The sequence below is a fragment of the Chenopodium quinoa genome, unplaced genomic scaffold (genome assembly GCF_001683475.1).
Source record: "Chenopodium quinoa cultivar QQ74 unplaced genomic scaffold, ASM168347v1, whole genome shotgun sequence".
NCBI classification, from domain to species: Eukaryota; Viridiplantae; Streptophyta; class Magnoliopsida; order Caryophyllales; family Amaranthaceae; genus Chenopodium; species Chenopodium quinoa.
The window spans coordinates 45,543-117,631 of record NW_018744709.1 but is presented as its reverse complement, the minus strand read 5'-3'; the positions used below and the strand labels follow the sequence as shown (position 1 = coordinate 117,631).

Below are 72,089 nucleotides of genomic sequence, written 5' to 3'. Positions count from 1 at the left end.
TTAACCAAGACCCAAAAATATCATACGCTGAACAAGTTCCACCAGTGTTCCTTCGTAGCTGCAGGAACTTCTCCAAAGTTCCTCCAAGGGGCTCGGTAGTATCCACTAATCGTACCGGATACCGCACTCCAAACCTTAGGATCATCAAACCTATAACAAACGGGAAACAACAATGTTAAACAAGTCCGAGAATAGTAATATAAGCCTTGTATCTCATCATCCATATCATGATATGTACGTACCACAGCGTAGTAGGGTCCAAAAACAGGAGTTGTGACTCATCCTGTGACTCGTCCTGTGACTCATCCCGTGGCCCATCTTCTGGAGGAGTGGATGGGCCCGTTTGATCCTCACCCAAATCGATGGTCTCCGCATCAAACATCTCCTCATCCCGGTCGTCGTTGAAAAGGGCGCGGGCGGTCATTTTCTCTTTCTTCTTTACTTTCTTCAATGATTGCCCACTTTTTCCACCCGCCATGACTACCTGAATCAGATGTTAGTAAAATGACAAGATATTATAAATAACAAGTGCAGTGCAACGTAATATGGCTTTTATACAAACACTGAAAAGTTTTACATAAGCCTAATTAATATTTTGATTTTACAATAAGAAGCATACTTTTATAGGAGATTAACATATTCTCCTACTCAGTACTCTCATCACTACTTTCACTACTAGAGTCATCACTACTATCATCTAATACTACATCGATTTCATCATCATCGTCACTATCACTAGAGCCGATACTAGATTCATCGTCTTCATCGCTTGAGATCACAAAGCCAATGTCATCGTCTTCATCATCATCATCCCTGGCGTAGTCTGGAATGTCATTCGGTGGGCAAAGCGTTGCATGTACTGTTGGGGATGGTGATTGCAGAAACTCTAAGTCCACCGGAGCATCAACCACTAACCTTGCTTGTATTTTAAACACAGACCACCATTGAACACGGTCCCGTTTCAGGCTAGGGTATGATGCGTAGTACACTTGAGCCACTTGGTAAGATAAGACAAATGGATCATATTTGGGGTATTTCTTAGTATGATTTACTTCGATTAGCCTGTATTGTTCGTGTATGTTCATTCCCCTACCACAATCCATCCAATTGCACTCAAACAAAATTGTCTTGTACTGTCTCTTGGGTCCCGTGTAGACAAGTTCGATTATGTCGTCTAAAATGCCGAAGTACTCTCCGCCATCCTCACTTGATACACACACACCATAATTCATGGTGGATTTGTGCTTGCCATGGACATGTGTATGGAAATTAAATCCACCTACAAAAATCTGGCCCCAAGTACGAACTAGCCTGAAGGGACGCATGCACAACGCTCGCAGGACATTCGAATTTGACTTCTCTTCGACCACCTATAAAATGGTTGAATATCAACATCACGGTTCCTGAATTCAATGAATTAAAATGCAAGATGTAAATTACATAATTATTTCACGGTTACACCGCATATATCACCTTGTGATGAAACCAATTAGAGAATTCAGCTTCGAAGTTCTCCATGACTTCTTCTCTACGCAGGAAAGGTCGAGTACTAAGAATGTAGTCCTCAAACTTCCTACGAGGCCAAACACACAATGTAAATCTACAAAGTCATCATTGTAAATGATCGTAAATACGAATACACTGAATACCTGGGCCTAATATACCTTTCGTATTCACCAAGAATGCCGGTGTTTCGTAACACGAACAAATGTGCACACTCGAGTTCTTTGTCATCTAAAAACTGAGTTCTAACCACATAAAAATTTATTTCTTTAGTTAAGAAAGGGAAAGAGAACGCCAGTAAGCCGGGACTAGTCCCTGTTACCACCTACTTTACAGAGGGTCGCGCGTAACCCCAAATGACCATAAATTTAACAGAATGTCCCTAGTGTGCACACCCCTCACTAATACCCATTGATTAAGACGCAGACTAAACAACAATATACGTTAATTTAAACCAACTAGTAGCAATTGTAACTAGTAGTGGGCAACCTTTTCTTCACCCTTTCGGGTTTCATTTCCCTTCTTAATTTAATGTACATTTAATAAATTAAATTGTCCGATCACATCGCACACAAGTATTATTGCACAAATCAATTTAATCCCAAGTAACAATGTTTTAATTTCAGTATTATTATAACATAGTCATTCAACATGACATACTAGTTACAACTCGTTTCCCAATAGGCCTTAGAGACCCACAAATAATCAATCATCCAATTCCCAAGATTTTAATTAAAAAAAAACAAACTTATACGATACCATTTAATCAAATTTTTGAAAATATTTATACTAGTACACAAATATAGAAAACTAGTATATAATTTGATTCCGTAATACCATACAGTAACACACTCATCACATATAATTACACAAGCACATAGTTGGCACACAATGTTTCAAAACAATTTCCTAACGGGATTCTAAAGATGATGGACATAGAAAATTACCTTGAGTTGCGCGTAAATCTCAAGGTAAGTAACCTCCGAAACGTTCACCTAGTAGCCTCCGTCTACAAATAAGCAGATAATAATACTAAGTTAGTATGACTCATATAGCTGATACTAGTACATGGGTAATTAAGCAACTACTTCTAACGCATTGTATTGATAAGAAAATTTGGAGGAAAGGAATAAAAATTTAATTTATTAGTCAACTATGACTATAAATTTAGAAGTATAGATGCACTACTCCACTACCACAACTTTTCCCTTCTTAGCCTGCAACCTACGCACCAAAATCCAAAACAAAGCTCTAAAAATGTACTTCAATGGTGTCTTCTTTGGCAGGAAAGATAACAACCATTTATTTTCTAAAAGAAAAAAAAAACTTCCAATTGGGTGGGTAAGACAAGATGTTCAACGAGAGACAAGAAGATTAAAGAAATTGGGTGGGTAAGACAAGAAATCAAGAGAAGGTTCAATCAGCATTTCGAATTTGCCAAGCTCAATTCAATACAAGAAAACCGCAGTAAGAAAACTCATAACTTACTGATGAAAGATCAGTTGGGGATGACGATTTGGGCAAAATTGAAAGGGATGGGTATTATTTTATAGTGTTATACGACATATCAGTTTTGGGATTTTGGTTATATAGATTAGAAAACTTAGGTTGAGTTGCTCTAGAGTATTCAGAAGATAAGATCCAATTCAAATTGAGCTGAATTTGTTGTAACTTCCTATCAAAAGGATCAGCTTCAAAAAATTTTTTTTTTTTTTTCAGTTTTCAAGATAAGTTTCTGTAAATTATCCAAATTCAGTTTTTTTTTTAATAATAAATCTGAAAATAAAATTAATAATTATTAAAAATTTTACTATAACATATAAATTTGAAAATAATTATAAATTAAAAAGTTTATTCTAGAAAAATCATTGATTAAATATACTCAAAAATTTGGGGTATTACACATACAGCCAATTTCGAGTTGTTATCAAAGCTTCGACATGTTTGTGCAAGAATGAACTCCTCCACCTGTTTAAAACTCTGCCACCCATGCTAAAAGAAGATTCGGAACCAACAGTAGTAATAGGTATCGCAAGAATATCTTTAGCTATACGACCAAGACTTAGGAAAGTTGTTGATTGCTCCTTCCAACAGCCAAAATATCGAATTCCTCATCAACAGTACAAGATTTTAAAGGCAATTCTAAGTATAATTCTAATTCAGATTTACCCATGTCACCACTAGCAACATCAGCAACAAAATTCTGAAATCACAAATAAAAAAGATCAAAACAGAATAACCCAGAAAAGTGATTAACATATTGAATAATGATAATATTTGTCGTTATCTTACCGCATAAACTCTACTAGTCTTGCGTGGACGATATGCATCTGAATTTGAACTACCTTGGGAAGAATAAGTAGGAAGAGGATCCTTGTAATGGCTAAACAGTTGAACGAATTCATAATACACCTCCTGGACTTTTGTTTCAACCATGTGAGCTTCATACAAATCCTTGATAAGATGTCTCAAAAATTTCAACTTAAACCGAGGATCAAGAATTGCAACAAAAGATAATAACACAGAGTAATCAGACCAATATTTATCAAACTTGCAACGCATAAGATCTGCCATTTTCTTTGAGTTTTGGATCATCCCCTTTAGAAGCAGCCACTAATAGTGACTCAATTCTACAAATGTTGGCAACATAAAGATTGGAGGTGGGATATTCAGAACCGGAAAACAAATTAGTAATGTCATAAAAGGGTTCAAGAAAATCACACATTTTTTCTTCTATTTCCCATTCATGAGCAGTAAGCGCCAAGTGATAATTGCTCTCTATCCTACCGAACATTTTCAACGCCGGTAAAAGATCAAGAGCTCGACGAAGCATTAAGAAAGTAGAATTCCATCTAGTAGGAACATCCATCCATAGCTTTACACCTGTAGCTAAATTACAACTAGAAACACACCGCTCAAACCTTATAAGTCTAGCTTCAGAAGAATCAACATACTTCACATTCTCCCAAACTTTCGCAACAGATTCATCAATGACTTTCAAACCTTCTTTGACAATTAATTTTAAGATATGGGCAGAGCATCTAACATGAAAATATTTGCCGTCAAGAGGTAATTTAGCCATTGCATCCAATTTAATTTGGAGTTTCCCAACCATAGAATCCGTATTACTTGCATTGTCAATAGTCATACTACAAATTTTTCTTTCAATACCCCAATCTTTGATCAAACGAAAAACCAGATTATAAATTTCATGACCATTATGGGGAGGTGGAATATGTCTAAAGTTCAGCACCTTAGACCGTAATTTCCAGATTATCCACAAAATGGGCCGTAAGAGACAAATAACCACGAGTAGTACAAGTTGTCCATACATCACAAGTCAAGGACACTTTACTTGATAAGGCCTTAAATGTATTACGAACATATTGCTTTAACACATCATGCTCTGTCATGCACCATTTCAATATTGTGTTTCCAGAAATAGTTCTAACCTTGGAATTCAAATATGTATGCAATCCCCTAAACCCCTCATGTTCAACAATACTTAAAGAATAACCATGCTTCAATATAGCTCTAGCAAATAACTTACAGTATTATTTTTGGTCAAATTCAGATGCATTAGACTCATTAGACTTATCTGAATCTTTATATTGTTGGCACCTATCAAGGTGTCTCTTTAGATTAGAAGTACCGGTCGTACCACTACAAGAAATAGGTCGGATTCCGACGGACTTAAATTCCATCGGAAATTTCGAAATTTCCGACGAAATTTGGGTCTGTCAGAAAATTCCGTCGGAAAAGGTAAGTTACGACGGATTTTTTCCCCTCGAAATTTACAGCTTCTGACGGAATATTACCTCGGAAATTTTTTTTCGCAGAATATTCCGTCGGAAGCTGTAAATTCCGAGGGAAAAAAATTCGTCAGAATAAATAAAACAACAAAAAAAACCAAACCCTGACTCTAGTTCCGACGGAATTTATTTCCGTCGGAAAATTTTCGACGGATTTTGAACCATTTCCGATGGAATTTTGATATTTTTGAAAAAAAAAATTCAAATCCTAAAACGGAACTACCCCTCCTCCCCCCTTTCATTTCTCATTTCTCTCTCCTCCCCTCTTCTCTCTCTCGGCCTCTCTTTCCCCTCTCTTTCTCTCGTTTCTCTTTCTCTCTCCTCTCCTCTTTCCTCTTCTCTGATCCTCTCTTCTTTCTCCTGTTCTCTTTCCTCTTCTCCTTCCTCTCTGTTATGTCGTCCTCTTCTCCTTCCTCTCTTTCCTCTCTATTCTCTTTCCTCTTCTCTCTTTCTTCTTCTTCTTCTCCGTTTCTCTCTCCTCAACTCCTCTTCTCTCTCCTCTTCTCCAATTCCACCGTCGCGAGCCAACAACCATCGTCACGAGCCAACAACAACGCAACAACTACAAAGCCAACAACAACAACGGCCCAACAACAACAAAGGCAACAACCACCATCGCGAGCCAACAACCACCGTCAAGAGTGTAGATCTAAATATTTTTAACTTTTATGTAATGGTAATGTTAAGTTTATAAATTTTATTGTATATTTATATATTTCTTTTAATTTTCGTTGATTGATTATCGTTTTTTTTTTGAATTTTTTTAATGAAATTCTGATTAAGATGTATATCTACTGGTTTTGATTGTTTTGAGTGGTATTTTTTGACTATGTTGTGTGAATTTTCGTATTTTTGGGGTTAATTATCGGTTTTTTTGGGTTTTTCGTATTTTTGGGATTAATTTCGGTTTTAGGGTTTATTTTTGGAATGGTGATGGTGTGTAGTGGTGTCGGTGGTGGTGGGGTGGGGGCTGGTGTGAGTTTGGTGCTGGGTAAGTTAATGGTTGGGATGGTTTCGGTTTGGTGTGGGTGGGGTTTTGGCTAGGGTGGTTTCTGTGGGGGTTTAGGTGGGTGGTGAGGTGGGCTGGGGTTTGGTGGGTTAGGGGGTGGCGGTGGGGTGGGTTGTGGTGGTGAGCAGGGGTGTGGGTAGTGGTGGATCTGGGTGGGGTAAGGGTTAGGGGTGGGGCTGTTTTTTTTTTTTTTTTTTTATTAACTTTTCCGACGGAAATTTCCGTCGAAATATACCTCTTCCGACGGAAATTTCCATCGGAAACCTCTCCAACTCCGACGGAAATTCCCGTCGGAAAATTGCGACGGAATTTCGTTTAAAGTCAAAACCAGCTCCGACAGAATGAATTTCGTCGGAAATTCTGTCGAAAAAGTGGCTTCCGACGGAATTTCCCTCGGAAAACGTCGAATTTCCTACAAAGGGTATTGCGACAGATTGATTCCGTCGGAAGGCCGTTTTCCGACGGAAAAATTCCGTCGAAATCCAGTTGTTTTCTTGTAGTGTACCACTATGTTTCTGGATTAATCTTTTGCAAAACTTGCATGCAGCATGTTCACCATTAATCTCAAAATTCTGCCAAATAGGAGATCGCTTTCCTTGAATTGGAGATATTGATTGATGGGGTTCAAGTGTTGGTGTAGCATTTCCAACATTCATGCATGTAATTGATGCTTACTCAACCTCAAAGTCACCCATTACACCAAACAATTAGGCAAAGATTAGGAGTAAGATCAATAAAAATGCATAATTTATAATTAATTAGAATGACTATACCTCTTTCAGCCGCGTGGTCAAATTCATCCTCAGCCATGATAGTTTGACCCCTTTAACACCAAAACATATTAACAGATTAAACCCCTAAAAATTATCAAGAACATCTAAATCTAAAAATTTGCCTAAAAAGTTTTAATCCCTAAAATTATTTAAAATCAAAATGCTAAGCATAATTTTTAAATGTAAAAATTAACAGATTAAACATATAATTTGTCGAAGAACAATGTTGAACAACTATTAATCAGGAAGATTAAATGTTTAGATCCATAATTTATGAGTAAAATTCGAACCTGAAAATTGGACCGATTACTCACTCCATGACTCCTTGTTGAAGGTAGAATATGGGAGTGAGGATTTGAGATTGAGAGTGGGATTGTGTGAGTCTAGGAGAGGCCGAGCAGTGATGAATTATGGCCATGGGTGGATCTCTGAATGTTAGTATATTAGGAAAGCTAGACTCTAATGGCGGCAATGGCGAGATTTGTGATTGAGAATTTTAGTATATTAGGAAAGCTAGACTGTAATGAAGGTAGAATATGGGAGTGAGAATTTGAAATTGAGAGTGAATCACTGATTATATGATTTTGAGATTTTCCAATAATGTTTCCCTTATCACTTTTCTTTTTTTATTTTTATTTTTTTATTTTGTTAGCTAATTAAGTCATAAAGTATTAAAGTATTACATTTTTCTCCAAATAACTAGAAATTTAGGACTACGACATATCTTTTTTTTTCCCCTAATTCTATGAGTTATTTTCCTATTTCAGCTTATTCAAATATTTTCAATAAAATTCTCTATTATCAAATGTATTACAATTTATATGTCTCAAAAAAAACCTATAAAAATTTATGAATACCACTACTTTTTGGATGCATGTGCATTCTTTATTTAAATTTAGTAATTACGATTTACGAATACTACTACTTTTTAGGTGCAAGTTCATTCTATATTTCAATTAAACAATTATGGTTTACGAATACTACTACTTTGTAGGTGCATGTGCATTAATGTAGTCAATTACGATTTACAAATACTATTTGACCTTAGGCTTGTTTGTTTTATCTTATATTTTATTTAAAAAAAAAATTTCAAATAAAAAAAGTTAAAAAAAATAAAATAATTTCGGATAATGATTGAATTGAACGTGTTAATGATTGAATGCGAGCATGAGTATGTGACAATGACCCGATGATAATCTGACCCAAATAATTTACCTGTACCCGATCATGACTTGACTTGTTTGGACTCGAGAAAGTGGTGACCCGAACTAGAGCTTTTAAAAGGCTTTTATTGGTCTTTTATTTTTCTAATTTTATTATTCATTTGCCTATTTAATCTTATTTAAATGTTTTGAATAATTCCATTTAAATGTTTTAAAAAAATGCCATTAAAAAAAACGTGAACTCGGATATGAACTTATAAAAAATAAACAAGTTTAGTTAATTTCAAATAAAATAAGTTTAGAAAAAAAAATTGTTGTATTTTAACTTATCTAAACTGAACCTATTTTATCCGAATTTATATGAACTTATTGTATTTTATCTAAACATGTCATCTCGAATATGAACTTATCTGAAATTGTTATCCCTAAAATGAGTGAAATAAATGTGAATAGATTAGAATAGGGTTTGAACTTATCTTCTAAAAATCTAAACTAAACCTATCTTATCTAAACTTATTAGAACTTATTATCTTGAATTTAAACTTACCTGAAATTATTTCTCTTACAATAAATGAAGTAATTGATAATGAGTAAACATGAATGTCATTACATGAACTATTAACAAACCGACCCAAAAAATGTACCCGATACCCAGATTAACCCAATATTTGAGGCTCGAACCCGAACATGATCTGACTTGGAAATAATCTGACTTGAACCAAACCCGACTTGAACACGAACATGACCCGACTTGTAAATGACCCGACTTGATTGTAACCCGCAAATAATTGACTTGAACCGAACCCGACTTGAACCCGAGAATGACCAACCTGATTATAACCCACAAATATTGACTTGAACCGAACCCGACTCAAACCCGAGAATGACCCGACCTGATTATAACCCGCAAATTATTGACTTGAACCGAACCCCCAACTCGAACCCGAGAATGACCCTAACCCGTTTTAACCCGAATTAAACCCGACATATTATTCACCCGACCCGAATGTAACCCGACCTGTTATTAACCCGACCTAAATCCGACCCAAACCCGAAAAGATGTATGACCCGACGTTACTCGACTTAAGCATGACCCAACCCGAACCCGACCAATATAGGTTACAACATTAACCCGAAATGACCTCACCCGAGTTGACCCGACCTACACTTACCCGACCCAAACCCGACCCGTTTACCCGAATTGACAGGTCTAATAATATATTAGATTAGATTAGATTAGATTATTATTATTATTGATATTTAAAACATGTTTACTTAAAACCTTTATAAATTCCACTTGTCTCATAATTAGACGATCATATAAAGACCCGCCCATTTATTTATGAGACGGATCTAACCCATATTATAACTATGGCGGGTCATGGCTTTTAAAGGCCTCATCCCTATTTCTAAACCTGGGCACGGGCCGGGTTGGCCCGCGTGCCGCCCGGCACGGCCCGCCGTTCGGCGCAGCCCGGCACGGCCCGAATTCAAGCACGGCACGGCACGAAGTTCAACTCCCGTGCCACGGACAGGGTTGAGAATTCCCAGGCACGGCCCGGCACGAGCACGGGCATGGCCCGCCGTGCTGGCCCGTCGTGCCGGCCCGCAGGCACGGCCCGCGGGCCAACGGTAATGTTACCGTTTATTCTAGCTCCTTAATAAGCCAAAAAAAACGGCTAAAAAACGGCTAGTTTTTTGCCAATTTGCTCCCCAAAAATTCTATAAATACTCACCTCCATTTCATTCCCAAATCACAAAATCACAATCTCTTCTTCTTATCTCTTATATTCTCTAAATCTCTAATAATCCTTATTTTCTTAAATTCTCTAATTATTCTCTTAAATTCTCTAATTATTTTCCTAATATCGGAAAAAATTAAAAAGTTCGTAACCGTAATTAGTGGAGCGTTGAAGCACGGTTGTAAGATCTAAACTAATCTTAAATTTATTATTGTTTTATTGTTATTATTAGAATAATCTTGTTTAATTATTATTGTTGTTGTTGTTGTTATAATTGTTGTTATTAATTATTATTATTGTTACAATTGTTGTTATTATTTATTTTTGTTGTTATTGTTATTGTTATAGTTGTTGTTATTAATTAATATTATTGATATTTTTATTGTTAAAATTGTTGTTATTAATTATTATTATTATAGTTAACCACTTTTTATTAAAAAATTAATTGTTAATTATGGCATCGAACAACCCATCATCTAGGTCTAGGGGGAAAGGCCGACTTATCCGTAGTAGTAGTTCTAGGGAACCACCAAATACAACGAGCCCCCAAATTACGAGTCAAACCAATGACCCCATTTACTTCCCCCCGGGCTATGAGCCATATAATACGTCGGGATTTCCAGCACCACCACTAAACCAATTTCCACTACCACCATACCAATTTCCACCTAATTATATCGGTGATCAACAAAACTATTGTTCTAGCCAAGGTAGCCAAGAAAGTACCCGAATTCCCTCCGGTTCTACCCCTTCTACTGCCACTCCCACTAGTCCCACTACTAACCATCACACACATCATGAATGGTTAACCGAAACTGAGATGCTACTTTTGAAAAACCGAAGGAGTGAGGTATGGCGTTATTTTGTCCTAAGTAAAGATGGTGAACAATGGGCAAAATGTAAAACATGTAATAGTGTATTCACGGCAGTTACCAAAAACGGGACGGGACACTTATCTAGACACATGAAAGCTTGTGCAAAACCAGCTAGTGATCCAACCCAGCCCAAAATTTCCCAATTCCATCCATACGGCTTTACATACAACTATGAGAGGGATAGGGATGAACTAGGAAAAATGATAGTACACGCCGAACAACCTTTTCTTTTCTCGGAAAGTGACGCATTCAACACCTACATTAACAAAGCACTACAACCCCAACATAAAAGAATCTCTAGGAAAACCGTTCGTTCCGCCGCAATGAAAAATTTCCTAGAGTACAAAGTCCGGTTACAAGCCGAATTGAGTAACCTTAACTGTAGAGTATCTTTAACAGCCGATTCTTGGGATAGTGGTTATAAATATCACTATTTATGTGTGACTTGCCATTGGGTAGATGATCAATGGATGTTACAAAAAAGAATAATACATTTCAAAATGCTGGAATACCCACACACCGGCATTAACATTGCTCACCATTTAATGCAAGCAATAGACGAATACAACCTTCGAGATAAAATGATGTCTATGACTTTTGATAATGCAACCTCTATGACATACACAACTAATCTTATCAAACAAAACTTAACCGATGTACTATTAGACGGTGAAGCTCTTCATACTAGATGTGTTTGCCATGTACTTAACTTATGTGTACAGGATGGAGTTCGGGCAATTGTCCCATACTACAGCAAAATCAGAGATGCTATTATGTCTATTAATAGCTCTAACATGAGATACCAAGAATGGAAGAGATATCTAAAACAACAAAAGATAAGGGTAATAAAAATTAGAACCGATTGCCCAACTAGGTGGAATTCCACCTATGACATGTTAACAAAGGCAATTGAGCACAAGGGCCCGTTAACATTATTTTACAACCAAAAATTTCCACAAAATGCTTTGTATGATGATGATTGGAATAACTGTGAAAGATATATGCAATTTTTACAGTTATTATATAACATGACGTATTGTTTTTCTACTGTTTACAATCCTTGTGCTCAAAACTTTCTTTCTAATGCATGCTTACTCGCCCAACTTTTCGCTGATCATCGCCATCAAAGTGATTATGATCAGTATCTTCCAGCAATGGAAAAAAAGTGGCGTAAATATTATAGTGAGATTCCTTTGATTTATATTTTTGCTTCCATATTAGATCCTAGGCAAAAGTATGAAAACACATTTATGTTAGTTGACATTTACTTTCAATGCATGTTTCTTGACGATGATGTAGAAAACTATAAGACTAATGTGAAGGATCAGTTTTTTGCTTTATATAGAGTCTATGAAGCCAAATATGGCACCGTTCCTCGCTCAGGGCCTTCCCAACCATCCAAAAACGTAAGTAAGAAGGCCAAACATTTATTTTCACAAGCTACTAACTTGATTTCAAGGTTTTCAGGTGATTCATCAATCAGAAGAACGCAAAGCGACGTCTCGGAGTTGCAGATGTACCTGAGTTACGACTTCACCAAAGGCATGGACGACGATGAGATAAACAGCCTCGACCTCCTTGCATGGTGGAAACAACAAAGCTCGAAGCATCCAACTTTGGCGGCAATGGCACGAGACATTCTTGCTATCCAAGTTTCCTCCGTCGCCTCCGAACGAGCTTTCAGCGCATCCGGAAGGGTTTTAGACGATAGAAGAACAAGTCTAAAACCCGAAACACTAGAAATGTGCGTGTGTTTCAAAGATTGGTTGGATGCGGAAAATCGCTCACAAGACCGTTCTTACGACCACAACGACAACGAAGAAGGAACCTCCGCTTCCGGTTCGGGTTCGGCTAGTTCCCAATCTATGCAACTAGCCGATGACCTTGAAGGCGAAGGCGAAGACGAAGACGAGCAAGAAGAAGGAGAAGAAGAATAGACAATTATTGTATATTGTACGATTTTAAAAATATCAATTTTATCATTTTCCAATTTTTGTTTAATACCATCATTGTATGATTTTTATCATTGTTATCATTGTACAATTTTCTCAACTCAAGTAATAATAATATAAAGTACGCATTATTCACATCCAAAGTCCAATTTGCCTTTTTTCTCCGTTTTGTTACAATTTGTAAATTCATATTAAAAAAAAATAAAATTATACCAATTACTAATAAATCATAAACATTAAATTTTAAAGTAATAGTATAAAGTAAATATATAAATATAAATATTGAATATACAAATTATAAAACATAAATATTCAACTTATAATTATAAAATTCATAACTTAATAACTTATAACTTATAAGTTATAAACTTATAAGTTATAACCTTATAAAACTTATAATTATAATTTTATAACTTATATACATTATAATGTTGTATTAAAAAAAGAAAAAAAAAAAAAAAAAAAAAACATTATTTGAAAACTGCACCAGCCCACTGCCAGCCCGCAGGCCGGCACGTGGCCGGCACGGCACGAGCCCGCCAGGCACGGCCCGCGGAGGCCCGGCCCGGCATGGTGCCCAGGTCCTACCTCTCTGAGTTATTTCATTGAAGCGCACTCTACGTTCTCCATTGAAGCGTTCTCCGTTGAATCTAATTCTTGTATCCCCCATTGAAGCAGCTTCTAAGGTAAGTTGTTTGTTGTTGTTATCATCACATCAATTTCACAATCTAGGGTTTATATTGGATCAAATCTAATTTAATTATCAGTGCTTTAAGTTTAGGGTTCGTAAATTCTTAGATTATGAAACATCATATCCAAAAGAAAAGAAAATTATGAGCGTAATTTGATTATTGAATCAAATATCCCTAAAATTATGTATTTTTCGAGATAATTCAATATGAAATTAAATCTCTTTTCTCTGGGCCTAGGGCGGCCGCCCCTCCTGCCCTGCCTCAGGGACTGGCCTGTTCTCCAGTTCTCCTATATGCTATTTGAATTGTAGTTGTGTTGAATACTTGAGTTGTTGATTACTTGATTTATAATTGCAATTTGATATGTTGTTTGTTAATTTATATGCTTGCTGACTGATGTGTTGCTCATAATTTGCGTTTGTTTCAATTGTAAATTCTTTAACTAACTGATAAAACCAATGATGTGACTCATTCTTTTCTATGTGAAATCCATTGTATTAAATTATGAGTTATCCATGGGTTACAACTTATTCAATTAATTTTTACAATTCAGGTCTATGGATTCTGCAGACACTCTTCTTTGTTTCACAGAGTCTCTTAAAGCCTTCTTAGATAAAGATAATTTTAATGGTGCTCTACAGTTTGTCGTAGACCACATCTTTCGATGCATGGAAGAAAATGGTGAGGCGACTAAGGGAACAAGTCTTGTTGTTGTCCTGAATACTGTTGCCTCTGATTTTCCAAAGTTGAACCTACCCTCAAATCCGTTGCATAGACTAGAGTGTTTGGTCAACAACCTGCTTTCAAATGGCATGGTAGTAGATGCCCTAAAGCTCACTAGTGCACCGTATCCGTCTGCGTTAACTGTTCCTGTTTTGGAGCTCAAGCTGAGAATAATTTTCCATGAACAAAATATGGAGGGTAATTACTATTACTAACTTTTGTTTTTTTATTATTTTTCTAAATTATTATTGATTTTTTGATTTGTTTATTTTATTTTATAGAGTTTTGGAAGATTTTTCGGGCTTGGGAAGTCCACAACATGTATGCATATGCAGAAACTACACTTATTTTGGGGTAAGATTTCCCCCTCCCTCTACGATATTCTTTATGGGGTCAAGGACTTTGTTTTTGTTTTTTGAATTAAGCTTTCTTGAAACCTTTAGTCAGCATATGCATTCACGACATCAATGAAAGAAATTAAGAAAAAAAAAGTTTATGATCTTTGTTTTAAATTGGAAAATTACACTAATATGAACGATGATTCCACTTTTGGTTCATGTTAGCCGACCCCACTTATGGGACTAAGGCTTTGATTGATTGATTCCCAAACTTGCCCTTCTCCCCACTATTCAGCTCCTAGATTGTGTTTTCTGTTTTCTGTTTTATTTATTTATTTATTTCTTTAGGACGAGCTTTATGAATTTAGAAGATGAAGGATATCTGGAGAAGTCTATTGACTATTTTAGCAAAGGGATTTCTATGGCTAAAATTCATGAACAACAATCTTTGTTAGAAAAATTGGAACAGCAGCTATGTGAGGCAGAAAAAAAGAAGGTTAAATTTCAGCAAGCTTTCGAGGAAGCAAATAGACATGGTACTATCTCAATCTATGAAAATAAACAACAATAGAGCTGTCAGTTTTATCTCGTTCAAAATTGCTTGATTTGACTGAAACTGTAACTCACCGAACTGAAAATCAACTCGTAGTTCTAAAAGTGTGCGCCTAGGCACAAGGTGAAGATACCTAGACAAAGCGTAGGAATTTCGTGTGTCGTTTTCTGCACTTTTTGGGAATGTTGCTAGATTTGAGCGATAAAGTGAAAAATTATCAAGATTTCTATCGTGGCTTTACATATTTATTTCATACAAAACCCCCAACTTAATTGCATTGAAGCCTCAATTAAAAATCCCCAATTTGGGTGAAACCCTGAATAAAGTTGGGTGGCAAACTTCCAAATCAACAGTCGTGCACCATCGAATTTCTGATGCTCGTGTCTTGAATTTGGAAGTTGTATGTTTAAAGATGTTGCTCCTTGTTTTGCTTCAACTTCTATGATTAATAGTACTAGTTGCTTTCTAATTTCTTCACGGTTTCTAAACATAACCTTACTTTACTTTAAATGTAATCCAAAATTTCAATTACCCCTGTAATAAGGATTTTGTTAGACTTTTTCTCTCTATTCCTCCCCCAAACCCTTCTCTTTGGGGTTAACTTTCATCAAATTTAAACGTCAGTTCTCATCATTCAACTATCAATCTTATTCCCTTACTATCAATTTTCACTTGTTTTAATCAGAAAAGGGTGAGTTGGGGATCCTAATTTGCGTTGAATCTTGCCCATTGAAGTTTTTGAATTTGTGAAATACTGCTACCTTTTATTATGGTAATTGAATTGGATAACCTTGTTCGCATTTAGGAATCAAAGATTCAAATTTAGGGGATTCAAATCTTGGCATTGCAGATTTCTTTGTGTTCGTAGTTGTGATAAAGTCACTTGTTCTACTTCATATAATTGAGTTAAATTATGTTGTGTCAATTCATGTAGATGGGCTAAAATAGTTATGTGAAATCACTTAACTGCTATGAAATGGAGCTGCTTTTTCATATAATTTGATCGGAGTTTCTTGCTATTTCTTTTGGCCCATGTGAAGTACTAATTTTATTTCATATGTGCTGTATGAAGTTGTGAATGTTGGTTGAACGTGAATCCCTTTTCTAAAGAGGTTTTACAAGTTTCTTTTTTTTTTAAATAACAATTGTATTTTAGACATTTTAAATGAACAATATCTAAAATTTTCGGGAATACTAATCTTGTTTGTTTTGTGATCGTGAAAATAGAAAGAGAACTCTTGGATGAAGAGGCCAGGATCGCGGCGGAGGCGGGAAAAAGGGAGAAGAAACGAGAAAAGAAACGAGAAAAGAGGAAAGGAAAACAAGTTGCTGAAGGGTCCAAGAAAGCTGTGGAGACCAAAGATGAGGGGACCAAAGATGAGGGGACCAAAGATGAAGGGACCAAAGATGAGGAGACCAAAGATGAGGGGACCAAAGATGAGGGGGGTACAGGGGAAATCATACCTTTGGTTGAGGAAAGAAGACCTCGGAATGTAAGTTGGTTTATTTGGCAATATTTTAGTATAGGAAAATTAAACTAGTTAGAACTAACATGTTTTTGAACAACACTATTTGCAGTTCGAGATTCCTTTTTCTGTTACTATGGAGTCAGCTGAAGATTCTTTTGTAGGGTGTATAAGGACTAACACCACTGGAGTCCAAAAATCATTTATTGTAGTTGACCAATCACAGATAAACTACTTTCAGGATCTTGTTTATCTATGTCTCAGGCATGAGACTCTGTTGAAGGTTGACCAAAGTTTTATGGATGAAGGTAGATATTTTCTTGTGACAAGTGAGAATGTATGCACCATTTACTGCTTTTTTAAGCGTAAACTTTGCATAATTTCTCCTGAATCAAATAAAGTATGGTGGAATGCTATAAAAGATTCATTTTGGAAAGTATTCAGGTATGAAGTAATAATGTGTTAAATTGTTTTTGAGATATTCTGTTTGTTATGGGTGTTTTACAGCTTAACCTTATTTTCTTTTGTTTATTAAAAACTAGAGGCGTGATTCGAGGGTTGATGTATTTGTTCGACAAAGACAAAGCCTGCGGGAATTTAGTGTTTAATTCTGTTGTCAATTCTGAAGGGGAAGGCAGAATTCTGCCATATATGGCTTCGGGGAAACAAAAACAGGACTTGGTACAGCTAGTAGATTTAATGCAGAGTGTTATCAAACTTGCTGTTCCCGACCAAAGCGATATTTCTTTTCTTCCCGATCATTTGAAACAGTTTTTTGACAATGTCACACAATTTCATGGGTAAGTTTTTATGCATCTAGAAGCTTAAAATCCTGGTAGTTTGTCCGTCTTTTTTCTGCATTTTGGTTTAAGATTTGTATTTTTTTTTTATAATGTACTCTTTTTTTCCATAGGTCCTGTCCATTGGAGATTGTTATTGATCACCCGTATTTTTGGAATACGGCGGAAAAAATCAGCTTTACCTTCAAATTGAGAGAGTTGGTTAAGCAGAATCCTAATCCTTTTTTATTGTATCTTAATAAAAATGAATTATACCAAGACTGGTGGGATAGTCTTCAACATGTATATAAAAAACTTTTTGAAAATGCGAAAAAGCGCAAGAGGATTATCAAAGCATACCGGAATGCTATTGATATTGTCCGATTTTATGGAGCAGTTTATACTCATATAAATGAGTTGGAGTACAAACAAGATCGAAATAACAAGGTTTGAGCATCTTTTGTTTTAATTTGCTATACATCCCAATGCCTTAACCTTTTATCTGACATTTTTTCATTTTTTTTTTGGTAGAGATTTAGTGATGAAAAGATCGAGTCAGATTTGGCAGGTTTTTTTCCAGATTTTTATGTAGACATGTTTTCGGTCTTGTGCTCGTGCTACCAGAATAATGTGTAAGCGACAACTTGATTTTGTTTAAAAAGTTCCACAGTTGACAGATTCTAATTTGTACTTTTTACATCTTGTGTTAGGGTCATAACCAATGACAGTCTGAGGGGTTTATCCACGGTTCATTCTTTCAGTGAGTTTTTTAAATTATAGTCACTATCAGCAAAAGCCTATTTTGCCTCTCTCACCTTTCTTTTTCTGTCTGTCGCTCGCAGGAGGGAAGTAAAAGGAGCAGGATTCTGCCACGAGTGGTGAGTTATTCTTGTACTCCCAAGGTTATTTGAATTGATAGTTGATGATAAGAGGATGGATAGTTAGCAAGTGCAGGTCTAGCTATAGTTTAATGCACAATTATTTATGTGCTTCTCACTGGTTTTGTTCTTTGATTAATATTAGTTCTAAATTTTCTTTGATTGAAAGTGGAACAGTGTTGGACTGTCTTTAATTAAAAATTTCGAGCTAAATATGTTTGTCATTTGCAATAATTTAGCATGAAGATTGTTGTTAATAGGGCTGAGCAAAACTATCTGATAATCCGAAAATCCGATCCGCATCCGATCCGAAACTTTAGGATATCCGACGAAATTTTCGGATATCGGATATCGAAAATTCCGATTTCGGATATCCGAATATTCGAAAAAAAGTCGGATATCGGATATCGGATTGGATTACACTTTTTTTTTTAACTTTTTCAAATATTTTCAATTTTTCAGAGTTTTGGTCTTTTGGAATATTAGATGCCCTAAATGGGCTAAATCCCTAATACCCTAAAACAAAATCCGCCTCTTTCAGTTTTTCACACTCTTTCATCTCCCTCCTCTCTGCTCAGTCCTCTCTCATAGCCTCATCCAGATCTGAGATCTTCTTCGCCTCGCTTCTCAGATTCCTCTTCTCTTTGTCGCCCGTCACTCCTCCACCAATCTCACTCCTCCACCAGGCACCACTGCACCAGCCGCAACTCCACTCACTGCTCCACTTGCGTGAATTCTTTTTAAGCTTAAAGTTATGTGAATTTTCGAATTAATTATCCCTTTTAATTACTCATAAAACCTATATTAGTATATTTGAATTGAATGTTATTGTTTGATTAATTTCAATTCAAAATGGATGATTAAAAACCAAGAAAATTGGGTTCATGAATTACTTGGAAATAATTTCAAACTAATTAATTTATGATTGTTACATAACTTGCGATTTTTACATGATGTTCAAACTAATAATTTCAAATTAATTAAGAAACAAAAGTGGTGATTGCTAATTGTTACATATTTTCAGCTATTGTGTTTGTTTAAGTCGGATTTTGCGGATGATTTATTTTCTTTTATGTTTGTTTTATCTATTTTTGTGCATGCAAAATTTGTAACCGATGTGACTGAACTGCAAATTTATAATAATTCTTGGCACATGAGCATAGACTGGAAAACATTTGTGAGATTTCTGGGCTTAATTAGATGAGGTGTCAACAAAAAATGAACAAAAGTGTATTGAGTTTACTCTGTGTGTAGAAATCAGTCAACAAAAGTGTATGGAAACCAGTGTATCTCACCAATTTTGGAAAATGATTTTTTTTTTTTTCTCCGAAGTGTAACATTGAGTGTATGTTCCTGTTGTAGAACTATTGAGTATCCAAAAATGGGTACTTTTCATGAAATGTGGAGTTTAAAACATTACTTAAAAATAGCTATTCAGAAGCACCAGCCACCAGGCATACTCTGCTGTGTCCAGAGTCAATTAGAACCACCTGTACATATAACGTCCAATGTATAACTCAACAGTCATCTGAATTAGTAAATTAATGGGTTTTATCTTTTGGTTGGATGTAAATCTGGTCATCTTAATTCAAGTTTCAGTTCTGAGAATGAAAAAATCTGAGAAACTACAAGTTTAAATTTGATTTGATTTGAATTCAATTTGATTTTTATCTTGGGCATTGCCTAAGCATTGCTGGACTTTAAATTGATGCCCATGCTGTGCTAATTGGTAAGTTTTATTGACAATGATAAGTTGGTTGTATAAAAACTTCCTTTTTTCTGTTAAAAACTCCTTTTCTAGATAGAGATCCTGTTGTTTACATGGCCCTTGATAGAGTGTAACTATAATCTAATTTGAAATACTGCAGGAAGCTGTTGCTGTGACAACTGCAATCCAAGAGGAGATATTCTTAGAAATAGGTGTTGGTTAGTTTCTTTATAATCATTTACTCTGTTGGTTTCACCAGCTTTTTGCATTCTTCCCACATATTTGTGATATTAACCTATGAGGGGTGAACTAACTATGTCAATAAATCTGCACTCTTGTGCAGTTGTGCTAGTTCTATACATTGACCTTAGCTGTGATTTGTTAGGAGAAAGGATTTAAATAAGCCATAAATGTTAATATTAGATAATCAGAATGGTCTATTGCTATGATTTCTGTATGCTGTTTCACTTAGCTATTTTTTAAGCTATTTGCTTTGAGCTTTCACAATTTATTGCTAGTGTTAGGCGCTTTTTTGCATAGGATTATCATTGAAGCTTTTTTTTTTTTGGAAATAAACCTAATTGAGCCTCATTTCTTGCAGTTTGTGGTTTAAAAATAGACTTATCTATGTCCTTCGGCATTTGAAGGTAATACTTTTTTTAGTTTGAATATTTAGAAATTATAGTTTAATTTTTGCTGTTTTTTTTTTCTTCTTATGATTAACTAATATATTGTCATTTTATATTTTGTAGGGTTGTTGACTTGCCGTACACTCGTACTTTGTTGATCCGTTATTGGTATCTGGCGTTGAGGACTTATTTAGTGTTTGATAAAATGTTTATGCACCGTTAACAATTGGACATTAATGTTTTTGGACTTCAAATTTTCTTATGTAATTTGTACTTTGTTGCAATTAGCCAATTAGTTTGTATATTGAAGGTTGTGTATAATTTTATTATGTAATATGAAAATTAGTTGTTGGACAATAATTTTAGGTTTATTTTATCTCTCTTTGTTTAGGTTATGAATTAATTGTCTACATAGTAAAAAAGGTTCAACAAGACACTAAAAGGGTGAAAAAAAAAATCAATTTTACCTTACAAAAAACCTGCAATTAAAGAACTCGGATATAGGATATTCGATTTATCCGATCCGAAAATTTCAGATATCCGGATTTTCGGATATCCGATATTTTCGGATCGGATATGGATATCAAATATCCGGATTTTCGGATACGGATATCCGATTCGAAATTCAGTTTCGGAAGTTGTTAACAAATGTAAGCGGTGTATCAAAATTATTAGTATTACCTATAATATAAACAGGAACATTATAATGTTTTACATTTTTGCATTGAGCGCGTTGGGCACGAAAAATTTTGATAGTTATTTTTGCGTTACTCTTAATTTGCAACAAAGCTGTAGTTTATGTTTGCATACACTCCTGTAAGAGGAGAGATAGTGGAGTCTTTGAATATTAAAGAATTTGAAAAATTAAGCCCTTATCTTGGATTTCCATTGCTTGATGACTTGATGGTAGAACTACCAAATCTAAAGTGCAGTTCTTTGTTGATAAGGTTAAACAGAAGCTGGGTTGGAAAGCTGCTTGTCTTTCTAGGGTTGACTTACTCTTCTCAAGTCTACTTTAAACACCATTCCCAACTATTTCATGCAGCTATTGTAGCTATTGTGGCTTCCTGCTTCTTCCAAAAAGGAGAGTAATAGATTAATGGCTAACTTTTTGTGGGGGAAGAATGAGGAAAAACAGAGAATCACTTAGTTGGAAGAGAATTAGTACCCCCACTACTAGAGGAGGTTTGGGCGTGAGATGTTTGGATTCATGGAAAGAGGGGACAACTTGGCAGCTAGATTTTGAAATCTGATTGGTCTTACAAGGCCTTTTCAAATGGCTCACATATTTGGAGAGGTATGGGTAGAATGTGGGAGAGCTACCTTTCAACAATCTGCTGGAAAGTAGGTAATGGAGATAGAACTTTTGTGTGGACTGATAAGTGGCTCAATGGGAATTCACTTACGGCAATTTTGGCAGGCCCACTGTTACAACATGATTCTACCTTAACTGTGAAGGGTTGTATTACCTCAAACTGCTGATATGATAACATGAGTTCATATCCCTTAGCTCCTGATATCATGTTGCAGTGTAAGGCTAATATGGATATGGGAATGTTGGATGATTTTAGCTATTCCAGTTTAACTATAGATGGAAAATTTACTTTCCATTCAGCTTTTCCGCTTCTAAACTCCAAATTTAGTGATGCTAAGGATATCTCTTGGATATGGAAACTTCATTGTGCCCCTATAATTAATCTTTTCACTTGGCTTGCAGTGTTGGATAGACACCCTACTTGTAAAATTCTCTATTAGAGGGGTATAACATCTTCTGAAACTTGTGCCCTATGCCCTGGCGTGACTGAAAATGCAGAGCATGTTCTCAGATCCTGCATTAGAGCTAAGGCTTTCTGGTCTTTAACCTTTCATACTGCAAATCCTTCTTTCCTTCACTCCCCACTAGTAGAGTGGTTGTTTTTTAACTCTAAACCTACACACATCTACCCAAATCAACATCATCTCACCCTGCTTCCCTGGCATATTTTCTTCCCCTATGCTTTGTGGTCTCTTTGGCTTCAAAGGAACGATGTAATCTTCTCTAATTTACACAAAAATCTTGAAATGTGTCTTCACAAAGCTCAAGCTCTCGCTTGAGAATTTTTCTCCTGCCAAGACCAACCTTTTACTCTCTCTTTGTCTCCATCATCCCCCACTATTCGCTGGCAGCCCCCCCTCCAGGTTTCTTGAAGTTGAATGTGGATACTTCCTTTGTGGAGTCTACTAAACCTACTGGAATTGTTGAGATTCTCAGAAATGAGCAAGGATTTTGGATAAATGGTTTTTATAGAACTTGTTATGCTAATTCTGCATTATGTGCTTAACTTTTATGTATCATGGAAGGCCTAAAACTATTAGAAGCCAAACAGTTGTTTGATTTGTGTCATGTTACAATTGTTACTGATTGTCAGAGCTACATTATTACTACTTCAAGATTTTAGTGTGAAAGAACTTCATTCAAATATTGTGAAATATTGCAGGGAACTACTTCAACAGATGCAACAAGTGAAGATAGTGTTTAGTAGAAGAGAGGAGAACAAGCCTGCTGATTGATTGGCAAAGCATTGTAGGAAGAATTATCATAATGTAGGAACTTGTGTAATAATAGATAATTCACCAGCTGAGATTATCCATATAATTCAATAGGATTACCCTCTTCACTGTTATACTTAAGACTCTTTGTTTAATCTAAAATTTCCTGCTTAGCATAAAAAAAAATACTATCTGACTGATTTTGAACTGTGATTCCTGCTGAACATTTGGTTGATTATGGGTCTGAAATCATTCCGGTTTCATATCGTTATGTTAGCCGGCCAATCACCTAAGAAAAACTGCCACATGACAGGAGTGGCTGGCTATGACTCCTGCCGTCCTGGAGTCTTGGCACCTTAATTATACCAAAGAGAAGAAAACCATTACCACTTATTTTCTTAATACTTTATGCTAAAGCCACACATAATCCATGTTTACTTCTTGCAAACATGTTAAAAAAAATTCGTCACACATCACAATTTATGGCAAGATAGTTTAGCAGCACTAAAAATATAATGTTGACTTTCCATGTATGTTTATTATCACAAAACTTAATCTTTAACAAATGAAAATATGTTTGAATATAAGCAACGACACTTTAATAAAACTGAACATACTACCCAACTACTATATTATTGCATGACATGTTTACTTGCAGTGCAACAGTAACAAGCATAACATTCACACTGACAAAAAATGGCATTACAAATCAAACTGCGATGTAAGAAAAAGATAGATGAGACTTTTTACACTCAAACTGCGATGATATAGCCAATAAAATGTACTATCCTCCTCCTTGGGCCTGGAAAGGCTGGATTAGGACCTGGAATTTGACAGCACAATGAATCATGAAAATCGAGGATTCGAGTTTGAGTAAGATTTCTACATATATTCGAAATGGCAATAATCAAATTTTAAATTTCCCTCCATTTCTAATATTTTCCCTACACTAAATAATATGTAGTCAAATTTGACAATTTTTAATTTTATTAATAAAGAATTATATGTTCCACGTTCGTTCTTGTTTAGCATATATCAAATGTGTATTGTTGTAATATTATTATTGTCATTTTCTGTTAGTATCTACAGCTAATATATGATAAGATTTACCTGAAACTCTGCAATTATCTATGGCTCATACTTGTACGCTTCAACTCGCCTCTATGAGTTGTCAGCGCATCAAATACTTCCCCATCATACATAGATCTTTCATCTTCCTCGTCTATAACACTGAGCTCCGGTTCCTGCTTTTGCATCAAACGAGTATCTTACAAATCATACAGTGTAAATTATAAGGGAATGTAAAACATGAAAGTAACTGTTGAGGTTAATTCAACAAATTAGTGGAAATTTTGAGTTCTTTCTTTAGGGAATTTCTTAGCTAAATTGACTTCAAGAAAAAATGGATGAAACCATGTGAAAACAGACTACAGAATAGTTTAAGCAAAATAGACCTAGAACATTTTGCACTACATTTGTTCATACAATATTTTATTTTGTAATCCTCTGATTTAGCGAACTGAACACTACTCAAAAGAACAACATAATTGCTTTCTTCAAACCAATATATGAAATAGTACACAATTCCATAGGCCACATTAAGATACTACAAAGTAAATACTAGTATAGTAGTATATGTTAATCAAGGATTTGTGTAGCCTAATCATCATGTGGTGCTCCCAATAACACTATTTGCATGAATCTCGATATGAATATGCATATCATTTGAATTCTGATTTGAACTTGACTCTTATCAGACAATTGCTTATAGACAAACTGCGTGTATGGCTAGTATTATCATTTGGAGCACAATACTCAGGTGTAAGATATAATTTACGCATGTTAACCCACCTCAAGCCGGTAGTTAGAAGCTAGACAGTCGATTAGCTACACAATCTCTGTAACTACTTCATGATGCAAAATCTAGAGATAAAGCAGTTCTCAGCAGATAGAAACCGTTTGTATAGTCTACAGATTGCATTTCATCACAAGTATTTCTAGGAACTTCTCTAGTGTAGCAGTAAAGAGTAGGAAAATAGAAACTAACCACTGTTGGCATGTCTGTTTCCGGAGAGCAAATTATCTCCTGATATTCGGCTAAACAATCCTGCAAAATTAAAGATATAAAGATTGCAGATCATTAGTTCCAACATCCATATATTGAGGAAGATGCCATGTTGATATTGCAAGACAAAACTCATATTCATTTCCTCTCAGAGTACAGATAACCTATTGATCAAACAAAATATTTCTTTCTGGATTTCAACTTAGAATGATAAAGCATACTTTTATGGAAACGTTTAGTCTTTCTCCACTGTTCACGGGCATCCAAGGTGCTCCAATGACTTCTTCATACTCAGCGGCATCAAGTTCTTGAAGATACTCAGAAGGAAATAGCTTGGGGAGCATGTATTCTCTAATAGGTATTAGGAAGAAGAATGGCATAGGGAAAAAAAAATCCCTACTATTGGTATCCATGTCACTCCAAAGCAGAATAGGAAATATACTAATTGGAACACTGTAGATGTCATGGTGTACTTTAATGGCACTGATTCCAAATATGAACCATGGTTGTCTTCTAAGACTCTGCAAGATATCATTTGATAGAAGAATATACACACAAATATTTTTGTTAGTGACTTAGTGTGAAGATTTTGAATATTCAAAATGTTATAAGATCAAGCTTTGGTAATGGATTAAAACCTACAATCATATTCTACATGAGGCCAAAACTGGAAAAGGCTAAAATGGATTCAACTCAGAAATTGAAACACCATACTTTTATTGAGGAGGTTAACTTACTTGTATCGACGTTTTCGGGCAACCAATAGGAGTGATAACCTTTCCCAAAACTGATTTCCTGGAAGACTAACAAGAGACATGAATACTCCAAGTGCTCCAACTGAAGCATCCCTACAAGACTGATGTAGGTATCTGTTTGATGACAGGAATTGCTCCAACTGCAAGGCCAACAAGTAGGGATTGCAACAGGTTGCTCCATCTCTGTTCACAAACCCTAATGGGTAAGTGAGCATCAATGTGCTTAGCCGGATCAAATTTCTTTACATATCCACCTTGAGTCATCATAGCCTCTTTTAATCCCTTTAGTTCTTTTGCGACAACAACCTCCTGCAAGCAAGTCACAGAAAAACCATAATGTTCTGAACTTAATTGATGATCAATTACACCCATACATTAAAACACCTACATCAGGACAGGTTCCATCTCCCAAAAAGGTATCCTGCAATTTTTGGTACAATGCCGAGTTACTAGAATCCATTTGCATGCATTCTTTAGCTTTGTCAATCATCTTCTTTCGCATCAGCTATGGAACCCATAAATAGAATGTGTAAGAACTCAACTCAAATCATCTAGAGTACAATCTCTCTTTTTTGCCACTTGTCTTACCCCTCTCAATGTGTTCACTAACCTGCCTCTTTAGTACTGCAAGGCTCTTAGTATGCATAGGAGCTTGTGGTAAGAATCCATTACATGGAGGGAGTCCAAGCAACCCACATATCAAAGTCTGAAAAAGACAGTAATAAGAGCGAATGATTCAGGCTAGGGACTTAGAGTAGTCTTAAAGAAAGAGTGAACGGACATTTGGAAATTGTCAGAAACAAATATACCATAAATCCAAGTAAGAAGAGATCATAGTGGAAAGAAGAAGGTTTCTTAAGGTTGAACTCATCCTGCTGAGCCATCTGAGATGCGACACTGTGATAAAAAAAATAAAGTCCTGCAATCATAATTGCTGGTATAGAAGCAGCAAGAATGTAGAATATTGGAACCTTTGTCATATCCTGCATCCCAAACATACCATTTGAAAATTTATGATTCTACCTTATGAAGGTTTATAATGTAATTAGAATTGTAAGTATTTGCAGTAGTTATCTAATAATACTTCACAAAAATTTGAAAAAAGCTTTTTAAAACTCATATCCCTATGTTAAAAGCAGTGAAGTAGGAATCTCAGACAACAACCTTTTAGGGACAAAAAAAAAACAATAATGTCCATATGACGATCAGGAAGGGACCCCATAATCTGCTATAAAGCTCCGAAACCATCCTGAAATTTCCAATGGCCATGAGGATTCCAAAAAAAAATAAAACAGACTTCCTAAGTTCCTATAAAACTAAAGGGCAGACCAGAATACCGGTTCCATATTGCCATGACCTTGTTGTTACACTTTTTAGAGAAGTAAAGAGTACGCCAAAGGAAAAGACAAAAGCAAGCAAGCCATTCGAGTACATCAATAGGTAATCATCACTCTTTACCTACTTTCTCAGTTTTTTGGGATATGTTGTACAAGTAAGTTTACATGATTATCGTGGGTTCTGCCACACCTAAAATCAGCAGCGGCTGCCCTCCTAATATAGAATGAATGATTCTACAAGTCTCCGTGGAAGTAAGCTCTCCACTGTACTCAAACTACCATCTGACAGCATAAAAAACCATCAATTAAGAAACCAAACAGGTAAAAGGTGAAAATTTTTACAATATACATTCACACAATGTGTCACCTCACAATTTACTTGTATCCCTGCTTAATTGTGCTCCAAAAGCAATTACCGGAAGAGTGGAAGCAAAACATATAAAAGTTGTTGGAGCCAATATCATGCAATGTCAAGCAAAGGTTTACAACCTGTTACCAGACCATCCAATTACTAGGATGAGAGCGAGTAGACTCCTCTTTGTTTTCTCTCATGCCATAGTAACCGGACCATTTACTAACTGGAGAGCATCCTTTTTCGGAATATAGAGTTAGAAAGTTTACTTTACACTAGTTTCTTTAAGCCAATCATCTCTATATAATCTTAATCTTCCTTTGAAATCTCTCACTATACCTTCTACAAGGATGGTTGGTTTGTCCATTTACTAAACTGTATAGGACTCCAACTACAACTGTAATTGAATTCTGCACAAGCACAATCATCGTTTTAAAATCCATAATGAGAGTATAAGGGTTCAGTTTTCAACATATGATCTCAGAATTAATATTGATGGAAAAGGCCATAATAAATAAGCATAGACATTAATTAAATATCAACATGACCGAGTTACATTTTAAATTAACTACTTCTTTACTTCTTCTTTGGTGTTCTCGTACCAATTAAAATTGAGAGAATAATTCTCTCAGAACAATAAACATCATACACAAAAACCATGAGATTATATATCTAATTTCTATCCAATTGATGGAAGTTTCTTTCAAATATCTTGTGAAGGATTATAGTGGACAATCAGAGCAACTCATCAATGCTAATCATAATCATCCTTGAGGATTGTTTGTGGTGAATAGAGCATATATAATTAGCCCCTCTTTTCACCCTTAAAAAAAAATCTTTAATTCTGATCATTTATGAATAACATAGATATGCAAGAAGCCAAGAAACATTTTCTTTTTTTCAGAAGAGATGGAGGAAGAGGCCAGGATCTTTGGGGATGATTGCATGAAATAATCATTTTTGGTTCATATAATCGACCCCCACTTACAGGTTAAGACTTTGAATGATTGATCAAATTTCAAGGAAACTTAACAAGAAATTAAATTTACAGAATTGCATTGCCTGTTTAGCTGATTATAGAATATATAAATTGTTTTACATGCAAACTTCAACTGTACAACATTCAGGAATCATGCTGCATGTGCATGAACTATAACTGAACATGAACCTCAAAAGAGATATAAACAATCACCATTTTACCTTATCATTTGTAAGAGCCATTACACATTTGGATGTTTAATTTAACTAATTGAAATATGCACAAACACAAACAACAAAGATTTAAATTAAACTTTGCATGAATTACATTTTAGGGATATTTTTTTGCACGTTACTTTCAATATATATGATTAAAATGCAAGTAACTTTGAAAATACACATTCAAATGAAGAAAGACTTAAAATATTCATCAAATTTTCAGTATTTTTATCTGAAAGAGCCCTTCTAATCTTGCTTGAAAAAACCCATCACCTGTTTTACATTTTTTTTGTCCCCTCTAATTTTTCTGTCTTCTATAATGAAATCACCTTCTCCATTGAATTGTAACAAGATTGGCAAAGGAAATATTGGTGGGATATTGACACTTGGGATGCTGCTATCCATCGAAGAGATCTTTTGCCAGTTTTATGCCGGTTTTACTAGAGCTGTCAATTCGGATAAACGGGTCAGGTTTGGATCAGGTTAGTGTGGGTCGGGTCAACTCGGGTTAGGTCATTTCGGGTTAATGTCATAATCTTTACGGGTCGGGTTCGGGTTGGGTCATGCTTGAGTCGGGTAACGTCGGATCATACATCTTTTCGGGTTTGGGCCGGGTTAATAACAGGTTGGGTTACATTCGAGTCGGGTGAATAATAGGTCGGGTTTAATTCGGATTTTCACGGGTTAAAACGGGTTAGGGTCATTCTCGGATTCGAGTCGGGTTTGGTTCAAGTCAATAATTTGCAGGTTATAATCAGGTCGGGTCATTCTCAGGTTTGAGTCGGGTTCGGTTCAAGTCATATAATTTGCGGGTTATAATCAGGTCGGGTCATTTCCAAGTCGGGACATTCTCGGGTTCAAGTCGGGTTCGGTTCAAGTCGATTATTTGCGGGTTATAATCAGGTCAGGTCATTTATAAGTTGGGTCATGTTCGGGTTCGGATCTAAAATATTGGGTTAATCTGGGTATCGGGTTGATTTTCAGATCGAGTCATATCAGGTTTGGGTACATTTTTTGGGTCGGTTTGTTAACAGTTTATGTAATGACATTCACGTTGACTCATTATCAATTACTTCGCTTATTATAAGAGAAATAATTTCAGATAAGTTAAATTCTAATTAGTTTAGATAAGATAAGGTTTAGTTGAGATTTTTAGAAGATAAGTTCAAACCCTATTCTAATTTATTCAATTGATTCCACTCATTTTAAGGATAACAATTTCAGATAAGTTCATATTCGAGATGACTTGTTTAGATAAAATACAATAAGTTCATATAAATTCTTATAAAATAAGTTTAGTTTAGATAAATTAAAATACAATTTTTTTTTCTAAACTTATTTTATTTAAAATAATCTAAACTTGTTTATTTTTTATAAGTTCATATCCGAGTTCACGTTTTTTTAATGGCATTTTTTAAAAATAAGATTAAATAGGCATATGAATAATAAAATTAGAAAAATAAAAGACCAATAAAAGCCTTTTAACAGCTTTTGTTCGGGTCACCACTTTCTCGAGTACAAATAAGTCAAGTCATGATCGGGTACAGTCGTACGGTTTAATTATGTGGGTCAGATTATCATCGCATTCAATCATTATCACGTTCAATTCAATCATTATTCAAAATTATTATTTTTTTAACTTTTTTTTTATTTGAATTTTTTTATATAAAATATAGGATAAAACAAACAAGCCTAAGGTCAAATTGTATTTGTAAACCGTAATTGACTACATTAATGCACATGCATCTACATAGTAATAGTATTCGTACACCATAATTGTTTAATTGAAATATATAGTGAACTTGCATCTAAAAAGTAGTAGTATTCGTAAATCGTAATTACTAGAGAATTGTAATATATTTGATTATAGAGAATTTTATTGAAAATATTTGAATTAGCTTAAATAGGAAAATAACTCATATAATTAGGGAAAAAAATATGACATAATATTATTTGGAGAAAAATGTGATAGTTTATGACTTAATTAGCTAACAAAATAAAAAAATATATATATAAAAAAGAAAAAGAGTGATTAGAATCAATCATCAGTAATTCACTCTCAAACTCAAATTATCACCTTCATTAGAGTGTAGATCTCCTAATATACTAAAATTCTCAGCGCAAATCTCGCCATTGCCGCCATTACATTCTAGCTTTCTTAATATACCAAAATTCAGAGATCCACCCATGGATGTAATTCACCACTGCTCGGCCTCTCTTAGACTCACACAAACCCACTCTCAATCTCAAATTCTCCCTCCCGTATTCTACCTTCAACAAGGAGTGGTAATCAGTCCAATTTTCAGGTTCGAATTTTACTCATAAAATATGGATCTAAACATTTGATCTTCTTGATTAATAATAGTTCAACATTGTTTTTCGACAATTTATATGTTTAATCTGTTAATTTTACACTTTAATATTATGATTAGCATTTTGAGTTTAAATAAATTAAAAGGTTTTGGGCAAATTTTTAGATTTAGATGTTTTTGATAATTTTTAGGGTTTTAATCTGTTAATATGTTTTGGCGTTAAAGGGGTCAAACTATCATGGCTGAGGATGGATTTGATTACGCAGCTGAAAGAGATATAGTTCATTCTAATTAATGTTATTATAATTCATTTTGAAGTGTGAATTGCTCTGTAAGTGAGAGGGACCGCTATTAAATTTTTATAATTGATACGATTCCATTAATATGCTTCAGTTAAGGAGATAGTGATTCAGAAACAATAAAACGTGAAATTTAATTTATCAGTCTTATACTATATGCCATTGTAAAGCAATTGGCAAAAATTAATTGATTTGCATGTATATAGAATCGCCAGATTTATAAGTTTCTGGTTTTGCTGTCACAGTTGCTCGATTTTAGGTGTTGTGTGTCTCTTTTACTAAGTACTATGTATGAATTAAGAGTAGAACAAAATATTGGCAATCATATGTCTTACTATTTCAAAATATATTTCAAAATTCTCTTTATTACAAAGTAGTATAATAAATTATGCATTTTTATTGATCTTACTCCTAATCTTTGCCTGATTGTTTGGTGTAGTTGGTGACTTAGAGTTTGAGCAAGCATCAGATACATGCATGAGTGTTGGAAATGCTACCCCAAAACCTGAACCCCATCAATCAATATCTCTAATTCAAGGAAAGCGATCTCCTATTTGGTAGAATTTTGAGATTAATGGTGGACATGCTGCATTCAAGTTTTGCAAAAGACTAATCCAGAAACATAGTGGTTCGACTGGTACGTCTAATCTAAAGAGACACATTGATAAGTTCCCACAATATAAAGATTCAGATAAGTCTAATGAGTCTAATGCATCTAAATTTGATCAAAAAGAATACTGTAAGTTATTTGCTAGAGCTATATTGAAGCATGGTTATTCTGTAAATATTGTTGAACATGAGGGGTTTAGGGAATTGCATAACATATGTGAATTCCAAGGTTAGAACTATTTCTAGAAAAACAATATTGAAATGGTGCATGACAGAGCATGATGTGTTAAAGCAATATGTTCATAATACGTTTAAGGCCTTAACAAGTAAAGTGTCCTTGACTTGTGATGTATGGACAACTTGTACTACTCGTGGTTATTTGTCTCTTACGGCCCGTTTTGTGGATAATGACTGGAAATTACGGTCTAAGGAGCTAAACTTTAGGCATTTTCCACCCCCCCATAATGGTCATGAAATTTATAATCTGGTTTTTAGTTTGATCAAAGATTGGGGTATTGAAAGAAAAATTTGTAGTATGACTATTGACAATGCAAGTAATATGGATTCTATGGTTGGGAAACTCCAAATTGAATTGGATGCAATGCCTATTATATTGTTTACATTTTAATGATTGTTCATTAAACTAAAAGAATTGAAAGACTTGGTAAAAATTATTAATTTGTTTAAATATAAGATACATTATTGTTTCGAACAAAAATCTGAAGTATATACAGTCATCAGACGACTTTCTTTGAGACTGACCCAAAAGATGTTCCAGATAAACAAATTCACCACATACTAATACATACTCAAACGTTCATGTATCTTATTCTAAATATAAAGATTCCAGACTCAAAAGGGCATTGGAGGGTTTCTAATATAATTCGAAATAATGAGTGGTATTTAGATAGTGTTATACATATCATCCCTCCTATATGTTCTTTAATCTTAGCTTTACCCTCCCCAAGCTTGTTCAGATTTTAGATCGTTTGAAATGGATCCTAGACAAAAGTGGTAAGCCCTTTTGTGTAAGCTTTGAGCTAGTGGTTTATACCCAAAAAAAGCTACTTGAATCTAAAAAAATAAATGTTTCAACTTAATTGATTTTGATGCGTATCTGGAGTGTTTATACTAAATTAAAGAGATGCATATATGTACATATATACTAAGGTTAAGATATGAGACTTGATATATATATGTACAACAAATATATACTATAATTAACGCCTACATTTGGGGATGATCTTCTTCCTTTTGCTGGATCGACTTAGTCTCCCTGCATCCAAGACAAAATGCTTTGATCAATATTAACATAGAGTAGTTTTAGCCTTACGAAGTTTCGACAAAACGAGTAGCTTAAAATATATATAGCATATATTTTTATTCAGTATCTGATCTACAATAATAGAGATGTATAAAATAACAAGTTGATGTGATTTCAGGTCAGGTCAATAACAAATCAGGTTGAAGTTCGGGTCGGGTTAGTAATAGGTCGGGTTAAATTCGGGTCGGGTTAGTAATAGGTCGGGTTAAAGTTGGATCGGGTTAGTAATAGGTTGGGTTAAATTCGGATCGGGTTAGTAATAAGTCGGGTTAAATTTGAGTCTGGTTAGGAAAAGGTCGGGTTGAATTCGGGTCGGGTTAGTAATAGGTCGGGATAAATTCGAGTTTAATTGGGTTTGGGTCAATTTTGGTTCAGGTCGGGTTCGGTTCAAGTTAATATTTTATGGGTTATATTCGGGTCGGGTCATCTCCAGGTCGGTTCATATTCGGGTTCAGGTCTCAAATACTCGGGTTAACTCGGGTCTAGGGTTGGTTTCAGGTCGGGTCAAATCGGGCTCGGGTCATCATTTTTCCGGGTTTAAACGGGTCGGTTAATAATCAGGTCCGGGTCGGTATTTCGGGTCAGGTCAGCTTTTGACAGCTCTAGTTTTGATCCATTTTTATCCCTTAGCTGGTCGTGTTCGATGGGTAGGGGAAGGAAGACTTGAGCTCCTATGTAATGCAATGGGAGTCGAGCTAATTGAAGCCGAGTGTTGTGGTGAATTAAGTGATTTTGGTGATTTTGCTCTCAAACCAATTTATTTGATAAGCTCATTCCTTTTGTTGACTATAAGAAAGCTATCGATGAGTTACCTTTGGTGGTAGGGCAACTCACTAAGTTTAGATGTGGCGATGTTTGTTTAGGGGTTAACATATCACATATACTAGCTGATGGATAAAGTGCACTTCATTTTATGTCTGAATGGGCTAGACTAGCTCGTGGTGAACCAATCGAGACGGCTCCCTACTTCAATCCGAGTATCATTCGTGCACAAGATCTCCCATCGACTTTAACACCTTGGGATATGCACACACCACCATTATTAATAGGCAAGAAAAATTTAGGAGCGTAAAAAGCACTCCTATGGAAATATTACCTCTATCAAAAGATCATGTCGAGAGCCTAAAAAGACTACTAACAATGGTTATCCTTACACTCGCTATCAAGTGGTAGCGGTACATGTATGGAGAAGTGCTTGCAAGGCACACGAGCACCACCTTGAGCAACCAACATGCTTAGGCTTCACAGTGGATGTACGTAGCCGCTTACACCCACCACTACCATCAAAGTACCTTGGGAACACTATATTAGACGTGGTGGCTTAATCTAGATTAGAAGATATCATAAATTTCCCCTTGGGTTATACTTGTGCTAGATTAAAGGAAGCAATTGAAAAAGTGGACGATAATTATATTTGGTCAAACATTGACTTTTGGAAAAATTTGACTGATTTGTTCCCTTTTCAAGACTTGCATGCTCGTAACAAAATTGAAGGCCCGTTTTATGGTAACCCCAATCTTGGGGTCATTAGTTGGTTAACTCTTCCGATTTATGGGATTGACTTTGGTTGGGGAGAAGAGATTTATATGGGTCCAGGTATCCATGATTCTGATGGTGATTGTCTTATATATGCTTCCTGGACTGTTGAATGAGGGGTCAGTCCAAGTTGCTATTTGCTTGCAAGTGGCCCATATGGATGTGTTTAAGAAATATTTTTATGAGGACATACTATTTTTTGTGATTTGCATATTAGCCCCTTTACGGTACAAATATTGCTTATGCTATACGATATTTGTCTCTATTTTGTTGCCTCATTGTGCTTTTTTAGGGGTCAATTATTTTAAACTTTGACACAAATCCTTATTAATTCATAATCAATGATATAGGTAAGTGAGATCTTATTAAATTCGTTACAATGTCAACTTTAAGAATATATGTAATTTTTATAATTTTTACAATTTATTTCTATTTTTTATAACAAATAATTTTTGTATTTAAAATTTGTTATATATTTAGATAAAATTTCCTAATCTCAAAAGATAATATTTTATACTTAATTAATTTAAACTTTAAAATATCATTTGCTAATTTAACTTATTAGAACACAAGATTATCCACGTGCGATGCACGGTTGGTATTAATTTTTCTTGTAATTTATGTTCTGTTGCAATATATTGTATATGAAGATTAGAATTAGATATAAAATAATTTACATTTAAGGAAAGTAAAGAAAAAATTGAAACACGATCAAACATCATATAAATTAGGTATGTGAAACTATAATTTAGGAGAGAAATTTGGTTAATTGAATTATATATAGACACTTATGCATTGAAGTCAAAAAAAAAATAAAAAAAAAATATCAATAATAGATGACATTACACGTAGAATTGGAGGAAAAGTTTGAGAGATAATAATGTCAAAAATGTTTTGTTTTAGTAATTGTTAGTAGATTTTTTAATCTCATTCGTTAATTTGCTTATACAGTGATAAATATTACGAAGTATATGAAATAAAATCACAATTTTTTTTTAAATAATTAAGAATAACCTCAGTAGTCAATACTTTTTTCCGTATATACTTCCTCTGTTCTAGTAATATTGCAACAACTGGACTTTTGCACTATTCATCATACTTGTTTGACCATAAATTATGACTTATACGTAAACTAAAATATAGTCATGTGGGGTCTTGTTAGATTCGTCTTGTAAAATACTTTCACAATATCAACTTTTTATAATTTTAATATTATATAATTATAGATATTTTTAACATTATAATTTGTGATTTAAGATGCGTAATTTTATCCTTGTTGCAATATTTGTGGAATGGATAAAGTATTAGATTAGAGATATTTTATGTATTAAAGACTTTTTGTGATAAACATCTAATAAAACCTAAATTTTGTGAGAAACTACATAATAAAAAAATGTTGTAAGAAACTACCTAATAAAGATATTTAAGTATAATGTTGTAAGATACAACATTTGACCGAATTTCCACCGTTGACTTAATTTTATGACGTTGATTCACCTTAAAACACCCCCGAAACCACTGTGATGGTTGGTTTTCAAGGTGGTAAGGTTTTTTTCAGGGTGGTTAGAGGATATTTCGAGTTAGTGAAGATAGATTAGTGATCCGGGATAGTGGTTTTTGGGGTTAGAGGTGGTGGTATTGGGGTTGAAAGGAGGTTTAGGTGTGGTAGAGGCAATTACAGATTTACAGGCAATTATGTTAGTTTTGGGAATGAAAGTGGTGGTTTCGAGAGTGTTTTGAGGTCGGTCAACGGTGAAAATTAGGTATATGTAGTATTTTACAATATTTTACCTTTTCTTAGGTATTTTTTTTTACAGTAGTTTACCTTTATTAGGTAGTTTATTATGTATAATTACTTTTATTATTAGGTAGTTTCTCACAAAATCTGGGTTTTATTAGGTAGTTTTTGACAAAAAGTCCATGTATTAAAGTCTATCTAGAGATTGAAAAAATAGTTAAAAAAAAAAATAGTAAAAGAAGGTGTAGAGATTAAATGATTAATACGTGTAGCATTTTGTGAATCTCTGATAAGTGTTTTATTTGTCCACTTATCATGGTATTTTAACACGATTTTGTAGTCATTCTCCCTCTTTAACCGCTTCTCTAACCCCTTTTTGCATACAATTGTAGTTCTTGGTGTTCCTGTACCTCTTTGTGTGTGTTCATGCTTGTAGGTGTAAGAGAAGACTTGAGAAACTTACTAAGGCATTGAAGATTAATATTGGAAGCAAAACACAAGAGGAGAGGGCATGCACCCCTGAGGAGAGGGCGCTCCTTCCCCATGCGCCATAATCTGCCTCCTTCTATTCCCAGCAAGGAGCAGGCGTGCACCAGTCAAACTCTACACGAAAAGAGCAAATTGGCAACGGTTCAAACCCCCCAAAGGCAACGGTTTTGAACCGTTGAGTATTTGAGGGTTGCCAAATCCCAAAATAATTGGCAACGGTTCAAAACCGCTGCCAACTCAAGCAATTGTAACCGTTGCCATTGACCATGGCACCCTTTTTTTTTTGTTTTTAAAAATAATTGGCAACGGTTAACCGTTGCCAATTGCTTGAGTTGGCAACGGTTAACCGTTGCCAAATACAATGGCTCGCTTCTTTTTTTTTTTGCTGCATATTGACTGTATTTTTTTTTTGCTGCAATATTATTAATATTATAATATTAATATTAATAATAATAATTATATTATTATAATATTAATATTAATAATAATATTAATAATAATAATATTAATATTATAATAATATTATAATAATTATTATTAATATTATAATAGTAATAATAATAATATTATTATGATAATAGTAACAATAATTAGTATTATTAATAACAAAACATAAATAATAATAACAATCGCAAGAGATGATATAAATTAGAAAAATGTATCATGTATAGTACATAATTAGTAAGCTAAGGCTAGTATTGATGTAGTAGCTAGCTAGTAAACGATAGTTACCAATTAAATGTGATGTAGGTCGCCAACATCTCCCGAATTACATGGAGTTCCTCGCTCGTGTATGGCTGTCCCGTTTGCCCCTTGCAAAACTTAAAATACACAAAACGTGAGTTAGTATAAGTGAATTAATAATAATTGGGGTTAGTTAAATGTGACTAATGCTTGAGATTACAAGAAAAGAGCAAGTAAGTGGTTTTGGGACGCAATTTCAACCAAAATGGCTCAAGTAAGGCCATTTTGGCTACTAGGATGCCTATTTTCTATAATTCTTGTCTATTGAACTCATAACTAGTTAAAACATGACATTATTACTTAGTTATATGTGACTAAGGAATGAAATTAAAAGAAAATAGCAATATGAGGGTTTAGGTCGCATTTTCGATCAAAATAGCCCAAGTAAGGCCATTTTGGCTACTAGGATGCCTGTTTTCTATAATTCTTGTCTATTGAACTCATAACTAGTTAAAACATGTCATTATCACTTAGTTATAGGTGACTAATGCTTGAGATTACAAGAAAATAGCAAGTAAGAGGTTTTGGGACGCAATTTCAACCAAAATGGCTCATGTAAGGCCATTTTGGCTACTAGGATGCCTATTTTCTATAAATTTTGTCTATTGAACTCATAACTAGTTAAAACATGTCATTATCACTTAGTTATAGGTGACTAATGCTTGAGATTACAAGAAAAGAGAAAGTAAGAGGTTTTGGGACGCAATTTCAACCAAAATAGCCCAAGTAAGGCCATTTTGGCTACTAGGATGCCTATTTTCTATAATTCTTGTCTATTGAACTCATAACTAGTTAAGACATGTAATTATCAATTAGTTATAGGTGACTAATGCTTGAGATTACAAGAAAAAGGGCAAGTAAGAGGTTTTGGGACACAATTTCAACCAAAATGGCTCAAGTAAGGCCATTTTGGCTACTAGGATGCCTATTTTCTATATTTCTTGTATATTGAACTCATAACTAGTTAAAACATGTCATAATCACTTAGTTATAGGTGACTAATGCTTGAGATTACAAGAAAAGAGCAAATAAGTGGTTTTGGGACGCAATTTCAACCAAAATGGCATACCTCTTCAAGCTGACGTGTGTCTGTACAATGACTCATCACTATGTCATACATGAATCTCATCACGTATAGGCCACAGTCAACTCCATTTTCCTGTTGTGCGCACTAGCATGAGGAACAAAGCACATGAATCAAAATGCATAGCAAATAAGCAACATCTTAAGCATTGTAAAGTAAGAAAATCACAACATCATGGGTGAATTACCTTGGGTGCTTTCCATGTAGGACCTCGAGGAGATCGAGGATTTATCTTCTTCATGGTACTACAAAAAATCAAAGTAATAAGTTCAAATTTGACTAGTATAATCAATACATATGAGTTAAGATATGAAAATGAATAACAAGAAGTGAAACAAACTAGATCCTTACTTTTGCAGTATGGACCTCACGAGGCGCTTTCTTACTTGAGGTAACCGAGCAGAATCAAAGTAGAAGATTGTGTTACTGGAAACACAAATCACAAGTAGGGTCCAATGATAACTACACACGAGACAAACAAATCAATAGTTAGCCTATTACAACAAATAAACTGGGAAAACAAATGAACTTGACTAGCATAATCAGACGTACTCCTCATAGTATGGGACGAATATAAACTTGTCTCCCGCACTCACTGATTGCCTGATACCCCGTTCAGCATAGTACAACACGTCAACGGAGTTGCCTAAGATTCTAGCAGTGGACATCTGCTCAGGGCACAACCACCCAACTTGACAAGGAGATTCAAGCTCCCATATTTGCTCCTGGAGTGCTCTGCATGCATGATAACAAAATGTTAATCGAAAACCAAACGAAAAACACCACTAAACTGAATAACATAAATTGAGTACCAGTTGAATTACCTCATGGATATTTGAATGAGGGAAATGTTAAGCATTGCACCACTTAGAAATTCCTTCACATCTTTTTTGAATAGCCATGCCGTTGCATCATCATCGTAGTGGAACATTTCCTTAGGAAGTTGGATTTGGATGGGGTTGTCATTAGGCAACACGCAAACACGGTTGTGTAAATAAGCTAACTCCTGAGATAGCGATTGAAGCACCGTGTCTTCAACTAATGGAGTAGCTTGCGTAGCTGAACCTCGTGAAGGGCTCTTCATCGACGCTTTTCCACTCACCGAGCCATGTTCACTCCTGTTCTTTGGCCCCTCCACCCTCTTCTTTGGAGTTTGGCTTTTCCTCGATGGCTAATAAGACAAATCACAAAAATGGTTAGAAAAGATTTCCATCCAACTCTTGGGAAGAAAAGATTAAAGCGTGAAATCTAGATCTTAATTACCTGGTTCATCAACCGTATCCAAGCAGATGGCCATTGCACAAAACTACCTTTTGCTGCCCAGAGTGTAGTGAACTCATCCTCCTCCACGGGCACATGTATTAAGATGTCCTCGGACCCGGGAACCACAGAATGGATCCTGACAGAATAATGCTTAGGCAGAAGAGGTCGAAGATGGACCGTACCTTGTTCGGACGGTTGTGCACTACCATAGGCAACATCCAATTAGGAAGATACTTCATTTAAATATTCATAACTAAGTATCTTAATTAGGAAGATACTACCATAGGCAACAACCAATTAGGAAGATACTTCATTTAAATATTCGCCCGGGTGAAGAAGTTCACAACGGGTCTCTTCCTGCACCAATTAGGAAGATACTTCATTTAAATATTCATAAATAAGTATCTTAGGTGTAATATAGGAGTTAATTCAATAAAATCATGAAAAATGGGCAAGTTAGAACTCATTTAGGCCATTTTTAACCGTAAATACTCTAAATGAACCTAAAACTTGTGAAATTGCTTTTTTTTTTTTATGTTGTTTCAAGCCATAAATATTCATAACTAAGTATCTTAGGTGTAATATAGGAGTTAATTCAAGCATTGAGATAAAATCATGAAAAATGGGCAAGTTAGAACTCATTTTGCCCATTTTGAACCGTAAACACTTTAAATGAACCTAAAACTTGTGAAATTGCTTTTTTTTATGTTGTTTCAAGCCATAAATATTCATAACTAAGTATCTTAGGCACAAAAAAAAAAAAGAAAAAAAAAACCAAAACGAGTGCAAAAAAAAAAAAAAAAAACCGGGCGGGAAGGGTAGTGTGTGCACAGCGAGGAGGCTGCACAGCTGCTGCAGTGCTGCTGCAGCCTCCTCGCGTGATTCCCAATGAGAAGGAGAAGGAGAAGGAGCAGGAGAAAGAGAAGGAGGAGGAGGAGAAGAAGAAAGAGGAGGAGGAGGAGAAGAAGAGAAGGAGGAGGAGGAGAAGGAGAAAGAGAGGAGAATGAGGAGAAGGAGAAGGAGAAAGAGAAGGAGAAGGAGAAGAAAGAGAAGGAGGAGGAGGAGGAGGAGAAGGAGAAGGAAGAGCAAACAATAACAACACATCACATCAACAAAGCAACACCAACAACACAACACAGCGAAGAAACACCATTTCACAGCCAACTTAACCATTTCACAACACAATCCAAAAACCAATATCATTATCCAAACAAGTAAGTAAAAAATCACCTGTAGAATAGGAAAGTGATGAGTTGTCGGAGTATCAAGCCCCCTTGAGTTCGCATGTGAAGGAGTACCAATCTGCAATAGTGTATTGATAGTGAAACATTAATTAGAACCATACCCACGTAACTCAACATATCAAAACTTATAAAGTTGAATTCTAATCACGTACCTCCTCGCGTGCATTTATCTCCTGTTCTCCTTCTCTTCGTGGGTGGCTACTTGAGTCGGCTGGTGTTGTCGAGGAAAAGGGCAAGGTCGGAAAATTCATTTGCTTCGCCCATGCATTGAACTCTTCGCGCATCTCATTGCGCACTTGTTCTTTAATTGATGCCACTATGGAATCAAAGTTCTGTGGCGAGTTCACACTTGCTCGGGATCTTCTAAATTTGGTATATTCGGGACCCATTACCTTCTCCCATCCTAGCAAGCTCCCCCCCAGCACCTAATACCCGTCCCGGATGGTAGGGCTTTCCCATAGCCAAGGTGAAGGGATCCTTCTCTACCGTCGGGACGAGCTTGCCTTCAACAAGCTCTCCAGTGTACTCAAGCTGTAGCAAAACAAAATGGCAACATGAAGTAAGTGTTTATATAAAGTGATATACATGCAAATGAATAAAGCAATTCACTAGTTCATAGTTTCTTACTAGCTTATTTGTCATTTATTTGGTTTCCGGAGCCTTGATGGACCATTTTCCGGTTTTCTTGTCCCGCGAATGCATAGAGCAAAAGAAATCCCCAGCACGACTCACCAAAGTACTGGTCGTGGAGTCAGATGGCGCTGTGGAGGACCCTAGAAGCGCAGTAGGGTATACTCCTTCACTCACCCACGTATCCCTCCATTCATCATACGTCATTGCTCCCATATGATGGTGGTATTGCTTTTGCAATGCATTCCTGGAATTCTGCTCCCTCATTTCCTACATAAAAAGATATGTTAGTTTCATTACTAATAAAAAAGACGATAAATTACAACACAATTTTCACCAGAGTTCTTTAAATTACAATTTCTTCTTTTTTACATTTTTGAAGAACGAAAGCTTCCCAATCATCCTTCGATATGCTAGGCCATATTTCCAAGGGAGTTTCTCTTCATCGATGACATCATCATCACTGCCACCTCCTTTCTTGTTCTTTGGTTTCCTCACAAGTTTCTTTGTGATAAACTGACGAACTAAGTGAAAGGAATGGTGTCCTTCCAACAAGTGTATTATTCCGATTGAGGGTTCAAAATTATTACAGAGGTAATTCTTCAGTAAGGTCAAGTGATTGGAATGCCTAGGTGGAGGCCGCTTCCGATCAGTAATATCAGGATACAATTGATATTACAGCTTAATCTTAACTGAACCATTCGGGTCGAACCCAATCGAATCTCCGATACAAGACGTCGAATTAATCCGAAAGGATTTAATGAGTCGATAGAGTTTTACGAATACAGACGTCGGAAATCAAGCCTAGGGCGTCGATACCGAGCGTCGCAAAATCACAATCGACAAGCATGAGCGTAGCCATAGCTAGGCTAGGCTAGCTCATCGCAAACCTGGGTGCACCATGTGTGTGCTAGGCGCACCATGGTGTGCTAGGCACCATCGCAGCCTAGGCGCACCCTAGCAGCCCATCACAAGCTAGCATGGGTGCCTAGGTGCGCATGGCAGCCATCGCAGGCCACACAGGCAACAGGCAGCCCATAGCAGCTAGCAAGCATGCTAGCGTGGTGCCTGGGTGCATATGGCGCCTATCGCAGGGCATGGCATCACCAGGCGCACCATCGCAAGCACTGGGTGCTGCGTGCGTGTGTGCCTAGCCTGGCAGCACCATCGCAAGCACCAGGTGCTGGCGTGGCTGGCTGCTTAGAAATGGCGCGCCATGTGCGTGTGCTTGAGTGCTAGCCTTCGCATGGCAGCACTAAGCATCGTAGCACATGCAAGGGGCTGCGCGCCAGCCCGATGCTAGGGCCTGGCACTCGCAGCCTCGCACACTAGCTTCGCACAAAGCAGCCTCACATGTGATGCGTGTGGGCTGGCAGTGCGTGGTGCGTGGTGCGTGTGCGTACAATGCCTGGCTAGGTCCTAGGCAGCAGCGGCACGCATGCGAGTGCGTGTACGTGCGCACATGCCTCACATCAAGCACAAGCAGTGCTAGGCACTGGCTAGTGCTAGCGTAGGCATCTTGCTAGTGCGTGTGTGCGATGGGGTATGCGAATGGTGCGGGGGACAGTGTGGCCAGCATGCGTGGCTCGCTAGCAGCACGCATGCTGGCTGTGCTAGGAGTGAGGCGCGAAGAGTGAGTGCGTGGGCTGCTGGGGCTAATGCCAGCACTAGGTGCTAGTAGCGCCCAGCGCCAGCACGTAGCACCAGCACAGCCCAGCAGCAGCGTGCACTGGCTGGCTGGCTCGGTGCTGGGCAGCAAGGCACGCTAGCTGGCATCCAGCTAGCTAGCACACCTTGACCCGGTTTTGGGCATGGTGTGTGGGGACCAATACATGGCCTTGGGGATCAAGGCAATGGTCCCCCCAAGCCTTGGTCCTCACTTGGCTTTCTCTATATTTGTGCCATGTGTCGATTTGTGATTGAGTTGATTAATTATTTAATTTTGGAATTAAAAAATTATCATTTTACCAACTCTCCTACACTGATGGGAGATTGGAAATCAAGGGATCATTTCCCTATAAATACCAAGCTTGGTATTGGGATTTGAGACAACCTTGAGTGGAATTAAAAAGGCTACTCTAAAAAAAAGTAAACCTTTGATTCGTAAAACTCATAGTTATTTTGTCTGGGTCTTGACTAACCTTCAAGACTTGGGACGCTTGGGTCGGGTCGAGGGTACGATCCGTCGGAGATCTCGTCTTTTCGAGATTTTGAAGTAAGAGCTCCTTGGGAGCGAAGCACGCATCAAAGGTATAATTCTTGTCCTTAATCTTGTTTGATTAAGTTTATTATGCTTGTTTAATTGCTTTAATTAAGGGGCGGGTCTTGGTGGGTTTCCTTCCGCGTAGTGTCGAGTCACTACGAAACCCTACACTAAGTTACACTTGAAGTTTCTAAATCTTGCCGCAAGTAAGGATTCAAACACCCTTCGCTTGGCGTACTCATTTGGAATGTTAAATAGACTCTGCAAGCATAAATAACAAACATTATTAGGTTGCCAATAACATAACAATAAATTGAAATTGTTTATAAATAATCACATAAAAAAAAAACTTATCCTGGTATCATTCCAAAACGTGTCAATCAAGCCTGTAGGTACGTCGCTCATACGAAGCGTAATTGGGACTTTGCGTGCACAAATCCCAACTTGACCAGTATACTGACGACGCCATTTACCTGAGGGTTGCCCTACCCTGTCATACTCCAAGACCATAGGACCGACAGGTTTCTTGAAAGCTGTCGTCGGACCCCTCTGCTTTTTCTTCGCTGGTGCCTGCACCCCCCTCCACTTTGATCCTCACGAAACGGCTCCATAATGGCATTATCGATTGGAGGCGCTTGCTCAGCTGCAATTTCAAACTCATCTATCATTCTCTCCAATACATCTTGCGCTTGATCTTCTGGCTCACCCAAATCTGGTTCCTTGTTCACATCATACAATTGGTCCCCATCATTAGATGAATCATCATCATTAGATTCAACATCCTCAACTCGAACACGGTATTGATCGTCCGCCATTAGATGTTAAAACCTGTCATTACAAACATAACATGTTATTAGCTGCTGAATTGTAAGGTAAACTTATAATCATATATAAATCGCTGAATTATAATACAAATAAACATAGAAAATAGTGAAGCAAGTTACTTTATACATTTAAAAGAATATAAGAAAAATGGGCAAGTAATTCAACAATTTCATTCAGTTTCACCTAAAATGTGATTTTTTAATTCTTTCTACGCCTGCAATTCAAACTACCAGAAAATATACAGTACCTCAATCTAATATTCCTTCATCGTGGTCTGATCTCATGTAAATGGCTTGGTCGTCTATCTCATTTGGCACAGCAGGTCTAGGAACAGTGAAAGGTGTCGAGTCATCAAAGGCATCATATTCTTCCTCATACTCGACATCTCCAACGCCAAGGATTCTTCTTTTTCCGGCTAGCACAATAGACCATTTTGAGTCGGCAGGGTTAGATACGTAAAACACCTGCTTAACTTGAGATGCAAGGATGAATGGTTCCGCACTTCAGGTTGCCAAGATCTACAAGAGTAAAGTCATCAAATTTGACGTTACGCCTGATATTATCAACCCACTTACACTGAAAAAGAGCAATCGTGAAGTCACAATAATCAAGCTCCCATATTTCTTGAATTCGACCGTAGTATGACAATTCTGCATCAATGGGTGATTTATCCTTAGCACTTGCAAACTCCCTTGACGATGCCACAAACGTTACACCACTGTTTTGGGTCGAGGACGATTTCAAATCTTGACGCTCAGTCCAAAATGTGTACCCATTTATGTCATATCCCTCAAATGAGCGAACATCATCCCTAGGACCATAAGCAAGCCACCTTACTGTAGTTGTGACACTCTCATCCATTCCACCCATCACTCGATCACGAAACCAACTCACAAACTTCTTATTGTGCAACTGCATCAGTGCCCTTTCACCTTTCGACGGAAACTCATCACGCAAACTAGCCATGTGCTCGTCTAAATATGGGTGAACATCTGCAACATGGTGCAACACATAAAGGTGTGCTTATAAGAACTTCTCTCGATCAGTTGACATTCGTTTCGACCCGATTGTGCCATGACCATCAAGTCTACCTTCATGTCGAGAAGTAGGAATACCAATAGGTTCAGCAACGGCTACATACTCGGCCACAAAATTACCAATCTCTTCGGCCACGGTCCCTTGAATCATACTTCCTTCCGGGTGAGCCCGATTCCTAACTTTATCTTGCAATGTACCCATGTGTCTTTCAAAAGGATAGCACCACCTCATGAACACTAGACCGCACAACTTAATCTCACGCACCAAATGAAGAATCAAATGCACCATTATGTCGAAAAACGAGGGCGGGAAGTACATCTCAAATTTGCACAAAGTCACAACCACATCCGCCTGTAAAGCATCAAGTGTACAAGGATCAAGCACTTTGCTACATATTGTATTGAAAAATGAATAGAGGCTTGTAATAGCTTCCCTCACATGCTTTGGCAAAATACCACGTATTGCAATTGGTAGAAAAACTTGCATCAGAACATGACAATCATGGGATTTCATACTTGTCAGCTTCAATTCTCCATTTAAGGATACAAATCTTTTCATGTTAGATGCGTACCCTGATGGAACCTTAATGCCATACAAACATTCACAAAACATCCGTTTTTCTACCCTTGACAATGTGTAGTAAGCCGGAGGTAAATAGTCCTTCCCCTCTTTGGCTTTTCCCTCATTTTTCTTCTTCGACGCATCCGCGGCCTTTCCCTTTCCCTTGCTCTTCCCCTTTCCCTTTTTCGAACCCATTTCTTTTTCCTTTTCCTGTTCCTTTCGCTTACTAACCCTTTGCTGAACCCACAATTCTGGACGCACCTCCATCTTTTCCAAATCTAAAAGTGCACCCTTTCCGTCCTTTGTCTTGTTTTGAATATTCATCAGCGTTCCCACAAGAGCGTCACACACATTCTTCTCTATATGAATTACATCAAGACAGGGCCTAACGTCATGTTCTTTCCAGTACGGGAGCAACCAAAAGATTGATTCTTTTTAAAGAGAGCAACTAATTCCCCCCGCTTTTTCAGATTTCCCAAATACTGTTCGTACACCCTTAACCCGAGCGTAAACCTCCTCACTAGTCAGTGGCCTAGGAGCAGTCCTCTCTTCCAGCGTCCCATCGAAAGCCTTTTTCTGCCGACGGTACGGGTGATCGCGCCTGAGCAACCTTCTTGTCCTCAAATACACCAGTTTGAAATAATGATCAAGGCGTCTGCTTGGCGTATAATCAATACAAATGGGACATGCCTTTTTCCCTTTATTCTTATACCCAAACAAGTTGCCATATGCAGGATAATCATTAACGGTCCACATAAGAGCTGCACGCAATGTGAACATCTCATTCTTATGAGCATCAAACACGGAAACCCCTTCGTCCCATATCTTTCTCAAATCATCAACCAATGGCGCAAGATACACATCTATGTCGTTTCCAGGTTGCCTTGGCCCCAATATCAAGAGTGAAAGCATTACATATTTCCGTTTCATGCACAACCAAGGAGGCAAATTGTAGATCACTAAAAGTACCGGCCATGTGCTATGCTGGGTACTAAGAGTGCCAAATGGATTCATCCCGTCCGTGCACAAACCAAGCCTTAAATTTCTGACTTCATCACCAAATTCCCCAAACTTCATATCAAGGTTCTTCCATTGCGGGGAGTCGGCTGGGTGCTTCAGCATTCTATTTTTCTTTCTTCCCTCTGCATGCCACCTCAAGTTTTTAGCGTCTTTTGGTAAAGAGAACAGACGCTTAAACCTTGGAATTATGGGAAGAAACCACAACACCTTACCAGGAGGTCCCTTCGTACCAGCATTGCAACTCTTGCGCTTGTAGCGCGACTTCTTGCATCTTGGACACTCCTCCAATTGTTCATATTCATTTCGGTAAAGAATACAATCATTAGACATGCATGTATCTTCTAATACTCTAAACCAAATGGACACATGAGCTTCTTAGCGTAATAGTAAGACTTAGGAATTTCATTCCCATCGGGCAACATCTCACTTAACACGCTCAACAAGGAAGTAAAACTATTGTCCGTCCACCCATGCTTCGACTTAATGTTAAAAAGAGTTAGCACGGCTGATAGTTTAGAGTATTTTTTGCACCCAGGATACAAAGGCTTTTTAGAAGCCTCCGATAATGGCTCAAACACGTCACCTTCAAAACCACGCATCATCTCATCCACACCTTCATCCTCAACCTCATCCACATGATCATCCTCAAATCCCTCCTCAACACCATCATCAACAATATGTTCATCATTCTTGTATTCCTCGTCCACACGGATATCATTGCTTCTATCATCATGCACATCATACCCAATAACATCCCCACTGTACTCTCCTTCTTCACCATGCCAAATCCACACATGATATTTAACCCTAAACCCACGACAAACTACATGATCTCTAATGATATCAACACTATTGACCACCTTCACATTATTGCAATCAACACAAGGACAATAGAGGCACTCGAAACCCATTCTGCACTGATAAGATGAAGCCGTCTCGCAAAACTCTTGAACCCCATTAAAGAATTCCAATGTATCACGTCTACCATACATCCATCCACGATCCTTCTATATTAAGTAAATTGTCTCTAAACATGGCAACATATTACGAATAATAATGTATAATTGCTACATCTACTATATATATAAATCAAATTCAAACACACACCATGCATATAACTTTCATATACATACACAAATGAATATATGCTTCCAAAGAGTCCTTATCACTCCAACCTAACCCATCCTTGAACGTTTACTCTCACTAGTGAATGTATGTCAACTTTCCAATTTTACGGAAAATCCGGCAGCATTTCCCCCCAGTTCTCCAAGTACACAACGTAGGTAATTACTTACCCACATATGTACCCATAGAACATGGTGATCGAGGAAACGGTAAGCCAAGATGTTCCTTAAAATAAAAAAAAAAAGACATACATTCACCACCTAAGTGAGAGTAAACGTTCAAGAACAGTCCCAACCGGGGACTATTCAAGACTTTCTCCTAATGAGAAAGCCTTGAACTGGTATCTAGGCATATGATGATGCAAGCATTTCATATATTTATTGTTGTATTTAGTTTGTCATTATATAATACACAAGTCTAATAGCTAGCATGAAAAAACTTCCTTCACTATTATTTCAACACAATATCCACATTCTAAATGATGGCATAATTCCAAATAAAGAAAGCTTGTGACATTCTTAAATATCCAAGGTCTTCATGAACAAAAATACAAACAAACCACCACATATTTTCCAAGTTGAAATGTACCTGAAACTGGCGCCTTAGACTAACCGTGACAAGAAGCTAGGTCGTTGTGGAGGGGGAGCAATGCATGTCTATTGACAAACCCTAGATTACAATAAAATTATAATTACTAAATTGAAAACCAAATCCTCAAAAAACTCAAGAGTACGAAGGAATTCATCAATGGAGTAAGTAAAACCTAATTTGCTAGCTACTTACTTTGAAGCTGCTTCAATGGAGGAGAGATGGGTATGGAGTACGAAGGTCCAGTATCTGCTTCAATGGAGGTGAGAAAGCTCACACAACCCTTCAATGGAGGTGAGAAAGCTCGCACAACCCTTCAATGGAGATGGAGTGAGAAGAGAAGAGGGATTGCATGGGAGTTGAAGACAAAACGAATTGAAGGAATGAGGAAGAAAGACATTGTTTTCAATGAAGAGGGGAGATGAGTTGAATGAAGAGGAGGGGAAATTGTCTTCAATGGAGGTTTGTACCTCGCACCAGGCCACTTCAATGGAGGAACAAAGAGGGGAGAAAGTTGAATGAAGAAGGAGGAGGGAAAACGCAGAAGGTTTTTTTTTTTTTTTTTTTGCAATTGAATGAAGACGATAGATGAACAGTGAGAGTAGGGAAAACCCGCAATTTTTTTTTTAAATTTAGCAATGGTTAATCGTTGCCAAACCTTTACCTTTTATTTTTTATTTTTTATTTTTTAAAAAACGTAGTTGGCAACGGTTAACCGTTGCCAATGTTAATCATTTTTTTTAAAAAAAAAAAAAAAATTGGCAACGGTTAACCGTTGCCAACTCTGATATTTAAAATGGCGCTCACTTAAGTTGGCAACAGTTTTCATGAACCGTTGCCATAGGGGGGTTGCCTATTTCTTTTATTCTACTACTGAAGGAGCTGGCGCTCCTAATCAAGCTCCAACAATCTGCCTTCTCTGATGCAGTGAGGAGCGGGCGCGCACCTAAGGAGGAACGGGCGCTCCTCACCGAGCTTCTACATTCTGCCCCTTTTACTGCAGTGAGGAGAGGGCGTGCAAGAGAGCTAGGAGCGGGTGCTTCTATTGAAAGGAGAGGGCGCTCTTGCATGCAAACCCAATTTTTCTTTACGGAATTTTCTATGTGACTTTGGGGAGTATAAAAGCGACGGTGGATTTTTATTTTAGGACGACTCTTCTTCTTCCTTTTTAGTCTACTTAGGTACTTAGTTAGCTCTTAAAAAACTCTAATAATTAGCTTAGTTTCTCACAATTTCAATCATTGAAGTAGTTAATTGAAGTTTGTACTCTCAATTTCAACACTTTCTCAAGTTTGTAGCTTCATTAGTAAATTTCTTCCTCTATCTCTTGCTCCTTATTTTCAGTTTTTAATTGCTTGGGATTGTTAATTTCCTTCTTAATCTTGTTTAATTGTTGTTGCATGTTCAATCTACCTTGTTCTTACTACTTCTCTCAACTTGTTGGATTTATGTTGAACTTAGATATTGTTGTTAGATTGGTCTTCACCATGGATTGTGAGTAGTCTATTTTCTAGGGGTTGGGTAAAACCCTCAATGTAGTAACTAATTACTTGTTGCATGCAATAATTGGGTAATTATTAGGTGTTAATTAGTTGAGCTTAAGTGGTTTAATTGCTTAGTTCTTGTATATGGCCATTGCTAGAACTATTTATCCAAGCGTTCTCAATGAAGGATCGAGAGATGAACTTGAGTTAGCTCCCTTATGCTTAATTGACTAGAAATGCCATGAGAATAGGAATTTCCGGTCAAGGAAATGTTTATGTCATCATGATTATGCTTGAACACTTGTTTTATGCTATGTAACCACGAGAGTAGGTTGTATTCATGATTCAAGTAATCCCTCTAGCTTGAGAGAGTAGTTGGGTGCCTTAGATGACTTCCCCTAATTTATCCCATTAATTTTCCGTCATTGTTGCATGCTAATTGTGATTTATGATGAAGTTGAGTGGTATAACCCGAGCCCTAGATTCCTCTAATTATTGTTAATCTCCCCTTAGCTTTTAGTTGTATTGAACTAGTAGAAGTTACTTGAAACTCAACCAATTTAGACTTCATTTAGCTTGTTTAAACATAGTACCTCGGTGGTTGATTCAACGCCTATCTTGGGTTCGACCCTTTCTTACCCTAGCTATTAGCTAGTGAGACCAAGATAGGAATTATATTTTGGTAGGCTCGACAACGACCTATCAATCTCTGAGTATCTCTTACTCTATATGGAGTACTACTAGGGGTGTCAAATCAGGTAAATAGTTTGGGTTTTGGTTGGTTTTTGTCAGTTTTGGGTTATAACGGGTTAAAATAATTAGAGGGTCGGTAGTGAAAATAATCGGGTCAGTTCGGTTTGGTTTTTTTTTTTATTGCGGTTTCTATTTAGGTCGGGTCCTAACCGGGTCGGGTTGTAGTTGGTTCGGGTCATAATCAGTTTGGGTTGAATTGGGTCGGTTTGAAAACGGGTTTAGCCAATTTAAAGTAGGTTTTGGTTCAAAACATTTCGAGACCTAAACACGTCAGGTTTTAATCGGTTCGGGTCATAATCAGTTTAGGTTAAATCGAGTCTGTTTGAAAATGATTTCGGTTCAAAACAGATCAGGTGAAATCAGGGATCAGGTCATTATCGGTTTAGGTCATAATAATCAGTTTGGATTGAACTTTATCGATTTGAAAACGGGTTTACCCAATTTGAAGCGGGTTTCAGTCCAAATCATACTGGGTTAAACTCGAGTCGGATCATTATCGAGTCGAGTTAGTCAGATAATGAGTAGGAACGGGTCATGCTATAATCAAGTTAAGTCATAAATAAGTTGTGTTTATCGAGTAGTGGGTTGAAACAGATCAGATCATAAACATATTGGGTTACAAGTTGTAACTGACTCAATCATAATTGATTACCAGTCGTAAATGGCTTGGTCTCAACGGGTTACGGGTCGTAAACATTTCGGTCTCAACAGGTTACGGGTTGGAAATAGTTCAGTCATAACGGGTTACAGGTTATAAATGGTTTGGTCACAACGGGTTACGGGGACCGATTCAGGTTTATCGGATTTTTGCCGGGCTTAAATGGTTTTCAGTTTAAAATGGGTCGGGCTACTATCGGGTTCAGACGTAATTGGTTCGTGTTGTTTTCACTTTTGGGATGTAATGATCTGGCTTGATAACGGGTCAAGTTAGTTAGGGGTGAAAGTAATTCAGGATTAAAACCGAATCAAACCGAGTTTGTAATTTTATTTGGATTTATTTGAAATTCGGAATGTATCGGTTGGGAAAAATTAAAAAATTTGGATTACGGTTTGGAATTTAAAAAAATCGAAATTTCGATCTATTACATTACGCCTATTTTCTTTTACAGAGTATCTTAAATTCACAGTTCATTAGTTAACACATATTGGCATAACCAAACCTTCTCAAAACTTTTCTCGAAAGTTGATCATGAAATGTATATGAATGCAGGTGGTACGTTCCTTGGTTGATGATGGAATTAGACCAGGACAAAGCTCAATGCATTTTCCCTACGAAAGCTTAAATTGATAGAAATCTCCATTTTATTCTTTGTTTGTTTATGGGGATAAAAGGTATGTTTTCTGTGAAGATTAGGATTAGTTGGATTTTCAAGTACATAGTCACATAAATCAGTTATTCCTAGGGATACTACACGAACAAGTATTGTAGTGAAAGTGATTATAATTTGTAGATTAAACATGAAGTTTGCTTTTACATTTTTATTGCCGAAATCAGAGCAATTCTTGATAATTTCTTTTTCCCATTTTTTTTTTTTTCTTCTAGATATCGGCCTCCTGACAATCTTTCATAAGCACATAAATAACTTGACTGTGATTTCCCCTTCTTGTGCTGGATGGTGCTGTTAAAACAACTAAGCTAATGGCGTAGCTCGGACGAAAAGGTTAACAAATATATTATCACCAGCTATAGTACCTACAAAGGCAGAAAGTTGGATCTCTATACTACATATGCCTCCTAGTATCCTACAATACATACAGATCAAACCAACTCATACATATATAGAATTTTTTCCAAGAAAAAGTGTGCTCCAGCCTCCAGCACCAAAATTTCAGTTTCAGTATTAACAATAGTTTTCTGAACTGGGGAAGGTAAAATGTTCTATGTTTGAAGCAAGACATGAGTTTTCAGACACCTGAGCTTTCCTCGGTATCTGGAAAGATGATTTACAAGTCTTCATTATCTCTACAAACTTAAACGAGCGCAGCAGCTTTGTAAGCAAATAATCCCAACATAGCAGGCACAATCTAACAGTGAATCAGAAGGCTAGTTAAGACCTTAAGACCAAATACGTAGATATCAAAACTCTCAGCCACATTATGAAACAGTTTGTGTAATACCTGGAAATCAAAGAGATCAGTAGCAAAGTTCTGGTGAAGCAGGACCCATATTCCATATATTGCTGCAGGGATTACAAGTCTTGGAGACAAAAGAGCAATCCCACTTCCCTTGACTGATTTTTCTAGTGAATCTTTTAGATCCTCACTTCGTATTCCAATTCTGATTAGTATGACACTATACAATACGGAACAGAGAAGCGCAACATTAGTCATGTTTTGTTCCACATGGGGTATGTGTCAAGCTCATAGAGTTCCACTCATGACACATAGACGGTCCCCACTAGTGAAAAAAAATCACATTATTTTCCAAAATGCCATTATGAGGAACAAAAGTGTTCCTAATAATGAAGAACCGGGGCTCCCTCTTAATGGGTAATTCCCTATTCCTCACTGTGAAGAACAAGTTTTGTTCCTCATGGGGTATGTGTCAAGCTCGTAGAGTTCCACTCATGACACATAGGCGATCCCCACTAGTGAAAAACATCACATTATTTTCCAAAATGTCATTATGAAGAACTGGGGCTCCCTCTTTATTAATTATTATTATACATTTTTATAACGTTTAGCATAGTAAGAAAGGCGAAAAATAAGGATGGTCAGGTAAATTTAAGGGTGTACATCTTTGTTTTCTTATGCTGGAAAATTTGTGGAACTGAATCCTGTGATATGTTGTCCACATGCTGGTACAGCAGTTACATATACAAGAAACTGCAAGAGTTTAATGACAAATATTAGTTGAGCAGTTACAGAGAATCTCAAAGGCATGACTTCAATTTAATCAACCTTCACAATATTCAAGTTTACCAACACCTAGAATTTAACAATTAAAGAAGGTAGCTAACCTAAATCCAACTCTTGAAGCATAACTCACTGCTGCCTAAGAAACATTAAAAAAAATGCATAAGTAAGAAAATAGAATCATATACCACTATACCAGGTTCAAGAATATTATCACCTGCTATAATCAAGGGGAAATAATATTAAAACAGAAGATTAGGTATAGATTCAGGGTTTTCATTGTTTCAAGATTCATTATATTTATATTATAGAAAATACTCTGTAATTTTTTTCTTGTGATTAAAACTCACCTTCTACAGTATATATTATCTTGAGCATATTAAAGAATTTTTAGAAGGAATTAATTGACCGCATCACTGAACATATTAGGTGGTTCTTTGTAGTGGCACTTGCACTACTCATGACAACTTATTGGATAAGCAAGACATACAGTTTTAGAAAAAAACCAGAGGAATGCAGTTACGTAGTAGCTTTTTAATCAAGTTTTTTGTAAATATGCTATGCATAAATGAGAATACCGACTGTACATAATTTCCTTTTACTTATCTTACCAGGATTGAGAATATGAATAAGCAATACCCAGTACAAGCGGCTCCAATCCCCAAAGTCATGAACTGCAATTCCCTCTTAAGCTGGAAATGTAATCATGCTAACATTATCAACGTTAATGACCAATCAGCAGCTGACATTACACCTTTGAAAGCTCACACTTAGACACAAATGCAGGGTTTTTGCTCCGTGTTGTGCTGTGAGGTTGAAATTGTCCTGTGTTTAAGGCATTGAAGAATTATTTAAATTGCTACATTCACAATCAATGTGGTCAATTGGTTGGAAGCATATTGTTGAAACAATCTATTGATGCTTGACATTTACACTACAGCGCAAGGTTTTGATGAAGTCAAAGTTTTTCAAGCGACTACCACCAAGTTCTAGCATTCTGGTCATCTTGAACCAATTTTAGAGCTAAACCTTCAAGACCAGGGTCTTTCTCATTATTGTGACGTTCGTTGGACTGAGATTCCTTGGACTTTGTAAATAACCATCTGAAATCCTGTATAATTGCTATCTACAGCAGGTTTTACATTAATTGGACCGTTTGAAAGAATTCTATACTTTATAAAGTTGTACTAAGACAATGATTTAAGTTCTCAGACAATCCAGCAAATCAACGCAAACATGAATCTCTTTAGTGTTACAACTAGCTGAAGCTACTAATACTCTCCATATATAAGACTTAGGTATCTTACCCTAACTGATCATGTCTTCCAACCTCATTACAACCTCATACATTTTGTCTATTGAACAAAGATCTCTAATAATAGCACTAAAAGTATTCGACTCAGGCCAATAAGATTTACTCAACATCTTTTCCATAATCTTACTGGCCTCAACAAACATCTCATCTTGACACAATCTATTAATAATAACACTGAACGTCCCCTTATCAGGTGAGCAACTTTTCTGCTTTCCAGAAACCTAATGGCTAAATCTATCTTACCCTTATCACAGAAGCCTTTTACAACAATACAATTGTTGAATTGACTACCTTAATATTTTGATTATTGACTTACATAAAACAACTCTGAATAATGATGTTTATGAGTCTTGGTTGAACAGAAAGATTTAGGTACAAAACTACATGTTCCGGAGTAGGAACAAAAGAGTTTGGAAGACTTGACGTAAAATGCAAGCTTTCAAGATATCCTCATAAACTCCAAATACTTAGTATATTCTTAAGAAGCCTAGGTGTTGGAAGAAATTAATAAAGAAACTCGAAGTTCCTAAAGGAACCTAGAGTTCCTGAAGGAACTCGACGTACGACTCAAAGGATTTTTACGAAATTTTTTTGAAATCCTTGATTTAAGAAAAAGATAAAAGTCAATTTGAAAGGATTGTTTTAGAAATAAATAAATATTAAATAATTCTTTAAATTAAAAGATAAGTTTACTAATTTTAATTTAAATAATTAATTACTTATTTTATCTTTTTTACCTTTTTAAATAACTATCTAAATAAATAATTATCTTATAATAAAAGTTCTTTTAAATGATTTTTGACTTGATAAAAAAAATACAGTTTGCTTAATTCAAGGAATCACGTTGAACTTGGGAGACAAGTCAGTGAAGCCATGTATCTCCACTTCCTCAACATACATCCTAACTTCTCTGTTATGGTGAACGTGGGATTGAGGGGGAAGTGGGAACATGGTTGAGGCTTAACTAATCTCCCTATAAAAAGGATTCAACGATGATGTTTCAAAGTGTGGAAAACAATTTGAGTATTCTGAGCATAAGGGTTTCTAAGTGTTTTTAAAGTCGAGTTTCTTCCATCCTTAAGTTTCTCGAGTGCATTAGGGAAATCTTTGTAATTACATTGTAATTGGGATTGAGGTTTGTGAGAGTTGTAAAGTGTGAGGCTTGAGAGAGTTCTTCATATTGTACTAGTGATTCGGAGTAGAATCACAAAGAGTGAGAAACTGCGATTGAGGGATCGTAGTTGGGTAACTTGAGTTCCTCACGGAACTTGAGTCTAGGAAGAATATTTGCGATTGTAATTCATCTTTACATAGTGAATTATTCATTGCCTATCTCGAGTGTCTTTTCTCTAAGTAGAAAGTTTAATTCCGCAAAATTTTCTAAAGTCTACAATTCACCCCGCCTCTTATAGTAGACGTTCTAACAATTGGTATCAGAGCAAGGAACTACGAATAGCAGGAAACCCTGTCGAGTCAAGTTCCTGGAGAAACAATGTCTAAAGACAAGAAACTGGATGAAGGATACTCAACCCAACGTCCTCCATTCTTCAATAGAAAATACTACTCATTTTGGAAGACGAAGATGGAGATCTTTATCAAGGCCGAAAATCATCAGGTATGGCGAGTAATTAAAGTTGGTGATTACGAGGTCACTACAACTAACGCAAACAATGAGGTAATTCTTGAACCCATATCTGAATTTGATAAAGTAGACTTTGAAAAAATGGAAGCCAACCTCCGTTTGATGGCAAGACACGATTACTCAAAAACTCATCAAGATGAGGTAAGCTTTATTGAACCAAATTATTTGAAGTCATTATCAAAAGGCAAATCTATTTCTTTACCTCTAGAAACACTAGATGACTTTAAAGAAATATGTTGTTAAAAAGGCCCAAAGTGAAAAAGCGTTGGAAATATGTAAAAATCATGTTAAACTTTTAAATAGCTCTAGATCTGATGTACAGGGAAATTTTTTTGCTTTACTTGAAAAAAACACCATGTTAAAAGATTCCATGGAAAGAGTCAAGAATGAAAATATTTTGTTAAATGTTGAATTGACTCAATACAAGTTGTTATGCACTAATATTGATTCTTGTAATGCTCTTCAATTACCTTTCAATGCTGATCTTGAAAATTTGAAGGAAGAATTACAGGTTACTAAATACAAAAATGAATCCCTTGAAAAAAAACTTGAAAGAAAAAGAAACAATAAAAGTGTAATCCATATGAGAGTTCCAAAGTGGATAATTGAAGCTCAAACCAAAAGGACAGAAGATTTGGATTCAACCAAAAAAATAAAACAATGCTAAAAAGAAAAAGTATGTGGACCTCCCTAGTGAGATAATATGTTCCTTCTGTAGTTAATCAGGACACCGCAATGAAGACTGTACGGAGAAGGAAAAACTTGTTGGAATATTTAGAGTGTCGGAGTGGAGCGTGCTCTACTGATTGATCGCGCTCGCGCTAGCTAGGCGCGACCCAGATGAAATCGCGCCAAAATCGCGATGAGTTTCTGGAAATCTGGCAAAGGTGGCGCGCCTGCGCCACTATTAGGCGTGGCCCGCGCCTAAATCGCGACAAAATAGCGTCAACTTTCTGGAAAATCAGAAAGTTGGAATTTCAGAAGAGGAGCGCCCGCTCCTCCTGGTGGAGCGTCCGCGCCCAACTGTTTTCGCGATTTTTGACGGTGAAGTCTTTATTAAAGACTTGATTTCGTTGGTAAGAAATATAGTATTTTTATTCTCTGATATTCTCCCTAAGAATTCTCTATATTTTCTCTTAATTTTCTTGCAAACTATTTTGAGAAAACCTCTTGATTTTAGCCTTCTTTGTGATTCATCCATCGGTTTTTCGATTCTTTGGCTAAGAACGGAAAGTGCTGTCAATTGTATCTCAAAGGGAATTTCCAGATTAACCCAAGCACCGTGTGGGGGAAATTAATCCCTTTAGAAAAGTATTCATACGCCTTTGACAGTGTATCAAGATCATAGTCTCAATGGACGTTGCAATTCTCATGTTCATGTTTGATTGATCGGCTTGGAATTAAGGCAAGTGTAATTAAACTTCACATTAGTGTTGTCATTAGAAATTTTCTGTAACACATTGATTGTAACACATTGGTTGTGTTTGATTGTATTACTTTAATTTATTATTGTAATCACATTATTTAGGTTTTGTGCCCACACATTTTATTAAGTGTTTTCTTGTTTGAATTCACTGATGAACCTAACAAAACTAAACACTAAAAATGTTAATTATAGTGGTAAAAGAAAATTGATTCATCTGTGTCAACAAAGGAATCCATGAAAGATAGGGAACCTGATACTAACCCGTGATTTCTTTTGCAGGTCAAAGTGAGGGGGAACAACTCATGATAACTCGACAACGGTTGTTCTAAGCATATGACAGGAGATAAATCTAGATTCCTCTCACTTAAGACCTACTATGGATGAACTGTGACTTTCGGAGATAACAAAATGGGTGATATTGTTGCTATAGGCAAAGTTAGAAAGTACAGTTCCTACTCAATAGATAACATGTTCCTTGTCGAGGGACTTATGCACAATCTCTTAAGCAAGCTTTACATAAACGCACTATGTGTATTGAGGAGAGTGTACATGTAATTTTTGACGAAACTAATCATTTCCCATGTACACAGGAGCATGAAGACTATGATTTTGAGATTGGTTTAGTTCGCTCTCAAGATCAAGAAGAGGATGCAATACTACCAAATACGCAGCCAACTTGAGTAAATGAAAATCAGGAGGAGGAACTCGATGGACATACTGAAATTCCTACACCTGAACAACCTCAAAATGAAGATACTGGTGAGGATCAAAATCGAGAAGAAAATGAAGCAGAAGAAGAAGATGGCTTAGAAAATCAAAGTAACCGAGTTCCTTCCCAAACCTTCAAGCCCAAACCTTGGAAGCACCAAAAGTCACACCCACTGGACAAAATTATCAGTGACTTGAGCAAAGGAACTCAGACGAGATCGCAAATAAGGAACTTATGTGCCTTCAATGCTTTTCTATCTACTATGGAACCTCGCAATCATAAAGAAGCCTTAGAAGACCCTGACTGGATTATAGCCTTGCAAGAGGAACTCAATGAATTCGAAAGAAATTAGGTATGACATCTTGAATCTAAGCCACTAGATAAAAAGGTTATAGGTTTAAAATGGATCTTTAGAAACAAACTTGATGATTATGGTACAATTGTAAGAAATAAGGCTAGGCTGGTTGTTAAAGGTTATAATCAACAGGAAGGAAAAGAAGAAACATTTGCTCCTGTTGCTAGACTCGAGGCTATTAGAATACTAATCTCATTTGCTGCTTTTATGGGTTTTAAATTGTATCAGATGGATGTAAAATGTGCATTTTTTAATGGATTATTAAAAGAAACAGTTTACATCAATCAACCCCCTGGATTCGAGAATCCAAACTTTCCTAACCATGTTTTTAAACTTGATAAGGCTCTCTACGGGGTAAAACAGGCTCCAAGAGCATGGTATGAAAGATTGTCCAAGTTCCTTTTGGAAAATGATTTTAAACGAGGAAAAATTGATAAAACTTTGTTTTTAAAATCTAAAGGAACTCATCTTTTAGTTGTACAGATCTATGTTGATGATATTATATTTGGTGCAACTAACGAATCTTTGTGCAAGTACTTTGCTGACTTGATGTGCAGTGAGTTCCAAATGAGCATGATGGGGGAACTCAATTTCTTTTTAGGACTGCATATCAAACAAACAGAATCAGGAATATACATACATCAGCAAAAATATGTCAAGGAACTCTTGAAAAAGTACAACCTTGACAACGCAAAGACTAACCACACACCTATGGGAACTAACTCTAGATTAGACAAAGATCCTCAGGAACTTGTGTGGACCAGACTAAGTATAGAGGTATGATTGGTTCATTGCTATACTTAACTGCAAGTAGACCTGACATTTCTTTTAGTGTTGGTCTGTGTGCTAGGGTCCAATCAAACCCCAAAGAACCGCATCTAACAACCGTCAAGAGAATACTGAGATATCTCAAAGGAACTTACGACTTGAGTTTATTCTACTCAAGAAGTGACACATATGATCTTTATGGGTTTGTTGATGCTGACTATGCTGGGGATTTGGTAAACAGAAAAAGTACATCAGATATGGTCCAATTCCTAGGTTCATGTTTAGTTTCTTGGAGTTCCAAGAAATAGAATACAGTTGCTCTATCCACAACAGAAGCAGAATACGTAAGGCATGTTGCTCACAACTGTTGTGGATAAAACAACAATTACGTGATTTTGGCATAGTTCTTGAATGTGTTCCTATATACTGTGATAATACTAGTGCAATTTACATATCAAAAGATTTAGTACATCACTCACGTGTAAAGCATATTCATGTAAGACATCATTTTTTAAAAGACAATGTGGTATATGGCTCAATAAAATTAGAATTTGTACAAACTGAATATCAAATTGCTGACATTCTGACAAAGCCTTTGAGTAGAGAAAAATTCGAAAAGATGCGATTGGAACTCGGAATGATAAAACTGAACTGAGCAGTTCTTCTTGGAACCCCAAGGTATGTCATAGTGAAACGACTGTGCATTGCTATATATAACCTTGGTGTGAAAACATAATCTCGAATCTTGCAATGAAAGAGTGTGCAATTCTATTGAGTATGTGATCATATGATTATGTCGATGAAGAAGACAAATTGAGCCATGTTGTTTCCAAGTTCCTTTTGCTCAAGTTACAAACCTCTGTACATGTTAACTAGTTAATTACCTGACGTAATTTCCTTGAAAATTATTTTTATATTTCTTTATTTTTTATTTTTCATTCTTTATCGTTATTTCTTTTTCTTCCTATTCAAAAATACAAAAATATTTGTTCTTATCTTATTTTTTTTTCTTTATCTTATTTTCATCTTAATTATCTTCATTAATCCTTTAATTTTTTTTTTATTTTTTTTCTTATTTTTGTTAAGTTATTGTTTGATATGATTGCAAAATAAATTATCACCCACAATTTATCTAAACCCACTTCTCCATAAACCCAAACCGTCACATCCCAACATTAACACTAATCCATAATTACCTTTTTCTCCCTTAACCTACATTCACTCCACCTAAATTCAACTCACCTATAACCGTCAGTTCACCAAAACCATCCATCGTTACCTCTTCACATTACCACCAAACATCCATAAAAAAACTCCCAGCATACCACCACTCCACCTACACTGTCCCTGATATACCTGCTGCTCATGTTTCTTTTGAACAGGATCCTACCTTTGTTCCAAATACACCATACCATATGGCCCCTTACTTTCTTTCGTATTTCAATGTTTTGGAATTAATCTTGCAACATCCCTCCATATATCTCTGAAACTGAAAATACTTTAAGTGAAAGGGCACTGTTTGTATTGAATTTTAAAGTAGAAAATGGTGTACCTATTTTTGTTGAAAAACCGAGGGAACAAACTGAGGGGGAATCAAATATTATTGAAAAAGATGAGGCCAAAAGTTTGGCTGATCTTTCTAAGGGGGAAGATGAGTTATCAGAGGAAGTTGATGGTGTATAAAAAAAAAAAACAAAATACAGGGAAGAAAATGAGATAAAAAGGAGGTTAAGGGAGCCTGAAGGATAGAAGGAGACAAAGGATATGATTGATTCGTCAATCTGACTCAGAGAACAAAAATCCCAATGAAATTCCTAACTACCATGTTCCTTTTCAAAAGAAACTTCTTCAAGTTCCTTATCCTGACCTACCTTGTTCCTCTCCATTTGGCTTTACTGCATTTCGTGAATATCTACCCTTGCCCAAACCTGAAAAACCTCCACAACACCCTTAGCCTAAGCCTACATCACTTATTTATATTGAACAATGATGTTTTGTGTAAATTTTTATTTTCTGTTTTATCTTGCACAATTTTTTTTTCTTTCGGTTTGTACTTAATGGAACTGGCTCTGTTTTTCTTTGACATTGGCATTTTCATTTTGGTTGCACATGATCTGTGTGTGCATGCTTGATTGTTCATTAATTCAGATTTACTAGTCGCTCCGTAGTTTAGTACTATAAATATAGCATGCTCTTTCTATTATTTTGATAATGCCAAAAGGGGGAAAAAGAGGAACAAACTCAGAAAGCCGGACTCAAACCGATACCATTCAAGTCTTCATCATTTAAGTAAAGAGGTATGAATTTCACAATTTATTTATTTCATGAATGATGCAGACTTCTTTATACTTAGTTAATTTTTTGTTTTAATAATTTTTTTGGTTAACGGTTACTCTGATTGCATGGATGATTGTTTTGTTTAACCGAGTTTGTTTTTTTTTTTTGTCATCATCAAAAAGGGGGAATAATATTGAATTGACTACCTTAATATTTTGATGATTGAATTACATAAAACAAACTCTGACTAATGATGTTTATGAGTCTTGGTTGAACAGAAAGATTTGGGTACAAAACTACATGTTCTGGAGTAGGAACAAAAGAGTTTGGAAGACTTGACGTAAAATGCAAGATTTCAAGATATTCTCATAAACTCCAAATACTTAGTATATTCTTGTACGTACTTAAGAATCCTAGGTGTTGGAAGGAATTAATAAAGAAACTCAAAGTTCCTAAAGGAACCTGGAGTTCGACGTATGACTCAGAAAGGATTATTACGAAAAGATTTTGAAATCCTTGATTTAAGGAAAAGATAAAAGTCAGTTTGAAAGGGTTGTTTTAGAAATAAATAAATATTAAATAATTCTTTAAATTAAAAAATAAGTTTACTAATTTTAATTTAAATAATTAATTATTTATTTTATCTTTATTACCTTTTTAAATAATTATCTAAATAAATAATTATCTTTTAATAAAAGTTCTTTTAACTGATTTTTGACTTGGTAAAAAAACACAATTTGCTTAATTCAAGGAATCACGTTGAACTTGGGAGACAAGTCAGTGAAGCCATGTATCTCCACTTCCTCAACATACATCCTAACTTTTCTGTTATGGTGAACGTGGGATTGAGGGGAAAGTGGGAACATGGTTGAGGCTTAACTAATCTCCCTATTAAAATGATTCAACGATGATGTTTCAAAGTGTGGAAAACTATTTGAGTATTCTGAGCATAAGGGTTTCTAAGTGTTTTTAAAGTCGAGTTCCTTCCATCCTTAAGTTTCTTGAGTGCATTAGGGAAATCCTTATAATTACTTTGTAATTGGGATTGAGGTTTGTGAGAGTTGTAAAGTGTGAGGCTTGAGAGAGTTCTTCATATTGTACTAGTGATTCGGAGTAGAATCACAAAGAGTGAGAAACTGCGATTGAGGGATCGTAGTTGGGTAACTTGAGTTCCTCACGGAACTTGAATCTTGGAAGAATATTAGCGATTGTAATTAATCTTTACATAGTGAATTATTCATTGCCTATCTCAAGTGTCTTTTCTCTTAGTAGAAAGTGTAATTCCGCAAAATTTTCTAAAGTCTACAATTCACCCCACCTCTTGTAGTAGACGTTGTTCTAACAATTGGTATTAGAGCAAGGAACTCCGAATAGCAGGAAACCGTGTGGAGTCAAGTTCCTAGAGAAACAATGTCCAAAGACAAGAAACTGGATGAAGGATACTTAACCCAACGTCCTCCACTCTTCAATAGAAAATACTGCTCATTCTGGAAGACGAAGATGGAGATCTTTATCAAGGCCGAAAATCATCAGGTATGGCGAGTAATTAAAGTTGGTGATTACAAGGTCACTACAACTAACACAAACAATGAGGTAATTCTTGAACCCATATCTGAATTTGATAAAGTAGACTTTGAAAAAATGGAAGCCAACCTCTGTTTGATGGCAAGACATGATTACTCAAAAACTCATCAAGATGAGGTAAGCTTTATTAAACCAAATTATTTGATCATTATCAAAAGGAAAATCTATTTCTTTACCTCTAGAAACACTAGATGACTTTAAAGAAATATGCTGTAAAAAGGCCTAAAGTGAAAAAGCGTTGGAAATATGTAAAAATCATGTTAAACTTTTAAATAGCTCCCTAATCTGTTTCTCGCATAGGTTGCCTAACAAAATTCTATTTACTACTATATCTTCTCCGCAACCTTTCTGAGAAATCCTCCAAAGCATTGAGTATAACAAATGAGTGGCATCGTATAGCCTGCCATCTTGACAGAGGCCTTTCATTAGAATCCTATAACTTTCTCTGTTGGGATAACAACAATGATAGTTCATCTCTTGAAAAACCTCCAGTGCTAAATCTGAGCGTTTAATATGACATAGAGCATCCATTAGCAAATTCAATGATCCCATCCTAGACTTAACTTCCCAACCACGAGAATTTTCCTTAAAAGGACGATAGAAAGCCTCAAGTCTAGACTCCTTTACCATAATCTCTAAAAGTGTATTGAAAGATGATGTCCAAGACACACAATTAAATTGAGGAAGGCTTCTGAATAAAGAAACGACATCATCAAGTAATCCAGCTTTTGCATACTTCTTAACTATACCTGCAAAAACTGCATCGTCCTTGCACTCACATGAGTCATCTTTCATCTGTTTAATTACTTGCTTCATTTCATCGAAACGACCTGAGCTCCCGAGTATATTAATAATGGTGGCAAAGACAACACCATTGTGACGATAATTAAGATACTTGGCTTTGGCTTCATTAAAGATCTTTAAAGCAGTAAACGAATTCTTCTGCTGTCTTATAATCTGTGCGAGCTGAGTCGGATTCAGTAACCTAGGCCACCTCACAAACATTACTCACAGACAAATTATCTATTCCGCAAGGAATATGTTTAAGCTCAGATTTTCTGCCAAAGTTACAAGAACAAACTATACATAATTTCTATAAAAAATGTTGCAATTAAGAATGAATGGAGGAAATATATTTCATTTCCCTAGTTGTTCCCAAAAATTTCCAATTTCATAGTTTACCCTAACATTAAAGGGTTCTGTAACACATTAGCAAGGAAATTTGACTCAACTATCAAGTCAAATTCTTCTCACTTAAGAACATGAATAGAAAAATTCGAGCAACGAAATTTATCATTATAATCTTTTAGTAATTAAATTATAACCAACAACAATCTACCTAAGAAGAATCCTAAATTGACTATGATCTAGAAACAATATTTCTCATTATAATTATTCAGTGATTGTAAGCAATAGTTCAATAATTCACTTTAAAAGAACCCTAAATTGACTATAATGACAACAAAATTAACGATTAAATCTATATTTAAATTTGAAATTTGATGATAACAAGAATAACTTGCCTTAGAAGCTGCTTCAATGGAGGAGAGAAAGCTCACAAGCCGCTTTTATGGAGAATTTAGAGTAAGCTTCAATGGAGCCTAATGGGGTGAGACGAAAAATGGAGAGGCAAAACATAAACGCAGTTGGTTTAGTTCGTCGGAAAAATGGACTTGATCCGTTTTATTATTTGCTCCATATTGTTACTTGTATAGTTGTATTACTACTGTATACTTCTAGTTTTAGCGGATTTTATTACTAGTTACATTTTTTATTACTCTTTCGTCCCAATTCACTCTTTTCTCTTTTGTCGCGACTTACTTTCTCATTTTCATTGCGTATTTATTATGTTTTTAATCTCTTTATATTTTTATTACTTGTGCTAGACTTAGAGAAGCTATTGAAAAAGTGGACGATAATTATATTTGGTCAAACATTGATTTTTGGAAAAATTTGACTGATTTGTCCCCTTTTCAAGACTTGCATGCTCGTAACTTAAATGAAGGCCCGTTTTATGGTAACCCCAATCTTGGGGTCATTAGTTGGTTAACTCTTCCGATTTATGGGCTTGACTTTGGTTGGGGGAAAGAGATTTATATGGGTCCAAGTACCCATGATTCTGATGGTGATTGTCTTATATATGCTTCCTGGACTTGTGAATGAGGGATCAGTCCAAGTTGCTATTTGCTTGCAAGTGGCCCATATGGATGTATTTAAGAAATACTTTTATGAGGACATACTATTTTTGTGATTTTCATATTAGTCCCTTTACGGTACAAATATTGCTTATGCTATACGACATTTGTCGCTATTTTGTTACCCCATTGTGCTTTTTTAGGGGTTAATTTTTTTAAAACTTTGTTATTAATTCATAATCAATGATATAGGTAAATGAGATCTTATTAAATTCGTTACAATGTCAACTATAAGAATATATGTAATTTTTATAATTTTTACAATTTATTTCTATTTGTGAGGAACAAAAGTGTTCCTCAAAACGAGGAACTGGGTTCTCTTTGAATGGGTAATTCCCTGTTCCTCATTGTGAGGAACAAGTTTTGTTCCTCATGGGGTATGTGTCAAGCTCTAGAGTTCCATTCATGACACATAGGCAGTCCCCAATAGTGAAAAATATCACATTATTTTCCAAAATGCCATTATGAGGATCAAAAGTGTTCCTCATAATGAGGAACTGGTGGTCCCTCTTAATAGGTAATTCCCTGTTCCTCATTCTAATGACCAAGTTTTATTCCTCATGGGGTATGTGTCAAGCTCATAAAGTTCCACTCATGACACATAGGCGGTCCCCACTAGTGAAAAACATCACATTATCTTCCAAAATGTCATTATGAGCTCATAATGAGAAACTGGGGCTACCTCTTAATGGATAATTCCCCGTTCCTCATTTTGAGGAACAAGTTTTGTTCCTCATGGGGTATGTGTCAAGCTCATAGAGTTCTAATCATGACACATAGGCGCTCCCACTAGTAAAAAACATCACATTATTTACCAAAATGCCATTATGAGGAACAAAAGTGGTCCTCATAATGAGGAAATGGGCTCCCTCAAAACGGGTAATTCCCTGTTCCTCATTGTAAGGAACAAGTTTTGTTCCTCATAGGGTATGTGTCAAGCTCATAGAATTCTACTCATGACACATAGGTGGTCTTCACTAGTGAAAAATATCACATTATTTTCCGAAATGCCATTATGTGGAACACTCATAATGCGAAACTGGAGCTCCCTCTTTATTAATTATTATTATACATTTTTATAACGTTTAGCCTAGTAAAAAAGGTGAAAAATAAGTATGGTCAGGTAAATTTAAGGGTGTATTCTTTATTTTCTTATGCCGGCAACACTACAAGAAATAGGCTGACTTCTTCCGACGAACGAGAAAATCCGTCGGAACTTTCGACGGAATATAAATCCGTCGGATATTTCCGACGGATTTCCTACGAAATTAAAATCTGTTGAAATATATGGGTTTTCCGACGGAATTTTCCGTCGGTCTATTAATATTCCGACGGATTTTAATTCCGTCGGAACGTTTCGACGGATTATTTCGTCGAAACAAAAACTTTCCGACGAAATATAATCCGTCGGAAATTTCCGACGGAATATTCCGTCGGAAAAATAGTATTCCGACGGAATATTCCGTCGGAACATATTTAAATAATAATATAAAAGAAAAACCCTAACCCCACCCATCTATCTCTTCGCCTCCTCTCCTTTTTTTTTTTACAGCCATTTTTCCTTATCTCTCCTCTCTTCTTCTCTTTCTCTCTCCTCTCATTCTCCTTCTACTCTCAATCTCCTTCTCCTATCATTCTCCTTCTCCTCCTTCTCTCCTCTTCTTCCTCATTCCTTTCTCCTTCTCCTCTTTCTCCTTTCTTTGTATTCATCAACATCAACAACAACAACGAATCGCAACAACAACGAACAACCGGAACAACAACGAACAACATCAACAACGAACCGCAACAACAACAACCGGAACAAAAACCGCCTCTTCTACCGTCGCTCAACAACAACAACCACCGACGCTCAACAACACCTAGAAGGTCGGAAATATATGTAGATCTAGGTTTATTTTTTACAAATTTATGATTTTTATAATGATTTTTATGATGAAATTGTAATTTAAGTTTGTATTTTTTCGGACAATATAATATATAAATTGTTTATTTCGATTTAGTGGTTTTTATTCCGATTTGGTTGTCTTGATTTTGTTTGATTGGTTTTTGTGGTTTCGATTATTTGTTTTTTTTCTGTTTTGTTTTTTAGTTTTTGGTGTCGACTTTTCGTGATTTTTGTGGGTTATGGGGTGGCGAGGTGGAGATATGGTGGTTGTGGGGGGGGGGGGGGTGAGGTGGAGATATGGTGGTTGTGGGTGGCGAGGTGGAGAAAGGGTGGGTGTGGGTGGTGTAGGGTTCGTGGGGTTATTTGGTGGTTCTGGGTTGGGTTTGGGGGGCCTGGGTGGTGGGGCAGGGTCAGGGTTGGTGGATCTGGGGCGGGTGGTCTGGGTAGGGTAGTGGGGTGGTATGGGAAGGGTAGCATGGGGTGGTCTGGGCAGGGGTACGGTGGTTGGGGTGGTGGTGGGGTTTTTTTTTTTATTTTTTTAAAATCCTTTTTCCGATGAAATTTCCGTCGGAAGTTTCCGACGGATTTGTACTCCGTCAGAAATTTCCGCCGGACTTTTCGATGACCGGAATTCCTCATCCGACGACAAAATTCCGTCGTAATTCCGCCGGAAAACACTGTTCCGACGGAATTTACGACGGAAAATGCCTTTTTCCCTACCAAAGTTTTCCGACAACCCTTTCGACGGAAATTCCGTCGGAAACGGCCATTTCTGACGGATTTTAGGGTGTTTCCAACGGAATTGTGCCGTCAGAAATGGCCTGTTTTATAGTAGTGCAAATTTATGGAACTGATACTATGATATGTTGTCCGCATGCTCGTACAACGCCTTCGCGTAGCTGCGTGCTTACGTGCGTGCCTTCGCATGGCAGCACTAAGCACAACAAGCTAGGATCCTCGCCCAGCAGTAAGAGCAAGCTAGGAGCCTCACCTAGCACAGCAGCATGCGTGGCTCACTAGCAGCACGCATGCGCTGGCTGGGGGCTGATGCGTGCTAGCTGTACGTGCTGGCAGTGCATACTGGCCAGCAAGGCTGGCAGCCAGCTCACCCCTTGCTTGAGGTCGGTTTTGAGGAGAGTGAGGACCAAGGCTTAGAGTCATGCCTTGGTGAGCAAGGCAATGGTCCCTACATGGGATATGGTCCTCACCTAACCCATTCTCTCCTCTTGCCACTTGTTGCTTTGTGATTGCATTTGTTTTATAATTTATTTTGGAATTAACTAAATTGGTGGAAATGCACAAAATTCCCACATTGATCAAGAGTGGGAGTTTAAGGGTTCATTTCCCTATAAATACCAAGGTTTTGGCATTTGGGAAGAACACTTGAGTAGAACTTAATGAGGCATCTCTCATTAGGTGAGAAAACCTCTAAGTACGTAAAAGTCCAGTTTTTATTGGTCAAGTCCCGACTAACCTTCGGGACTTGGACTGTTCGGGTCGGGTTAGTGGGTACGAGCCGTTAGAGGCGGTCATGATTATGACGCTTGAGCTTTCAAAGTAAGAGCTCGATTTGTGAGCGAAGCACGCTACAGGGGTGTAACTTCTTCTCCCTTTCTCTTAATTCTTGCTTAATTATGTTTATGCTTGCTTTAACTACATTAGTTATAGGGGCGGGTCTTGGGAGTTTCATTCCGCGTAGTGAGGGTCACTACGAAACCCTTCAGCGGTATCGGAGCCGTGCTCCTTTTAATTATTGCAATATTTATTAATTAAGGTGTTTTAAAATAGATTTAATTTCTGGTTTTGTTTTTCTAATTCGATTAGAAGTGCATTTTTAAAGTAGTTTTAATCTCGTATTTTTCGATTTTTTGGCTAAGAACTCGGATTATAGCTCAAAAAAGTGTTTTTTTGAGTGGAATCGACGTTCTAAATCAGTTTCAACCCTCTTTGAAAACTGTCCAAAAACCGAATTCGAACCAGAAACCCATTTTTTTGAGGGTTTTTCGTTTTCAACGAAAGTTTTAAATCTTTTAAGCCTTGGTTAATGCAAGCATTTCAAGGATAAATTAAATGCATTATTGCATCCCTAATCTACTGCAATTTTTTTTATCCTTTAAGCATAATTATGGAGTTATAATTGATAAGTCTATTATATATAATTTTTATTCCCCGTCCCAAGGTCATATTTGTGCTTATTTGAGCTATGCGGAGCTATTTTTATTACTAATATACGTTTTCTAGTGTTTTTGTAGAGTTGATATTATTTTGTAGGAATTTGCAAAATTATGATAATTCCCGAGCTTATTGAGCCTCTACAAAGATATTAGAGTCAGGTCGTATTTTATGATCGTATATTTAAGCCCAAGGTCGAATTAATTAAAGTTGGTTCGGTGATTAAGGACTCGGTTCATTTGGATACTAATTTTGCTGGTAGTCCAATACTTGAATATGGAGAAGAAGGAATTACGGCCCAAAGGAGAAGAGTCCAATAATTAAATCAGATTTGAAGATCACTCGAATGGGCGGATTTCAACACAGGCCACTTTAGCTATTGGGCTTCTGCATTTTTGGGCCGATTGGCTTGTTTTATTTGTGATCATTGATGAGTGTCGGTGGAGGAGTATTAGTTGTAGTTTGAGGAGTTTTAATAGGGGTAGGAATAGTTGTTTGACTTTTGATAAAAAATTCTTTTCTTGTCTTTATATACGAAGGAGTAGCAGTAGTACGTAACTAGAGGGATAGATTTTATTCTAGGGTTTTGGGGATCCATGAATAGTACGAAAGGGTAATTTATTATTATTTACTATTGATGATTGATTAATTTCCCATTGATTGGTTTAATGTTATGCAATTAGATTTGCACAGGTTTAATTGTATGAGTTATGCAATATTGATTCGAGATTCGACATATGAGAATTGATATTTAGGCTTAGTTTCAATAGGCATGTTAATCTATTAATGGTTAGGTCGAAATTCGAGAGATGAGATTTAATACCAGTAGATTAATTATGTGATTATAATACGTAGCGACAACCCTTTATAATCTGATTAATTTATGCATTGATAATTGATCGTATGTTTTACCCTGGAGTATTATTTATTGGTGAACCTATACCCTAGAGCTTTTTATTATTGATTATTCCTTAGATTTATTTGCTTAGTTCATTATTAGATTAATTCACACAAATACAAATTTGGTTACTTAATAATTTAGATTATAATAATTAATTAGGAATAGAAGAATACTGTTTTCTTGTGGATTCGACCTTACTTCCCTATCTACTTTAGTTATAGGACTTAGGTAATTCTTTTGAGTAGGTGATATGACTAGATCCTGTCAATAAAAGGTGCTTAAGTTGATATGTTCTTTTTCAC

The 72,089-nt window shown here is 36.3% G+C and overlaps 2 protein-coding genes, 1 long non-coding RNA gene and 1 pseudogene across 7 annotated transcripts; 1 reads left to right on the top strand and 3 right to left on the bottom strand.

Annotated features, from left to right (window-relative positions):
- Positions 1–13,384: 13,384 nt before the first annotated feature.
- On the top strand, positions 13,385–20,967 carry LOC110703037. 5 transcript variants are annotated; one of them, XM_021880794.1, is made up of 14 exons: positions 13,385–13,515; positions 14,075–14,442; positions 14,526–14,598; positions 14,931–15,118; positions 16,363–16,628; positions 16,714–17,045; positions 17,144–17,401; positions 17,515–17,827; positions 17,912–18,012; positions 18,091–18,140; positions 18,223–18,258; positions 20,127–20,178; positions 20,568–20,613; positions 20,719–20,967. In XM_021880794.1, the coding sequence occupies exons 2-11, from the start codon at positions 14,079–14,081 to the stop codon at positions 18,231–18,233; spliced, it is 1,956 nt and encodes a 651-aa protein (XP_021736486.1). In that variant the 5' UTR covers positions 13,385–13,515; positions 14,075–14,078; the 3' UTR covers positions 18,234–18,258; positions 20,127–20,178; positions 20,568–20,613; positions 20,719–20,967. The 5 variants fall into 5 exon arrangements, with proteins under 5 accessions (XP_021736486.1, XP_021736484.1, XP_021736487.1 ...); XM_021880792.1 differs by having other exon boundaries at positions 20,127–20,184; XM_021880795.1 differs by having other exon boundaries at positions 18,223–18,282.
- A 253-nt stretch (positions 20,968–21,220) lies between these two features.
- Positions 21,221–27,531, bottom strand: LOC110703033 (annotated as a pseudogene).
- Positions 27,532–53,122: 25,591 nt separating this feature from the next.
- LOC110703036 lies at positions 53,123–55,379 on the bottom strand. The gene is made up of 5 exons (XR_002507643.1): positions 55,167–55,379; positions 54,660–54,694; positions 54,436–54,525; positions 53,818–53,992; positions 53,123–53,724 (listed from the first exon to the last, which is right to left on the bottom strand). It is a non-coding gene; the product is annotated as an uncharacterized LOC110703036 (long non-coding RNA).
- A 9,344-nt stretch (positions 55,380–64,723) lies between these two features.
- LOC110703035 (pentatricopeptide repeat-containing protein At1g05600-like) lies at positions 64,724–66,126 on the bottom strand. Its single transcript, XM_021880790.1, has one exon. It carries the CDS (start codon positions 65,634–65,636, stop codon positions 64,887–64,889), a length of 750 nt encoding a protein of 249 aa, XP_021736482.1. The 5' UTR covers positions 65,637–66,126; the 3' UTR covers positions 64,724–64,886.
- Positions 66,127–72,089: the final 5,963 nt, after the last annotated feature.

Bases quoted from the DNA above. Each gene is read 5' to 3' on its own strand.
- LOC110703035 (XM_021880790.1), bottom strand. From the start codon at position 65,636: ATGTTTGTGAGGTGGCCTAGGTTACTGAATCCGACTCAGCTCGCACAG.
- LOC110703037 (XM_021880796.1), top strand. From the start codon at position 14,079: ATGGATTCTGCAGACACTCTTCTTTGTTTCACAGAGTCTCTTAAAGCC. The intron at 15,119-16,362 runs GTACTATCTCAA...TCGTGAAAATAG, and splicing joins CGAGGAAGCAAATAGACATG to AAAGAGAACTCTTGGATGAA. The intron at 17,402-17,514 runs GTAAGTTTTTAT...TTTTTTCCATAG, and splicing joins AATGTCACACAATTTCATGG to GTCCTGTCCATTGGAGATTG.